Source organism: Electrophorus electricus, chromosome 9, assembly GCF_013358815.1.
Source record: "Electrophorus electricus isolate fEleEle1 chromosome 9, fEleEle1.pri, whole genome shotgun sequence".
NCBI lineage: Eukaryota > Metazoa > Chordata > Actinopteri > Gymnotiformes > Gymnotidae > Electrophorus > Electrophorus electricus.
The window spans coordinates 16,429,588-16,495,614 of NC_049543.1; the positions used below are offsets into that span (position 1 = coordinate 16,429,588).

At 41.3% G+C, this 66,027-nt stretch overlaps 3 protein-coding genes across 3 annotated transcripts; 1 reads left to right on the forward strand and 2 right to left on the reverse strand.

Annotated features, from left to right (window-relative positions):
• Nucleotides 1-3,700: 3,700 nt before the first annotated feature.
• march1 (membrane-associated ring finger (C3HC4) 1) lies at nt 3,701-22,630 on the forward strand. Its single transcript, XM_027024012.2, is given in 9 exon segments — nt 3,701-4,420; nt 10,087-10,397; nt 16,245-16,295; nt 17,002-17,023; nt 17,026-17,080; nt 18,518-18,698; nt 20,851-20,998; nt 21,579-21,651; nt 21,725-22,630. Coding segments are annotated over 8 exon segments (774 nt in total). The 5' UTR covers nt 3,701-4,420; nt 10,087-10,298; the 3' UTR covers nt 21,870-22,630.
• An 89-nt stretch (nt 22,631-22,719) lies between these two features.
• Nucleotides 22,720-26,423, reverse strand: tma16 (translation machinery associated 16 homolog). Its single transcript, XM_027024013.2, has 7 exons — nt 26,346-26,423; nt 26,154-26,263; nt 25,461-25,498; nt 24,738-24,822; nt 24,469-24,617; nt 24,069-24,111; nt 22,720-23,411 (listed from the first exon to the last, which is right to left on the reverse strand). Exons 1-7 carry the CDS (start codon nt 26,346-26,348, stop codon nt 23,216-23,218), a joined length of 624 nt encoding a protein of 207 aa, XP_026879814.2. The 5' UTR covers nt 26,349-26,423; the 3' UTR covers nt 22,720-23,215.
• Nucleotides 26,424-30,561: 4,138 nt separating this feature from the next.
• On the reverse strand, nt 30,562-59,087 carry si:dkey-253i9.4 (rap guanine nucleotide exchange factor 2). The gene is given in 34 exon segments (XM_027024015.2): nt 30,562-31,711; nt 31,807-32,351; nt 32,610-32,787; nt 33,137-33,286; nt 33,405-33,521; nt 33,694-33,911; nt 34,245-34,268; nt 34,619-34,742; nt 34,905-35,116; nt 35,416-35,799; nt 36,004-36,215; nt 36,218-36,246; nt 40,867-40,881; nt 41,150-41,194; nt 41,197-41,271; nt 41,274-41,308; nt 41,553-41,796; nt 41,949-42,057; nt 42,151-42,354; nt 42,456-42,563; nt 42,688-42,852; nt 42,987-43,139; nt 43,415-43,573; nt 43,947-44,083; nt 45,144-45,321; nt 45,879-46,001; nt 47,302-47,319; nt 47,676-47,843; nt 48,079-48,154; nt 48,255-48,338; nt 49,014-49,070; nt 49,188-49,258; nt 58,420-58,458; nt 58,461-59,087. Coding segments are annotated over 34 exon segments (4,512 nt in total). The 5' UTR covers nt 58,491-59,087; the 3' UTR covers nt 30,562-31,685.
• Nucleotides 59,088-66,027: the final 6,940 nt, after the last annotated feature.

Consider the following 66,027-nt stretch of genomic DNA (forward strand, 5'->3'; position numbering starts at 1 on the left):
TAAAAAACCTAGATTAATAGGAAGTTGGCGACTATAGTGCCCAGACTTACAGCAGAACATGGTAAGACAGCATCTGCGCTGCTCACAGCCAGAATCAGCTCCCAGAAGATCCCAGAGGTGGCCATACTTTGACCATATTTGTGTTCCCTTATGCCTTATTAAATTATGACTAAATTCACAGACTGTTGTACACATTTCTGTTTTTCCTTTGACTCCGATTTATTTTTAATTACTATGATAGTATATTTTTAGATATTGTTATTTAATACATTTATTTTGTCCTTTGATTGTTAAGCACTTTAAGTTGTACCTATGCATATGAAACATGCTATACAGCTGTACCCGGTTTTCCTTGCCTAATAATATAATTTTATAAACACTGTTTAACAATTATGTTACCTATCTAGACAAAAGAAGAACATGTTAATCATATAGTTAAGAATTGACAACATCAGATTAAGGTGTAATGACTCTATAACTCTATTGCATAATATTGTTCTTTAAACAAGCTAATCACATTTAGAATAATTCCATCATTAGTAGTTATAGAGAACCTTTCATTACAGACAGACACAATCACTCACACAAACCAATTTACACACAGCATACTCTCCATCAGAAACCACAGCCCCCTGTGGACATACATACAGACATCCACCTATATATACATACACACACACCAGTTACATTTATACAGGACAATTTATAGTATCTAATCAAACCAACCTCCATGTTTTTGGGACTGCAGGAAGAAACCCAGGCAGACACTGGGAGAACATGGAAACTCTACCCAGATAGGGACTCAAACACAAGAGCCTAGCACTGAGAGGCCACTGTGCTAATCACCAAGCCACAATTCTGTGTGACTTAGCAAGGCGTGTCACACAATGTAACTGCTGGAGCAAAAAGTATGAGAAAACATGAAAGCATGAGACTGGTGTAACGGAAGTGTGTCGGACACACATATTTAAATTTAATCGGTGAAACTGTGCAGTCATCTGCAGACTGTACTTTTTAACAAGTACTTTGACTTTGTACAAATGACTTCTGCCCATACATAAGTAAATGCTGACATAGCTGCAAATGTAAAATACGAGTTTTTGAGCTTTAAGTCCATTGGATATATAGAAATAGAGAGAGAGGTTATTTTTTGTTTTACCTTCAGATTTTAAAATGTTCAGACATCTTTGAGTATAATACGTATCTCTTAAGACTAAACAGTGTTCATCTTCTAAAAGCAGTCTATAAACCACATCAGCACAATACACTTAATGCTGCTCACAGTAAACCTCACACACCTTACAGACTGGCCCTTTATGCAAACACACATGCACACTTTATCAGTCCCTGCTGCATATTTGAGTGTGTAAAGTGCCATAAAGAGTGGATTCAGTCCCTGTCATACAGAAGCCTAAGCCTCTTTGATCCAGGTGAGCAATACTGATCCAAGACCAGGCTTAATCTGCAAAGTCCTGCCGTTCCACATTTCATCACATTGATGCCAGTGGAGCCTTTAGAAGTGGATTAGTCCATAAAGTGTGCTGAAGTGCCTCTCACCCCAAATCCCTGAATCTTACACTCACACTATAAGTGGCTCTTGACGATCTTCTCCTTCTTCTGGGAGAGAGTCGGCAAGAAAAATAGAGGGAGTGAGTAAGAGGGAGTAAGAGACAGAGGGCGAGAGAGAAAGAGAAAGAATGAGAAAGAGAGAGAGCATTATGCCACATTGCTGTATAACTAGCTGGATTTGTTTACATAGGTCCCAGGTGGGTCTAGTTTACAATACAAAGCCACTGGCAGTTTACCTTTATCTTATGCTACTTTTCCTCTTAGTATACTAAATTATGGTGTTTGTAGTATGTAGAAATTCCTGCCATTCCTCTTTCCACATCTAAATTTAATGAGGGATAAGTTATGGATTAGTTAAACGGGAAAAAGACTGACAACACTAATTCTTTTGAAATGTTAACATTAGCTCAAAATCTTATACAGCGATAGCACAGGAAATCCATTAGGGAGACTGTTGACACAACATGGTTTATAGAGACTAAATGTAGCTCTCAACTAACTGGTCACAAAGTCCATTAAAGCTTATAAGAAAGCTGTTCTCAGTTTAAATTGTCCCTGATTGAAAAAAAAGAAAAGAAAAAGGTTTATATTAGCTCCCTGTGCTAGCGCACCCACTGGGGATGGCTAATGGCCACCATATGAGATAAAATCTGATTGCACAATCAAGGTAAAGGGGAGAGGGGTGATATGAACGTGTTATTACCTGTGGTACGTATGCACCTCTCATGCATCATACCATGCAGGGTGAACAGGCTGAAGACTAGCAGAGAAAAAAGAATGATGTAGTACTCCAACTCAGTGAAGGGAGAGGCCATCTGCTGTGGTAAACCCGTAAACATGCATACACACACAGACACTGTTATTATTTATACCCTTATATATATATATATATATACACACACACACAATAGTATTTCTTCTTATATAACCATACTGTTATCAGACAAAGAACATGTATATCAGAGATTATAATGCAATATATGCAGTACTTGAAATCACTATAAAACTAATCCAAGTCTTATATTTGATGACTTATAGTCTTTTTTCTTACCATTTATTCTGCAAATAATAGTGCCATGTTACACTATGAAACAACAATGAAACAGCCACCAACTCCAGTCCTACCTGAAGCCCTCAGAGTGTGTCCTAGTTCCAAATCATCAGTACTAAAAACAACATTCACCACATCCGCACCATGAACAGGATGCACCATACTTACAAGTGGGGCCTGAGCAAATTCAGCAGGAGGTCGCGACACTTTTGGGTGTCTCTCATCCACAGAGTGCAGTGGTTGTGTGTGTGCTTGTTGGTGTCTGCATGCTGTAATGTAATATGATGAGGAGCTGCACAGTGTGGCTGGGTCATATTGCCACTGGTTGAGTTAGGCTAATGAACGCTATAGCTTAGATACCTGCACACGCATACATACATACATACATACACACACACACACACACACACACACACACACACACACACACACACACGACACACCGGTTTAACCGGACTGAATAATTATACAAACCCCAGGTTGACTGTGAGTGTGTGTTATTATCACAGTGTGGGTCCATATTCTGTGCTTGTGAGTATCCACAACAGTGTGTGTGTGTGTACCTGTATGTACGTCCTCTATCTCAGTTTGACATCTGTTGGCCTTGGTATCCCTCCTGTGCTCCTACAATGATTGACTGGATTAGGATAACATGCAATTCTGTGTCATTGTACGTCATAAATTTCAGCCCGTCCTTTAGTCAGTCAGTCATATATGTGACTCATTATTGACAATGTCAGCCAAACATACATTTTATTGACAATAAAGTTACTGTAAGGAGTCATCAGCAGGGAGGCATAGATGGAAATACTGACTGCATGTCATAAGTAAGGATTATTATAGGTGCACCTATATTACTCAGTAACCCAACAACTGGAAAATAGAACTAGAAGTAGAAACCAGATCACAGGAAAACAAACAAACAGGCAAGTCGACACATAGAAGACACATGGAAGACCACAGGGGACTCTGTGATTTCTTAGACATGCAGTGACGTAACAAACCAGACAGGTGTTGTTGGTCAGTAAGGGGGCGGGGCCAGGGCAGGATACTAGAACACGGGGAAGGAGCAGACGAACTGTAAAACGAAGTAAATCAGAAAACACTTGTTATAGCCGTATAGAAGCACGGGCGTGGCTTATGCTATGACATTTTGTCTGTATAGCATGAAAAAGACATGACGTTGGATTATAAAATAGGCCAGTACTTTTACCACTTGTTGTAAGTAGGTTAACCTGATCCTATTGTTGCTTTATTATGTCCTTCTTCAAGGTCTGAAAGCTAAAACTGGCTGTTCACGAATGGCTACTTGAAGGAATGACGGAGACCTTGCAGAATTTGCCAGCATGAAATGACAAATCCTAGAAGACTTTACTCAGCTGTGGGAAATAACGGTTTGCACGTTGACTGCGGCACTCATCACGTCCACAGACTGCATGCCTCGAAGATTGTTGCAGTTCCGAAAGGCACGGTTTTTGCCGCATGACATCACTGACTGAGCAGGGAGTTTGCGTTGCTGGAGGAGAAAAGACGAAAGCAGCAGCAGACAGCAAGGCGTGTTGTGCTCTTTGTAAGCTGATAGAGCCATCAGCGACGCGCGCTCGTGGTACATTTAAAAGTCCTCTTTGCAAGCTGGATTTTGAGGAAGAGTATAGCAGCCTATAAGTTATTAGATTTGCCCTCGCGTTTTCACATAGGAGTCTGAAACTGCCTTGTTGCTATGCAACATAACTGGAACTGTGCAAAACTCAGAAGACACGAACAAATGAATCAATGACAATATTAAGATCCTGTTGTCAGGTCAGTTCTGAAATCGCTATGTAGTTGATGCATTTGTGTTTGTACCCATCACTGTGACTGAGCCTTATTTGCTTTTGTTACACGTTTCATCACACATGCGCTAATTGGCAACCGCTGTTTATGCCTAGTTATCTAACCTACTCTAATGTAGCATGCATGTAACGCCAGTGACCGGTGAGGAGGCCGTAGGTGATTTGTGTAACTAGCAAAGTTTTACGTCAACTATCCCAGTATGGTTTGACAGTAGAATTGGGATACTTGGTGAATTGACTTTGCTTAGGGATAGGCATGACGTTAGCTAGCACATGCATACAGGCACAGATAGGAGTTGAATAGAGAGTTCATGGTCTGTTAGGTCGAGGCACAATCATTTAGCGAGTGTCGGTTCGCAGATTTGCAGACCACGTTGCAAATCTTTGCTAATAGTTGTTTTAAAATCATTACTAAATTCTTGTTTCTTTCTTTCCTTGCTCCTGTATAAACTAAGCTTGATGTTGATTTACAAAGTGGTTGTCTTGTACCTGAAGGCCTTCTTAAGTCAGGGAATGGTCAAGAACATTAGCTAAAGGAAGTTTACTGGGGCTTTCCCTTTAAGTCTTCGCATGCATAGTTCCATAAACCATACGCTAATCTCTGTTATTTGCCTCCTTCATGTAACTGTATTATAGCGCTCTCTCTCTCTCTCTCTCTCTCTCTCTCTCTCTCTCTCTCTCTCTCTCTCTCTCTCTCTCTCTCTAGGCAAGAAGTAAATTCTCCTCAAGGTGGCGATACTGGGGGGGGGGGGGATCAACTGGGATCCTACGGCACACTGGTATTTTGTATCAGTGGCAGTGTTTCCTTGTTTATTTTGTTTTTGAATAGCAGTTTTGATTTAGAAAGGGGTATCACAGATCTTGGCAGAATGTGCAAGGTGAGATAAATCAATCTAACCTACTTTATGCTGATTTTTGATTATGTAAATAGACATTGCTTTGCAAATTCCTAATTGTAACTAAAGCAGTTTGAGGTCATTTTAAGACATCTTTTGGCAAATTGGCATCTTCACAGATGGTTCTCATCTCTAACAACCCCTGCATTCACCACAGCAATAAGATAAGTACCCAGCACTCTAAGTAAAAGAGACCAAGTGGAATGTACATTTCGGAAGAGCAACAATTGTCTTTTTATTTATACAGAGGAACTCAGCCCAGTTTTAGTGGTCAGATTAATTCTGTTATTTACAAAGGAACCATGCTCTTTATAAGAAGCTGAACAAAAGTAGGCCTCTCTTCATTTCAAAGACATTCAATGTTATTTTTTAAACAGTTTGGATATAAAAAAACTTAACTTTTCCAGTGGCAAAAATCACTTTGCCATTTGGCTCATATGAATTAGTCAACATTAGACAACACCCTTACTGTGTAATCACTTCTTGTAAATTCTCGGTAAATACCACGCAACAGTGAAAAGGTCCACCATGAAACTTTTACCTAAAACAGGGAGTGCTCCCAGATCTATGAGGTTAATACTTTTAATACTACTATTTGGAATTTTGACTTTGTATTATTATTGTTATTAGTATACAGTAGTTAACATTAACAAACCGTGAATGTCTGCATGAATAAACTATAAGTAATGACAATAAGGTAATTGAAATAATTTAAAAAACCAATGAAACCACACGACTTTGCTTCTTATCACTAGATAACATTTTACAATTTAGTAACACTATATATATTTTTTTACTTCTTCTGTCACAGAACGCTCCCTTTCCACCGGTCATGTAGTATGGCCTGCCGCGTACAGTGGGAGTTCTGCCTTAACTGTGTATTTGTAAACATGCCTACGTTAAGCACACACCTGAATTGGTTTACTCTTGTCAGTGTGTGTGTTATTGTCAGTCATTGTTCACGTCCACCGTCTGAATGTCTGAGCTTGTGATCACCGCTTGTGTTAGATGTGAGTGCCAACGTCTTCAATGTTCGTCAATAAATGTCTGTTTCTGTCAAGCGATTCTGTATGTCCTGCTCCTTACACTGTGGCACTCAGGCCGTTACATCTTCACTATTTAGTGTTCACTTTAGCCAATTTGCTTTATGGTACATATGGTTGACTAATACTGAAGTTTATGTAATGTTAACTAATTCTGTTAGTTAACATGAGGTGTTGTCACTGCATCTTTAGCAATAAACAGAAACAGTACCCCAAAAGGATATGGGTATATTAAACTTTGAAACTGCTGGACTCAAATGTCACCTGAGTTTAACAAATCTAGATATAAAATATTATAAAGGTTATAAAATCTAGAAAGAGAGTTCTGACATACCTTACATCTTAGAAAAACTTTATTAGTAACCTTCATTAGAAACATCTTATAGGTGTGTGGATAGAGCCTTTGATCTTGTGCTGTGCACTTTGTGCTAGTGATCCTACAGTTTCTCACGTAAAGACAGCTGCTAGCTGAATATTTCTGACAAGATAGCAGACCACTCTCATCCCAGCCTTGCCAAAGCTGCATGTAAAACTGCTGTGCCCAATGAACACAGCATCCAAAACATCTGTCCTGCCACTACCATGCCAGTGTCGCAGCCATGTTGATAATAACTCCACCACCAAAATGACATCCTGCTAGCAGTGGGCCTTAAGAGAGAGTACTGACTAATAGTACATGACAAGAGATGGACTGCAACCTGTAAAAATAACCAAAACAATGCTCCTAACTTCAGGTGAACAATAGCTTGCTCAGCTACAAACATACCTCACAATGGTAAGCATGTTTCACCTGCCTTGCTGATTAACATGCCCTGTACATCACACCACACAGTGAAGTGATGAGTCACCATATTTGAAAAGGCCTGAAGAAATGCATATATCCTCACTCTCAATGACATTTTGACAAGATTGAAATGTGACCTCCTGAGAATTATTACATTGAAGCCCAAGGGACCAAAATCATATGTTCAATAACACTTCCAATCTAACAACTGGACAACCAGAAATCTGTTGAACCATCCTATTGTCACAAGAATCAGTATTAACAGTGTTAACTGTTTGGCAATGTGTCAAATCTAATCTGCCTTAATGATACTGAACTGAGATTCTGAGCCAAGTCATGTGATCATCCGATGAGAGCTGTGTGTTTACCTGTCAGGATGGCGGCTGTGCAGCGAGACTGATGCCTGGCACATGGAGCGGGTTCAGTCATGACTGGCCAGGGCAGGAAATGGGCTTGTTGGTTTTAATGTCTCTGCGCACAGCCTGAACAGCAGTGACAGCACCTATGTCAACACATAAAAGCTCACCCCCCCCCCCCCAAACATTTGTGCTGTTGTGACCCTGTTCCTCTTCCTCTTCCTCAGTTAATTTCTGGAAAAAGCTGGTAGACAAAGAAAACAGAGAGAAGCTGAACACTGCAACACTGATATTGTAATATCATCATCATTATTGACAAGGAAGCTCTGTTTATTCCACAGGAATATAATAATTCACAGCTTGTCTGGAGACAAGGCACACAGCTGAAGTCATGAATTAAGCTCTAAACAAAATAAAAACTAAACAGAACATGATTTCCTTTTAGTAAGAAAGTGGTCAAGATTTGTATGGCAGATATAGCATCTGAGATTAATGTACAGCTGGACTGTGCACCCGTTGTTCTCTATGGGTGCCTTGCAGTGAAAAAGTCTCTCATGGCTCTATATAAGAAACATAGCAGGAAAGAACCTTGATTTCCAGGCCACAGCATGGATGAATAGCACTGTGGCTGAAAAGAAATGCAGCTCTTCCACTTTAGCAAAGGGGAGTGGGTTTCAGACATAAACAGGTTATTGTCTTCAGGTAAATCTGATAACCACAGACCCCTGACATGGTGCCTGCAAGAGGGCCTGCATTCTTACTTTATGTCTGGTTCTTCCTTTGTGCCCCCAATAACTGCCTTTCTTCAGTTCCACAGAGGAGTTTGTATGGAATCACAGACACTATTGTTAGGCTTGGTATAAGTTAAGAGATCACCGCTAATTTTTTTGGAAAGTGACTACAAACCGGGCCATCACAGTGATGGGTGCTATGTCTTGGTCTGATGCAGCGGAGTGGACACTGGTGCAGGTCACCCCATAATGGAAATGTTTTGCTTTCCTCATGAAAGTGAAAGGGTGCATACTGTAAGGGTGTGGTGTCAAGAAGCTCTAACAAATATTTGTAAAAGATTTAATTGCAAGAATGACTTTCAGACTGAGTGGGTAAGACACACTTTTTAAGTAAGTGTCGTTGTTCTCCAGAGCAGCAGGCTCTGATCAGGACCTGTGTGTAGCAGGTGTCCCTATACTCTGTGCGTACTATCTTAATGAATAGTTTTGCAAACTATTTCTATCTGTATCTTTGAATAAGTGTGTCTGATAGTAGAATAAATGGCAATGTGCTTGATCAGGTAACCTGAGTAAAGAATAATGTGTAGGCACCAAATTGCATCATTGTCCTAATGTCTGGATTAAATTAATTAAATTAAAGGAGCAATAAGTCATTTTTCCAATGATTCTTCTTCATATTATGAAATAGCTTCTATACTGACACCTAGTGGCCTTTAGATTTTAGAGCTTTTTTACTAAATTTATTTTAAGCATGGCTGCCTCCATTCGGGGTAGCTGCTCAATGGAACATAAACTCATTCATATGTGAACAGCAAAGCAATTTGATTCTTGATCTTTGAACTTGACCTTTATTTTTCATCTTCATTCTTTGATTATTCATTCTTCATGTCAGCTGTGGTTTATAGAAAAAAAAAGTAAAAATAATAATCACTCACAATATTGTTTGCACTTTGTGGTGGTAAAATTACTTATTGCTCATTTAACATTTAATTATTCCTTGTAAAATTAGGTTTCATGTTACTTGTTGACAGTTTTACTTTGCTTAAGTGCATATGAAGTTGTAAAAAGATTCATGTTTACAATAATTTCCTTTATAAAGAATGCCAGCTGTTAAAAAGGCCTTGAAAAAAGGAATGCCTACAAATAGGAAGTTGACTTCAGGCAGTTCCTTTGCCTTGTAAACCTATAAACCATATAAACTTGAAAGGGTTCATTTTATCACTCAACCTACTTTTACAAACCTGGCTGCAGCTGAAGGGTAAGTGGGCCTGCGACATCTGTCTGTATCCCAGAAGTATTATTACTACAGCCGCCCTTCAGGAAACTGCTAATTATCACATTTCCTGAGAAAGCTGAGTGTGATGAAGCCACACATACCAAAGCTGAGTGTGACAGAGCACAGTGAAACACTTTCTCAGCACACTGTTCAGCGCACTATCAGTATCAGTTTCTTGATGTCAAAACAAAAATGGCGAATTAACTTGCTTTCATGTATTAGTGCTAGTTCAGAAGTGCAAAGTCATATATTTTGAAGCATCATATATTTTAGAAGTATCCGGCTCTGTGAGTGCATGGCCAGGTGTGGCCAGGTGTCCTTGAAACTGGCAGTAGGTGGAGCGTGGATCTCCTGCGGCTGCTAAGCTGATCACTAGCTTGCAGGATCCTATGGCGTCCCTGTAGAGGGAGGAGGAGATTTTGGGCTAAAATAACCCCTAAGTCATCCTCCAAGACATGTGTTCAGTGACTGGGCTGACAGTGGCTCAGGCTGCAATGATTATACTATTTCTCTTTCTCTCTCTCTCTCTCTCTCTCTCTCTCTCTCAGAGTTCCCAGGTGGAATGAGGGCAGCTGGCTTTCTCGTACTGGCCAACTTTCCAGATGTTTCCAAACTTTGAGGTTTGTGGCTGAAACCTCGACCAGACACCGTGTGGCGGAATAGATCCATGCATGTCCACTGAAGTGGCTTCCCCATACTGTTTTGGCAAGGACCATGGTGATGGTGTAAACTTCATGGTGTAAATCCGAGCAGTCTTAATATGCCCATGCAGCAGATTTCTGTGGTACCTGCCATGAAGGAGAACACAAGCAATGGCTGGGGTTCTAGCAGAACTAGAGATAAAAGTAAAGAGAATGAGGTGAGCACATATGCACATGCACGACCCAGTTCATCAGTGGTCTGACATACACATATAACATACCCCAAAGGGCTAATCGTCTAGAAATTGAAACTTGAGTGCCAAAAGGAATGCAAGGAACACATGCTACAGTCCACCTGGATATGTAAGCCTAGATCCACACGTTGAAATAAATGTGACTATATATGTCTTTCATCTTTCATCAGCCATGCCAGCAGAGTTCTTCTGAAGCTCTAGACAGGAGGCAAGGAAAAAGAAATTGCTTCTGAAAGTGTCCTAAAAATCATAATTTGAGAGTTTGTGAATATCTAGACTGACTAAGCGCTTACTAAACAGGAAATATCTTAAAACAGATTTTGAATATAAACTGCTTTACCTTCTTGAGCTTCAGAAGCTCCTTTCTCACACAGCAGTTGAAGGACCTTTGTCCAAAACACATGTATGTGTGTTTATACAAATGAGAACAAGCGTCAAGAGATTTGAGTCGAGGTAGACGCACAGTACTTCAGTATTATTCCTCCTACAAAGATCCAACAAAAGAGAGTAATTTGTGTGGGTGTGTGTTTTTGTTGGTGGGTGAATAATGCTGGTGGTAATAGAGTGTAATTTAAGAGTTGGTGTTGTGCAGTTAGTGTAAACATAGCATAATGAGCATTCATATGATACACAGCCACTGGTTTGTTAGCTTGTATCTTGTATTTTGCTTTAGTGTTTTCCCTTGATTGTAATTGCATAATACAGATAATACAAGATAAATACAAGGCAGGCATTGAGGATGAATCTTACTGGAATTATATGTCATGGCCTTATAATTACATATAATATTACCAGAAGTATATCATTGTTTATCTTACTGTAGATCTTACTGTTGATGAAAAGGAAGGTGTAAACAAAGCACTTAGAGCTTCAAAACATGCCTCAACAAGTATTTGAAGAAATTACATCTAAAAATGACATCTAATGACAATCTAGAATGTAAAAATCTAGAATGTAAGGAGTAGTGTGTAAGGATCTAGACTGAGATTGCTTACTTACTGACTAAGCGCTGGAAGTGATTCTTTTTTTTTTTAAACAAAAAAAGTCCCTACCCTAAGTGTTACAAGGGGACAGCTGTTACACTCATGGAAAGCAGGAGTTTAATAGTGTCCTGTGTATACATGTATGAAGGTTCTACCTTTAGGCTTGTAGTGGCAATATTTTGTTGGTTATTCTGCCAGTTCAAGTTTGTGCCATTCATATGTTGTGTGTCATTCAGTGCAACATTTTGTTTCTTTGTTTCACTTCTTATCACAATAAACGTAGCAGTCTCGTGTACTTGTGTTTTACCTACATTTGCGAGTCCTTTGTAGGATGATAGTATCTCAGAGGCAAACCAGAACTGTTCTGGATTACAAAGACATTATCTGAAAGAATTAAATATTTCATTTTAAAAGTTCTTTACTTTAGTCATTTCAGGATTTGATGTTTTGGGGAGCCAAGCCTAGCCAAACTTCCTGTTATCAAATGGACTCTTTTGCGGCCACACATGTTCACATCTTAGCTGTGGACGTTGTCACTAGCACGGTCACCTCTGTCTCCAGGTAGTTCCTCCATATTGATAAATAGAACAGAACCCTTATTCAGCTTAACCTGCCAAGGTCAAAATCTTATTAGTGTTCTGGAAAAACAAATAAGAGCAGATCATGTTTTTTTGTCTTACAGTCGTATCATTAAGGTCTGGATACTCAATCTGCAGGCAATGTGGAAATTTGGAGTGAATGCGCCTGTTTGGCTTCTCGAAATCTTCCTTTTTCATGGTCTCCATCTCTTTAATTATCCCTATGGCCACTTTCTTGGCTTAATGAAATCCATTTCCTTCTTCTTAGATTCAGTACTTGATTCATATCTAGTTTTCTCACAAGGCAGTTCAGTGTTGGGCAAATCACCTCTAAAGGAATCCTGGTTTTGGACTGGCCCATTTCATACCTCAAATCTAACTAGCAACATGAGAAATTGTTCACACAGATAAGTGAATCAGATGAAGCTTTAAACAGATACTGAAGACTTTATCTCTGTTGGGTCATAGAAGCTTAAAATTTGTTTTAAAAATTTGTTTTAAAAGTAAACATATGTCTTATAAGTGTGCACTAATGTTATATTGAAGCAAATGTTTTAGAAGAGATATTATTCAGAGCTCAGGGAAATCACCACAAACTCATTTATCTGGCTATATCCAGTGCTGTTTTTCTTCCATATTTCAGCCTTGTAAAATGTCCTTTCACAAGACTTTACTTATTTCAGTACTTGAAAGAACATGACATACTCAAACAGTTATTTCTGATGGGTAAAACAAGGTCTGCAAGGACATTTTACTTCTTATTTGTCTAGGCATTAAAGCCTTCAAACTTGATATAGAATTTCAGCTTTGAATTCATATGAATTGTGGCTTGTTTGGTCGATGTGCTAGTTAGTTTTGATGCATGAAATTTGTGTATATTGCAAAAATACAACCAGAGAGTGAAATAGTAAGCTATACATTTTAATTATTTTAAACAGATATACATATATATACATCATACAGATATACATCAGGTTATTTCCTGAAGAACTCTGATGGTATTGTCATGCATGTTAATGGTTCTTTGATTTATTTAATTTATTATACAATGTTAAGAGAATTTATTACTCACAAATCTTAATTTTTCGGGCATTTACACACATGTCCTAGCTATCAGGGATTAACACCAGATCATTTATGCTTAGCGATAACTGGTTCTGGGTTAAAGAACAAAAACCTCCATTAGGAACTGATTGAAAAATAATTACTGCATCACTGCTCAGTGGTGTTAAGATATCTATATGAGTTTCTATGAAAGCCTTTATATGAAAGTCTTAATATAAAGCTTTCATTCAATTTTCTATTGAGAGTGAAAGATAAATTGATTCAATGGTGTGAACAAAACCAATGATCTACTCAACCTCTGAGCTTAATCATTATTGAGCAAGAACTAAGCAAAGAAGCAGCTTCAGACTCTCACAGCTGCTCATTTTGGCACGTACACCATTGTGATCAGCTCTTCCATATCACAGCTCTCAAATCACATGCTGTTTACTTATAGCAAAACTGTGCTCCTGATATTAACTAATAGTCTCATTTGCATAGTCCCATAAATAAGCAAAAGCAATCAACACTCAGAAACCCACAACTCTGCTGGATTAAGAATAAGAGTGCACACAGTTTTTTAGGGGCAACAAAATGCATTTCTGGATCTCCATGTTGCTGTCTCTTATTACTTTTGCCTTTGATCCAGAGAGAGAGACTTACAGATATGTTGGGGATTCATAATTCACAGGAATATGTTGCAGGTGATTGTGGTTAACTTGTTGTAGGTGATTATGTTGTAGATGATTGTGGTTAATGATTTAGGTGTTTGAAACATCCATCAAAGATTTGCATTACTTGACATTTTTAGTTGACTGTGATCTGACAGTTCGGTTTTCATAGGCTTAGCGCAACACGAGGCATAATGCTAAACCATGGAGTAGGGGGTATCTGTGTTGATTTAATTTTGGGCGTCAAGTACACCTAAGGTCATTTTGGTGATGTACCATTCACCATTCATATTCACATTAAATGATGATTGCAGTCATAGTCAAACATCAACCTTTGCACTGATTTGATACCCACTCATGGATAACAAAATATTAAAAAATCTCCAAACCCAGTGAAGGCCTTCACAGTATAAAGGTGGGATACTCAATTTTGTTATGTTTTGTTCCATTCATGACCACATGAATGGAACAAAACATGGGGTGGTTTTGTTGTGGGTGGTCTTTAATGGAATGAGCTGAAGATTAAGAAAGCCTCCAGTTAAGAAAGCCTCATCTCTGCAGCAGACTGCAAGAAGTCAGGCCATGAAAAACCCAAGGACCCAAGGAACTTGTTGCACAGGTGGCATCCTATCACAATACCACGCTGGAATTCGCTGAGCTCCTGAGAGCGACACATTCTTTCAAAAGAATTCTTTCACAAATGTTTGTAGAAGCAGTCTGCATGCTTAAGTGCTTTATATATAACCTTGCACCTAAGCATGCAGACTGCTTCTACAGAGGTCACCAACTTTCTGCAGAGAAAATTGATACAGACCTCCAAACTTCATGTGGCTGTCAGATTACCTCAAGAACAGTTCGTAGCGAGCTTCATGGAATGGGTTTCCATGGCTGAGCAGCTGCATCCAAGCCTTACATCACCAAGCGCAATGCAACTAAGGGCTCGACCCCTTAGTTCCAGTGAAAGGAACCGCAAATGCTTCAGGATGCCAAGAGATTTTGGACAATTTCATGCTCCCAACTTTGTGGGAACAGTTTGGGGATGGCCCCTTCCTGTTCCAACATGAGTGCGCACCAGTGCACAAAGCAAATGTGGAAGAACTTGACTGGCCTGCACAGAGTCCTGACCTCAACCCGATATTGGAGTGGAGACTACGAGCCAGACCTTCTCATCCACCATCAGTGTCTGACCTCACAAATGCATTCCCATAAACAATACTCCTAAACCTTGTGGAAAGCCTTCCCAGAAGAGTTGAAACTGTTATAGGCTGAGCCAACATCGTATTAAACTCTTTGGATTAAGATTTGGATGTCACTCAAGTTCATATGCATGTGAAGGCAGACGAGTAAACATTTTTGGCAAAATAGTGTATATGTAATTCTTTTTTGCATTTTTGTACTGTGTATTTTATGTGATTGAGTTCCACACTCTGATTTCCAATGTGCATATTTCTATTACTTCAAATGGCAACAAATGAAAACTAAAGTATGCCATGAGGTCCGTGTGGACTTTGAGTCAAAACAGCTTCGTCCCAGGCGATCGCCAATGAAGGCACAATCTCGTGTTTCACATTCAAGTGAGGCATGAGTTAGGCTTTGTTTGTTATTTGGGCTGACCAAATAATTCACTTGAATACAAGAATGAATGTGAGCACTGTTTCTCTCTTTATATATAAAAGGAAGTGTTTCATGGGGATGCCTAAGGACTTGTTACAGCTGTATTCAATGTGCTGTATCTGTGTCACTCAGATGGAAACTGCTTAATAAAAATAAATGAAATGCAAGCTCTCTGCTAGCTTCTGTCTCTAGACATGTGCAAAGGCTGAAATACACACACACACACACACACACACACACACACACACACACACACACACACCACACACACACACACACACACACACACACACACACACACACACAAAAAAAAATGCACATATACAAAACACACAGAGGTGCCTTGTTGCATTGCTAACTTCAGTATTGCGATTGGTTGGTCTTAGAGATTCATGCACATTAAATGACAATTCATACATGTCTACTTAACCCACTAAAAAACAAACATACAGACCAATGGATCTTTATATTTGCAATTACTTTTAATCTAATGCTTTTAGCTTACCCTGATTAGAAGGTCTCATCTGTGAGGGATATCCACTCTGTGATTTCAGCCTTTAAAGCAATAACCGGATGCTGAATTACTCTGCCTGCATGTGTTTGTGTGTGTGTGTGTATGTGTGTGTGTATGGATCTGATTTGTCCAAATGGATCATATGTGTGTCTACTTCATAAGTAAAATGTGAGAAATTATATTACATGGGGACCTTTTTAAAAATAAAACAATAGGAAGGTTGGTAGGGTCTGAATGTTTAAATGTCATAAAACAAATATGTTGTGTGTGGGTGGCATGGGGGGCTATGTAAGATTGTTTCAGTAGTATACCAAGGTTTTTTTGTGTAACTGTTTATAGTGGGGGGGGGGGGGGGGGGGGGGGTTATGATGTTCAGGTGAAACATAATTAATCCCTTTATCTCTCAGATTGAGAAAGCACCTGGTCGATCAGGGAGTCGCTCAAGCAACATTTCAAAGGTAACACATACATACACATAGACAGGTGTGCACAAACACAGTGGTAGCTCATTTGTTAAGGTACATGACTAGTAGTCAGAAGGTTGCCAGTTCAAGCCCCACCACTGCCAAGTTGCCACTGTTGGGTGCCTGAGCAAGGCTCTTAACTCTCAGTTGTTCAAGTTGTGTTCAGTCAGAATTGTAAGGTGCTTTGGATAAAAGTGTCAGCTAAATGTCATAAAATTGTAAGATGAAGGTTAATTCAGTTTGATGAACTTAATTTTAGGTTGTTTCACCATTATTCGTGTTCTAGTTGGCTACTCCCCCACTATTGTTTTTTCAAATCAAACCAAAGTTTAACTGTGTAATGTCTAAGAAATCTATTGGCATTTTTAGTTCTGCAAAGGCAGACATACATGCAGAAACTGCCCTTGGGTGGATGGTTGATTTTAATTCCAACAATTTAGTCTCGCTGGTTTGTAATTGAAATTTGAATAAGCTTTGGCTAAGTTACCCAATGCATTAGCTGGTATTAGAGCATGTCATGTCATGTCCTTTAAGAGCATTCAGGAGTATAACCCCGTAATTCATAGTGGTGTTCTTAAACACCACTTAATAGTAAATACCAAGCTAATAGTAAATAGTATCTAAAGTATTCTAGTATATAAGGATTTAATCCATGTCTGTTAAGTTGCTAAATAACCTGGAAAATCTGTATTGTTTTCAGGCGAGTAGCTCCACCAAGGGCTCACACTAAATGATGCCTGTCGAACATCGGTCACTCTCTCTAATCAGGACATCTGCAGGTGGGTAGGGCTACAGCTGTTGCTCATGGTCATGAGAGGCAGCTCTCATATCAGTGTTTTCCTCATCTACACGAATCTGTGGAGTGAGCGTGAGAGAAATGTAGACGTCATATGCTCTTTGAAACTGGATTTCTGTACGTTGGAGAAAAACTGCTTCAGCAGCTAAGTCTTGGAGCAAAAACTATTTCTTTTCAAGTCAAAGATTTTACTCATTAGTTGTCTATGGACAACTTTTGTCTAATTTACCAGGTTTTCTGTGTGAATTTTTATTCAATGCAAAGGGTTTCTTAACAGTATGCCACATATTCACATTTCGCTGACACTCCATTTTTCTGTATCAGATGTCAGCGAATCCAATTTGTTGACAGTACAAAGTTATAGTAACAAACTACAGTGAAAAAATGTTCTACATCCTGCCTTCAGAACCACCTGCCTACTGATTATCTGAGCACACACTCATAGACTAAAACACTTCACTCAGAAACAATACAAATATAACAATCCAATAAAAAATACAAAGCAATTATCAGGCCATTTTCATTGCAGACCCCACACTTTTTATCACCCACTTCAACTTTTTATGTACTTGTTACATGCCATGATTTTCTGCCTTGCACATTCTCTTCACTGTCATTTCATGCTGTATTCTGTCTTCTTCATTGCCGATGTTGTGTATGTCTGTGCGTTTCCGTGTCCAGTCCTAGTGCTCTGGTAAAGTGTGGGAAGGATGGCTAAGATCAGACCACGCCCACCATGCCTGTATGAAATACCTCCAACCCTGCCCCGACAGTAAGAGACAGGTAAACGGCTTCATCGCCAGCCGCAAGACAATGGTGGGAGAGGTGGGGTAATTAGGTGCATCGCCAAGTGCACAGAGCAGTCAAATAGTCCATGCCCCCACACTCCTGTGCCCGCTGACTCATCATCCGAAGACGAGCAGAGGTGCGGCAGATGTGCTCCTGGAGTCGCAAGAAAGCCCACCAGAGACACATGCATGTGCAGGGCGGAGCCGAGGTCCTGCCCATCAACTTGGACAGGGGCCAGAAAGAAAAACAGCTCCTGCAGGGTACAGGGTCACCTTCAGGAGCCACGAGGTCTACCATAAAGAGGGAGGAGCAACACGACCAGTCACAGAAGAGGGAGTGGGTGTGGCAACAGGAGGAGCAGTGAGAAGGAGCAACTAATTACAAGGTCACATGAGGAGCAAGGGTTGGGAGGACCAAGATATGACTATCCTGACAGCTCAAAAGTAACAAGTATATACATTCAAAATGGCAGCATTCAGCAAGCATGCAGTGATGATGATCAGGAGGTGTGCAGGTGAGAGAGAGAACGCAAATGTTGGATGGCTGGATAGAGAGGCTGAAAAATAGGTAGGTAAGACCTTCGGATTGATGGTCTTTAAAAGAGTATATCCTGTTGTGTATGTTTGTGTAGGATCTGCCACAGCGAGGGCGATGAGGAGTGTGCTCTCATCACTCCGTGCAAGTGTACAGGGAGCCTGCGCTTCGTGCACCAGAGCTGCTTGAACCAGTGGATCAAGAGCTCAGACACACACTGCTGTGAGCTCTGCAAATATGAGTTCCTCATGGAGGCACACCTTAAACCCCTGCGCAGGGTATACACACACACACACACACACACACACATATACACACACACACACACACACGTGCATGCTCACGTACACACCCAGACATGCAAGTTCATCATGAAGACATACTGTATATGGCAAAACATATGTGGATACCTGTCCTAGTTATTGAGTTCAGGTGTTTCAGCCACACCCATAACTAACAGGTGTATAAAATCAAACAAACAGCTACCTAATCTCCATAGACAAATACTGTGAATAGAATGGGTCATACTTTAATAACTTTAGATGTGGCACTGTCATAGTAAAAGTTTGCCAGTGTGTCAAAAGTCAGTTGGTAAAACTTATACCCTGTTACATCTGCCCTGGCTGTTATTGTAAAACGAAGTCATGTAGGAGCCATAACAGTTTAGCAATGAAGCAGTAGATCACATACCAGCAGAGCAGGTGTGTATAAATTGCCTATTCTCAGCAACATCATTCAGTTACTTGCCTCTGGAAGCTTGATGAAAATGGGTTTCCATGGCTGAGCAGCTGCACACAAACCTAAGATCACTCTGTGCAATACCTATTGTCAGATGGAATAGCATAAATTATACTACCACTGGACTGTAGAGCAGTGGAAATGTGTTCTCTGGAAAAACGAATCATGCTTCACTAACTGCAAGTCCGATGGACAAATCTGGGTTAGGCACATGCCAGGAAAAGGTGCCAACAGCAAAGTTTGGTGGTCTTGTGCTGTTTTTTAACATAGATTTAGGGTAGATATTTTAGCGAATTATTTGGGGAGGACCCTCTCCTGTTCCAGTATGTGTCCCTATGCAGAAAGTGAGGTCCATAAAGATATGGTGGGCTGAGTTTGGTGTAGAGGAACCCCAGTGACCTGCACAGAGTGCTGACCTCAACCCCACTGAACACCTTTAACATGAACAGAAAAGCTTATTATGAGCCAGACCTTCTCATCCAACATCAGTGCCTGATCTCACAGATGCTCTTTTGACTGAATGGGCACATATTCCCCTAGACACATCTTGGGGAAAACCACAGAATATACCCATGAACAGTACCCCTGAATTCTTTCTCTCTCTCTGATAAGGGTGACATCTGTAACACACACACACACACAAATCTACCATATTAATATATTATGACATCACATGCTAAATCAGTGTGCAACATTATACACAATGTAAATTTCAAATTTCAGTTTCACTATTGAAACACCCCAGTCTGTTTGGTAAGCACATGATTTATAATGCAGACATTGTGATGTACATTACATTTAAGATCACAGATACACATGCACACAAAAAGGTATACAATTTTTTACTCACTTCAGTTGATTGCTGCGCTTTACTGCTTTTTACTGTGCAGTTTCCATGGTAACCCTCATTTTATTGTATATTTGTAATAAAAAGTTTGCGATCAATTTGAAATGAATTGGACATCTGCCTAAAGGGTTCCCAAAATGAGATGTCTTTATCTAAGTCTTACAAACGTGCATATATAATTTTATACTACTATCAGGTGGCAATGCCGTTTTGGTGGTAAGCTCAACCAGTGCTTTATGAAGAACATATAGGAGGTCAGGAGCAGTCTAGCTCCCACACCAATTACACATGCTTATAGTTCACGTTTGCTTTTGGTCTAGTTTGAATGACCTGCTTTGGATCATATCCCCAGATTTCAATGGGATTGAGGTAAAGATTTATAATCTGCCCTTCATATGTATGGCATTTCTCCTTTTTGAGATGCTCAGTTGGTGAAGTAGTCTTGCCTTTCTGATCAGTCATGTTTCATTACCCAGTCACTGAAGTTTAGATAATACATCTGACAGCATATATTCATATGCATATCAGCGTACATGGCAGAGAAGTATCCTCACACATCTCAACAAAACATGAAAACCTAAACATTTTTCAGATACATAAATACACCTTTTTACTGTTTTGAAATAATTTTCCATAACATGAAAACAGAAAGGAATACAGAGGGCTGATGTTGCCACCTTGTGGATATCAAGTGATATTATGAGGAGAAAACATTTTCAAATTGAGTTGGTTCATGACAGATTCGCTAGTTCGTTCATTTTGCTTTGACCATTTAACTATACTGAAGTCTACTGCTGCCTTTCCATCTCTCTCTAACCCTTTCCTCTGGATTCTCTGTCTTTCAGTGGGAGAAACTGCAGATGTCTTCTAGTGAGCGGAGAAAGATCTTCTGCTCAGTGACCTTTCACTTGGTGCCTGTGGCATGTGTCATTTGGTCCCTCTACATCCTCATTAACCGCACTGCAGAGGAGATTCGGCAAGGAAAGAACAATGGTAAATACATACACACACACACACATACCAACACCACACTATAGCCATGCTTTAACATGTACAAAATGTACTTTTGTATATATTTACATGCCCAGAAGATTGCGATGTCTTTTACAATTATATAATGCAGTAGTTTAACAATAGCTAGACACACTGATACAGTGCCACTCTATAATGCAACTGTTCATATGTAAATTCCACATTAGAACCATCCGTGAAGCTCTACTTATAACACATTATCCATTGTTATCTTCATATTTAAATATTAAATAAACTTCAGCTATGTAAAATGTTGAGTTCTAATGCTATAATGGAAAATGGAATTATGATGCTACCACCCCATGGCAGAGGCATGCTGTCATAGCTGTATACAATGTCATGCTACAATGCTTGGCAACAGGCACACTGCTAATGTGAAGTGTCATGTTATATTGACACTTCACATGGTGTGAAATGTCATACTGTAACATTGACAGCAATCAGTCTGTGTGGAATGTCATGCTGTAACACTATAAAATGCCCCTATTGCTCACCCATCCTTGCTATATGACATGCCCTTACTCGACTCTCCATGCTGTAGGGATTCTGGAGTGGCCATTCTGGACCAAGCTAACCGTGGTAGTCCTCAGCTTCGCCGGAGGCCTCATCTTCATGTACATCCAATGCAAAGTCTATCTGCAGCTGTGGAGGCGGCTCAAGGCATTCAACCGTGTTATCTTTGTGCAGAACTGCCCCGACAACGTCTGCCATGTGGGAGACACGGTCCTGCCAGCTCCAGGCGCATATGGCATACCAGAGCAGTCAGTCTTCCCTGCTCCCCAGACCCAAACAGGTGCTTCCTGCCCTGCCCCTCCAGGATGTGCGGAGATAGCACCTGTTTAACGGAGAACTGTGTGGAAACGATGGTGGGCTATTTTTGACACTCAGAACTGACGGGACTAAAATAAAGGCAGCTGCATCCCAGTTGTGGTTGTTCACTACTTAGTGTGCACTTTTTTTGTTAGGTGTACTGCCGCAGTGGTAGAACGGTAGTGTTTAACCTGGGGCAGAGTGCAAAAAAGGCACAGGGAATATGGAAAGCACTTATAAATTCCCCTATGCCTGTCATGAGAAGAGTTTGTAGGGGTGCAGTCCCCTGGTAGAACACTGCTGCTGCATAAAGGCATTCCAATGGCAATTCGGAATCAGAAAAGAAAGTATTTTTTAGCTCGGCCAACTTTCACACTTGTCCTGTGACAGCTCATAAAATAATAGGCACAATTGAAGACACGGCTCATGTCCCTTTACTAGCAGACTGTTAAATTCAAGTCTTAAAATGAGATAAAAATCTGCAAACAAATCTGCAAAAACCTTTAAAATATGTCTGCTTCAAAGAGTCTCCTGGTGAACTGGTTGTCTTAAGATGTCTAAAATCTTTGCTGTTTTTTTAATTGTTTTTACATGTTTCCAAAATTCTAGAAGTACTGAAAGACCATTAGTTTTATTCATGGCCTCTTACTCCAATTTCCATTTCAATTCCCAACCATGACCTCAATCTCCTTTATACACTATGACAGGATTTAGCAAAACGGACTCAACTATCATATATCCCTTTGGCTAGTGGCTGGGACAGTAGTTGTACCCCAGGAACATGTAGTAAGTACAAGCTTAACCACTGAAAAGTTGAGCAAATATTAAAACACTGCAGATCATTAAAAAGAAAAAAGCTCTGTGATGCTCTATATACATACATTTTAGAAATATTTAATTTTATGCTGCCCATAATAGATTTCGGTGACAATTTAATTATACAAAATGTAAATGATGTTGCTTAAGGATTCACAAAAGCATGTTTGTTTCTGTTCTTATGCAGGAAGCTACCCTGGTACATTTTCACAGAAATATAATCAGTCTCATTTCTTTCTCATTTTTTATTTTAATGTCTCTATACATTTTATTGGCACTGTGCGTGTTGGACAATCTTACGCATAATTTGTCTGCCTGGAGTGTTTTCAGCTCCTGTAACTAATCTTGATTTGTCAAAAATAACTTTGCCCATCAAAGTAAATGATGAGCTACTCATCCCTAGGTTTAATGGTGAAGTCCTGGAGGGATTCGTTGGCTGAGAGGAACGAAAACACTGTTACTGAAAAACCTCAAGGTCCATTAGCAACTCACTCTTTTCCACTTTATAGAGATAGTCATCCATACTGAACAAGATAGCTGCATGGCCTCACTTCACAATGTGATAGACTGGAGGTTGTCTTCCAGAAGTTCATCGGAGTCCAGAGATGTCTTATCTTCCTCACCACTCATATACTCCTCTTCCTCAGCGTGCAACTTTTGTGCTGCAGTACATTTGCTGTCTGACCTTTTTGCTGAAACCTTCCGCATCTTGATGTTGGGCAGTTTCTTCAGGTCGCCATTCCACTCCCTGTTAAACAACCAAACAAACACTTGGTTACATTTACAGGATGATTCTGGGATTCTGAAACTGGGACCAGTTTTCCACTGGTACAATGCACTGCAAATGCTTTTTGATATTTATTTCAATAAATGAGGCTGTAGTGAGTCAATTACAGAAATTTCTCAGTCTAGCAGGCTACACTGGAGCAATATAAGGCAGACATCAGGGCTGGCCAATCCTATACACAAAGGACTGGAGTTTGTGCAGGTTTTTAGGAGCAGATCCTGTTCCATTTGTGTAATCAGCTGGCTTTAGCCTTTACAGTTGGATCAGATGTTCCCAGCTTGAATGGAGTGAACACCTGCAGCCACACTGGCCCTTCACAAATAGGACTGATCACCTCTGGTGTAGACCTACATGCAAACAAAAGCCTAAAACCTTACGAATCAAACCAGTCTAATCAAAATTTAAGCAAAATCCCATCATGGACTGATTCATGTTCATGCCCAAGATATTTTTTTTAAAACTACTTTGTATAAAAGTTCATAAAGTTGTTTAAAGGACTTAATTCTCTCATCACATCTCATGCTAATTTGCTTTTTGATTCCCATTTCTTTATACACAAATCAAGATTCCTCAGGATTTCACATATACCTTTATGGGAAGGGTTGAGAGTATTCTCACCTGAATGTTTTTAGATGTTTCGAGTTCATTATATCTGGGATCTCTGTCAAAATAAAAGAAGTACAACCAAGCAGAAAGGTCATAATACACTACAAATTATGCCAAATTATTATACAACTGCTCTGTGTGTGTGTGTTTCACGCTTTTACTCCTAGCTCAACATGAAATTGGTGGCAATTGTTTTTGGACACTGCTGCATTTCTTTATTCAGATATCCATTTTAAACCAACCACAGTTTCTCTCATGGCCCATTACTAACCATGCAGGCTGCTAGCTATATAACACCCAAGTTATAGCTTGATCAGGGTCAACCCTCTTCGAAACCAGCTGACCAGTGGTTCCCTCCACACGTCAAATCTCTGATTAACCCAATGGGAAGGTATGGTGAATCACAACCTACCAAAGCCAGCGCCCTCGTACTGGGCCCTCTCTCTCTCGATCGTCTGCTTCACGGCGGCCTCCCTGGAGCCGTGGAGCCGCCCCTGCCGGCCTTTGATACTGTTCGCCAGCTCGATCTGCTCCAGCTCTCCATCAAAGCGGTGCAGATACCTGGGGAAGGCATCATCCGTTACAGTCACGAGTTCTCACCCTGCCTGGAGGGGCGACAATTGAGCAAATCAATTAAGCAATTGAACTTCCAGTGGCTAGTGCTGGTATCTGTATCCTTACCTCTCGATGATCTCACAAGCATCTTCCTTAGAATATTCTAGCTTGTCAGTGGCCAACTGATTTTGGAACCACAACAGCTTTTCCCCTGTGGAAATTAGAGGCAACTAATGAAGCTCACCCAACCAGGGGTGCCTGACTCCTGTCTAGGGGGTCTACTGCCCAGAAAAGAGTAGTTTCAACCCTGATCTAATAGACATGATCCAGTCAATCAAGGTCTGCAACAGCATCTACATGGGTGTGTTTGAAGTACATGTGCATTAGAAGTATAGTCTACAGGGTAGAAATGGAAAACCCTGCTCTACATAATACTGCACATACTCTATTCAGTGACTTAAAGACACATTTATTAGATAAATTTATTATATACAAATGCTGCTAGGTGGAGAGATAATTAGTGTAGAAATAAACAAATTTTTGTAGTTGGCCAATGTATAGATCCCACCAGTGCAATGTCATGCAGACTACATTATATAATCACCTACACAGCAACGCTTACAGAAACAGCAACATGGCGGTGGGGGCAAGGTCTATGGAATCAGGTTTACTACAATCTGTAGAACAAGTTACTGAAATATGTTGAGGCAGGATTTACTTCTTTCACATGACCTGCATACAGCCAGACTTAGAAATGATTAGCATTAACTTTACTGAATTCAGATGTCAATGTAACATGATGCCTCTGTTAATCAAAAGCAAATGAAGATGAAGAAGTATAAGACTTACTAATTATATTTAAACGCTGGGCTTTTTCACTTTTTAACCTGCAAAGAGAAAAAGAGAACTCAATTCAACAAACATTACCCAAATGTGTCTCACCGACTAGGTGATTTCTTACACCTAGTAATGAACCCATCTCTTCACCTGACCGGAAAGAGAAGCTAAACCGGACATGCCCAGAAGATCAATGCTCAGTTTTCACCAGAGGTGGAACTTTAATGTTCAGGGCTGACGCTGTATAACATATTTAAATATGTTATTACTAAAAGTAAAAAAAATAAGATCTCTTTCTAAATACCATGTGATACATGATGGTGCTTTGACGGAAGCCAGACTGGAAAAATATTCAAGATATTTTCTCTAGCCAGAAATTCAGGGGCGTATTTACGAACTTTTCGGATTTTAGCTACACTAGCTATGAAAGTTTCGATGTCGAGCTAGCTAGCAGATTAATGAAAGACAGTTGGCTGGTGTACGTGCAGGCAGAAGAAAGTAAAACGAAGGCTTCCCCCCTCCAATATGTAGCCACGTAATTAAGTTGTCTCAGACAAGTTACTATTTTGCAAAAACAGGCTGTATATTTTAGGCGAGCTAAGAAGATAACCTACAATGTTTTGATCAAACTCCCCACTAAAGGGCTTAGTGCTTTCTTAACAACTAGCCTACTGATAACAATCCACTAAAAAGTAGTGTACTTGCTTTTCTTTTCTTTCTTGTTTGATAGCTGCTCTGGCCAGGTACCCTGCTTTCCTGCTGTATGGATGCACCACCTTTTTCTCCACCGCTCCCTTCCCTTTTGCTGCTTTTGGCTAACAAGAAAAGAACACATGAGTTTACGAGACGCGCTAAAGTCCCGTTCACTGTTACATTTAATATATAAAAACAGCTTGCCATTTCTGCTGTTTGAAATCGGCTGAGCGCACGTGTCGCGTTTTTGGGGGACAGTCGTGGTGTTTACACACATCGGTTCTTCTGTGTTTGTGGTCCCCAGTTCATGCGCCCACACAAAGGTTCCGGATTTGTACGGCAACACTGGTTCATCCTATATGCTACTGTATGTAGAGGTCGTGTAGTACAAAGAAACTGATTTATTTAATTTATTGCTCTGTCAAAACAAATCTAAATATCCAGTTTTTAGATTGAAATTGCTGTCTGATCTCCTCATTCAGGCTCTTAGCCTCTTTCCTTCCAGTACTGGTTATACATGTGTAGTTGTCTTATATTGCTATGTTGTTCTGTTTTAATTGGAAGGTTTATCTTTTTTATACTTATTGTGTTTGTGCTGTGAATTGTAAATTGTAGATTGCTTTTTATATATTATGTAAAATAAGGTCTAGGCATATGATGAACTGGAATTGGTATCATCACAGATAACCATTGTATGTGTTCAAGACACCAGCAAACTTACAACCACATCTATGAAGTGCCTTACATTATCAAAACAGGTCATAGTGTAAGAGGGAAGTGATAGGGAAGCAGGAAGTGACTGCTCTCAAGACTGGACCGTAATGGTTTACTGTCTGAGTGATGTAGTGATGTATTTCTATTCCATGCCAGAGTGTTACCACCTCATGCCAACTCATCACTTATAATAGGCAGGGGCCAACAGCATATGGGCTGTACAGATCTTAGAGTGACCTCTCAAATCCAGGAAAGTTTGGAACTGGGGACAATGAAGAAGGCACATGCTAAGTACTATGAACTGTCAAATTTCTGTATTAATGATTTCTACATGCTGGACAGATTAAAGATGAGGAAGCAGATGGTGCCAGTAAAAAGAAAAATTAAAAATACAAGTTAACTAAGACCCCAAACCTTATAAAATCAAACCAAAGTAAAAACAAACAAACAAAAAAAACAAACAAACAAAAAAACAAAACCAACCAACATCTCCTAAACTAAATCACAAATACATTGGTGATGGGATTGTCTTCTGATCAAGTGCACATATATATGAGTTTTTCCTAAAATTCTATATGTTTAAGCAGACATCATATCATGCTTCCCATAAAATAAATATTAAATAAGTAAAAGGTAAAATGTATAAATGAGTATTTATTTGTGAGTGAGAAAGAGATCAAACTCTGATACAGTAGGCCAAAAAGGAAGAGAGATACAAGTCTGATAATACAGTTGTACCTCATTTGAACCATATTGGCAACGCCAAAGACTATAAATCTACAAGCTATAAACCATGACATAAAATACAAAGACAGAGAGAATAAAATAGAATCCCTACAAAATACCCAGTGTTGCAAAGACATATCCCATCAAGCTCTTGCAAGCTCTGATGCTCAATGTCCTACCTTATGGGCTAACCTTTAAGGTAGAGAAGAGACCAGCACCAAAATTCAAACTTTCAAATTTGTCCCTAGCCTGGAAATTCAGCCTGTAGAAGAGGACACTTGATAGGACAAAATTAGAGAAAGAGAAAAACATTGCAATAACAATAAATAAAAAACGTCTACATTCTGTCATGTGGCACAGGAACATATAATCCCTGACCTGAATTGGACTGCACCTTCATATGTTTTACCTGCTCTTATATACAGTTATGTGCAAAATAATAGCAGTGTGTTTAAAACAGCTGAGAAAATGCTCAATCCCCATAATAACATTTATTTTCATATACACAAAGGCACTGGGAGCACTGCACATTCACCTCCAAATGAAAATATGAACAAAATATCAATTTCTTAACTGAAAATGAAGGAAAAAGAATAATGGGCTGTTAAAAAAATAGCAGTGTCTTCATTTTCATTTACAACTCGAATATTTACAGTATAAACTGAAAGTTGTTTACAGATTTAGCTCTTCTGTTGATCACTGAACTAATATTTAGTTGTATAACCTTTATTTCTGATAACTGCTTTACATCTGTGTGGCATGGAGTCAACTAACATATGACACCTGTGAACAGATATTCCAGCCCAAGCTGACTGGACTACATTGCACAGTTCTTCTACATTCTCAGGTTTTGCATCAAAAACAACATTTTTGATGTCACTCCACAAATTCTCAATCAGATTGAGGTCTGGGGATTGGGCTGCCCACTTCATAACATCAATCTTGTTGGTCTGGAACCAGGATGTTGCTCGCTTGCTGGTGTGTTTGGCGTCGTTGTCCTGCTGAAACACCCATTTCAAGGGAATTTCTTCTTCAGCATAAGGCATATGACCTTTTCCAGTATTTTGATATATTCAAACTGGTCCATGAGGTCTGGTATGCGATAAACGGGTCCGACTCCAAAGTATGAGAACATCTCCAAACCATTGTTTGTACCTCCATGTTTTAGTCTTCACAGTGTACTGTGGCTTGAATTGAGTGTTTATGGGTCGTCTCACAAACTGTCCGTTCTTATTGGGTCTACAATAAGGCCACAATTTTGCTCTCATCTGTCTATACAATGTTGCGCCACTTCTCTTTGGGCCAGTGTGTTCTTTGACAAACTATAACCTATTCAACACGTCTTTTTTTTTTAGCAATGGTACTTTACGAGGGTTAATAGTTTGGCTTCACGTAGGCATCTTCTGATTGTTGCAGTACTCACAGGTAACTGAAGATCATCTTTGATTTCCCTGGAGCTGATCATTGGATGCTTCTTGGCCATTATTGTTATTCTATGATCTACGTAGATGGCAGTATTTCTTTTCCTACCATGTGTTTTGGGTTTTGTTTGCCATTTTAAAGCATTTTGTGATGGCTGGGGCAGGGGTACTTATTCAGCTAGAGGGTGGAATTGTAAACTAGTAATATTGGGACAAAACTGGGGTAAAAATAAAGTTAAATGGTGTGTAAGAAAGTGTAAAAAAAAAAAAGCATTGCTATTGTGATTCATGACTTGAATAGAGGTGCAAGCAATCTGTGACTTCCTTATTTGACATCACCTCAGTGATTAGACCACATAAAGAAAGAGTTCACCTGTACAGTGGTTTGCAGATGGATACATAATTCCATGTTTCGAGGAGTCTCTACATATAAGACGTGTCTTGGAATTCACAGCAGAAAAAGGAGAGTGGAGATATTTCTGAGAATGCAGATGCTATTAAAGTCAACAACCCCCAAAAAACAGAGAGAGGGAAGAAGCCAAAATAAAGAGGAACTCAGCTTCAACATACAGGCGCCATTATACATTTACCCATGTTGGAAATAGTAGTTTTTGGCTGAGATAATAAATGGAGTAGGATTTTTGTCTTGGTTCATAATCAGATGTAATCAGCAATATCTAATTATTACTATGTATTTCTTAAATATTAGCCAAGTTTACAAGACTTGTAATCTATACTTATAGATTATAACCAGAATATAATTGTTAACAGCAAAACAATCCAAGATGACAGTTTATCAGTGCAATTATTGTGCAATACTTTAGTTATTTATTTACCTGTAGTTTAACTTATTTAATTGGAGCTTGCACTTTATTTTTTTTCCCACTTTTCTTCACTTACAAAGAACAATTTTACAGCGTACCAATACAACTACCCCTATCCAGTTTATCTAGGTCTAGGTCCATAATGACCAAGTCAAAGTAACAGTGGCAAGGAAAAACTCTAAAAGCAAGAGAAAGAAACCTTCAGGTTAAACAAGATTCAGAAAGGGAAACCATCCTCCTCTGGTTGTCACAAGATGACAGCCCAGCACAGAATGAACAAAGATGCTTATATCAAGGTTCTTCATACCTGCACTTTCTGTATTGAGTGATTAAAAATACACAACAGGAAATAATGAATTTGTATTATTGCTTTTTGGCATTAGTGTTACTATTGTGTATTATTAGTCTATTATTATATAGTGTTTTGCCTGTAAATAAACTTTTGCTCCCCATATGAATATCTTATAATTTACAGGGGCAGGATCAAAGACAAGGAGAAAATGTCCCCTCCTCTACTATTGAAAAATAATCTGATGTTGCAGCATTCTTTTGTAATTTTTTAAGAACTTAAAAAGATGAACTTAATATCAAGCTGCAACTTGAGACCCATAGTGTGGCAGTTCAGTTACTTATGAGGTCTTTTAAGAGATCAAACTTTATTCGCAGATTTTATGCCAATTTGTCTTGTGGTTTATGCCACTTCTACTGTAGTAGAGACAAAACTAGGAGGCAATCCATTGCTACAGTATTTTATTCTCAGTCTTTGAAACTCATGGCAGCTGAATGTTACCTGAAACATATATATATATCTCTCAACTCTTAAAATATAACCAATATTTACAATTATTGTATTAAAAATACAAAATGAGATCAAGACTATTGCCAGTTGTCTTTTTAAAAGACATACAAATACATGCAGCATGAAAATACGACTTGGTAACGAAATGGAGACAGAGGAGGCTTTTCATATCTCTATTATGTCATTATAATCTAGCTAAAAATAGCTATGCAATAACTATGACAAATAGCAACTATGCAAACATTCTATTTTTACAAGTTTATCCCCATTTGTGCAACAGTTTACAATGTATGCTTTATATTACATGATCGGCAAAGAGGGGAATCAAACTGATTCAACATTAAAATAAAATAAACAATTCTAAAAATGAATAATTAAAAGAAAAATGTGCTGGTAAACACATCTGAAGAATTAGGTGGGAATATAAACAGATAAGACAGGATTAAAAGCACAATAACTGATCAACTGAACACTTGTAACACTGAACTAAAGATGCCTCTGAGGTCGATTACTGGCAGTTTTATTTTGCTCTATGTGCCTGAACAGGGCTAATATTGCCTGCAAATACATGCAGCCTTTGATTCAAGTATCCTTTGCATGCAGCTCCAAACCCCCCCATTCTCCTCAATACACATATACACAACAGACTGCGTAGACATCAGACATGTAAAATAACACTGTTTCCATGGTAAAAAAAAAAAAAAAAAAAAATATCCATGATTTTTTTTTTTGTTTAAGCTGGCAATTCTCCATCATTCATTTGTCTTTCCTTCAAAGTGCCAAAATATCTTGCTCTTATTTCTCACAGTGATTCTCAAGAAAGGAGATCTAAATGCCTCCCAATTGTATTTTGTGATGTTAAGCCCCTCTGACCTCACTCATGGACTCAACAGACAGCAACCACAGGCACCAGTCGACTGACAGCAGAAGTAAGGAGTCTGAACAGGGCTTGCTTGGGTTCACCTGCATATGAGTAGCTTCTAATAGCACTGCAAAACTTATGGTGTGCTGGGCGAATGTCAGCTTGGCTGCTGTTTGCTGAGGGGCATGGAGTTGTTTTTCATACTGCTGACACCTGTTCATTTTCTGAGATGAGAGAAAGAGAGGAAATGTTAAATTATTTTGACTTGATTTGCACGTTCTAAACTGACCATTAAACTAAACAAACTAAAGATCCTCACCGTCGCGCGGTGGTCGCCGTGGTGATGGACAGTGGGTATATCCGTGCATGCGACTGGATGGGCGTGGCTGTGGAGGAGGTTCTAAGTCACACGACCTTTTAAGAAGGCGGGACCTCTGCAGGGCTGCATTGTAGTCTGGTGGACGTCGGCCATGGCCATGGCTAACCTCCTCTGCCTCGGCCACAGACAGAGCCGTGTAGCCAGGCGGTGTGGGTGGCGGCTCTCGGAAACGCCCTTCGCGTCGAGTCGCCGCACTCTTCTGCACACTCGGCACCTCATCCTTTCCACCCCTTCGCTTGATCGTTCCTGTGTCACCTTCCGATTCATCACCCCAGTAGCCTATGGGCGTGGCTGACTGGCTCCGCCCAATCCCCTGCCCCTCTGACAGAGTCTCCCAGCTCCGGCTGTCATAGTAACCTATGCGCTGTGGAAGGCTTTGGATGTTGTCGTGGGAGCCACTAGAGCAGGAGGTCCAGCTGCCCCGGCCGCTGTCAGCTGCATCCAGTGATGTGCGATCACACTGATCCTGGGTCAATGAGTAAGAGCTGAGAGGAACAAAGAGTGAACCAATGAACGAATCAAGGAATAACTCAACTGATTCATCAATGAACAATTAAAATCTGGGCTACTTCCCAAACCATATTAATGATGTTCAATCAGAATATCTTGGAAACCAATTCTTCTTTGGGCATTTGAAGATGCTGTAGCTTAGCTGCTTTGGCCTGTTTTTGACCACTCCTTGCCTGCTTTTCAGTGCAGATTCAGAAACAGTCATATCCACTTGTGCATGGGTGTGTTCCTACCCAAGGCTGATTTGGTCGAGCTCAGTCCGATGTGTGCTGAGTGTGTGTGCCAGGGCATGTGGATGAGAGAGGGTCCGCATGTGGGTGGGTGTGTGGTCTTCACTTGCAGCGAGCTCAGAGGAGGAGGAACTCAGGACACTCAGCTGATCAGGTGCTTCGTTCCCAGACAGGTATGGCCCTAGTGAACACACACAATGCTATGCTCACATGCTTCATACAGACACACATCTTAGTGTCTGCTGTTTAAGAAATGCAAACAGTGATATTATTCAACTCATCGATGGTGTCTTTTCTATCTGTGCACTCGAGCTCAAAGGTTTCCGATTTTATCCGCTAATGGGCTGGTGCTTGCTGCAGGTGTTCAGCTGAATCAAGCAGAGGCAACCACCTGATCCGCCGTTTGAAGACTGAGACCAGCTGATCACACAGTTTCAGGCATGCTCCTGCGCGGCTGGGATACAACCCTGCAGGTAAAACTGGACACCCCTCCACTTTTAATGAACCACGTCAGGTTATGCTGTTCACACCTTTTCGCAGCATGCCATTAGGAGAAGTGGGTGGGGTGGAGAGGATAGGGCCAATGTTTGATTGGCAGACTTCTGGTTGCCTTCTTTGTCTATCATGCCCTTCTTCTGACAGAGAAAGAATCTTCTGCCGGGAGCCAGGGGAAGGGACGCCTGTAAACACGCGCGCGCACACACACGCGCACACACACACACACAAAACAAAAACAATCAGATTTTAAATTTGGATTAACTTCTGTGAGTGTGTGTGTGTGTGTGTGTGTGTTCTCACCGAATGGTGGCAATTCTTTGCCAGGTGGCTTCTTGCGAGTGGGGTGCTTTGGGGTGGGGCTTCTCTGACTGACTGGAGATGCATCAGCTCGTTTTTTCTCTGTAGTGGTCTTGCTCACTAAGGCAAACACCCACCAGCAGATAAGCAAACAAACAAACAAAAACAGATGAACCAGCACAGTGTGTTTCTACAACACATCAAATATTAACATGTCATATAACAGGCAGAGCAGAAGGAGTCTAAGTGAGAACTTGCATGTGTGTGTGTGTGCGCGCGCGCGTGTGCTGACCCATGTTGGTGGCGGGCTCCCACTGCAGTGAGTGTGTGTGTAAGGCATCCTCATTGCTGTCGTATTCCAGTGTATCGAGGTACTGCCGCACACGTCTGCTCATCAGCTCTGACTCGTAGAGCTTCTTGGCACTGAGGAAAGAGCTGCGTCGGCCCCTCCTCCGCCCGGCCGCCGTGCCCACATCCGCCAGAGACGAGCCACTCACCTGGCTCAAAGACCTGCACGCAAACACGCATTCAGAGGTTATTTGCAATCTGGAAATGGAAGGAGGGAAAAAAGAATGTAGCAGAAAGAAAGAAAAAGAAAGAAGTGATCAGCTGGCTAAGGCCCATGCCTTTTCAAAAGAGGAGAGAAGAATAGAGGAGAGGTGAGGAGCACTGCTAACGTGGTTTACCCAAAACTGGTTAAATGAATAAATCAGAGTTAGGTTAATAGCACATCACACAGCAAAGTTATCATGAAGAAGAGACAAAGCACGAGAGACACAGAAGAGGGGGGCGAAGGGGAAGAGATGGAGTAAAAGAGTGAGCATGAGCTAGAGTCCCACTTACCCAAGACTCCTCCACTTTTTCTTCCTAAAGCACCGAGCCGTGAGGACACCAGAGAGAGAGGAAGACATTCACGGAGCAGAGAGAGAGACAGAGAGACAGACAGGCGCTTAGACAGTGGAGCCCACAGAACACAGGCCACAGACCAGAGGGAGAGCCCTGTCAGACATCCCAGCAGCACAACACACAGCTGGCAGCGACCTGGCCCCAACACTCAGACAACACTCAGCTGTGGGCGCAAGTGTGAGCTGTGTAAGAAGGTTCAGCACAGAGCTGATCACTGTGTAGAAGTTCCATTTGCGGTAACTCTTCTCAAGGGAGTGCACTGAGTGAGAGGGTGTGTATGCACGCGCGCACGCACGCGTATGCTTGTGTACCTGGTCCTAAAGAGCACCGCTGGATCTGTGCTGACACATGCCATTCGGACCACGTGTCTGATCTCACGTGCAATCATCCGCAACTTCTCAAAATTTACTAGACCATCCACCTTAGAGTCATTACCTATAATACATGTACGAGACCCACACAGAGACACACATACATACATACATACATACACACACACATACATACACAAAATTACAGAGACACAGACTCATTTACTCAACCCTAAAAGAGCGGTGGTGATGCACGGGCCATGAGCAGGGCATTGGGGGCCCTTACCCTCATGGAGGAAGGTGAGGTCTTTCTTAATGACGGGGTAAAGGGGGATGACCGGTGGCTGGAGGTTGTGCTTGTTCAACAGATTGCGGTATTTGGCCATGTTGCGTGATGGGTCGAACACCTCCTGCAGCTCGGATAGCAGCTTCTCATACTTGCCAGGCAAGCGCTCCCATGTAGCCCGCAAACGGGACACAGGTGCCAGATTGAGGCCACTGCAGTGGTGGTGGTGGGGGTTGATAGAGAGAGAGAGAGAGAGATCCCTTGATTAATCTGAAAAGAGCTTTTAACAGTAGTAGATGGTAGTAAATGACTGCCAGTATCATAACTTTTCATAGTATTCATAGTATTTACATAGTATGTGTAAATACTATGAAAAATCCTTAGTTTGTATCCACTGCCTGACCCACAGAATGCAAAATTTAGCATTAAACATCTAATGCTAATGGAATTTCATCATTCTTTTAATCCACTAATGTACCAGAGTCCTGACTTATAAATACTACGGACTAACCTGATAATGGCAAACATGGAGTTGAAGTTTCGGCATTCCTTGCAGTGTAGGGCGACTTTTATGAAGTGTTTGATGATCTTCATCCTTTTGGACTGGTTGGGCTCCCGTACAATCTCCGTAGCGACCCAGAAGGTCTCTTGATTTACGAGGTCCTCGAAGCTACGGAGGCTGGTGGGGAGGTCGTGTGGGCAGAGTTTGAAGAGGTCTAAGATGTAATCAGTGGGCTCGATGCTGGCGAAGAGCAGGTAGTTGCGTGCCGATAGCTGATTTGCTATTTCGGCGGAGCTCAGAGACAACAGGCACACCTGGGACTCCCGCTGCATTTCCTGAGCCTCCATGTCCGAACACAGTGTCTCTGTCTCCATGTTATTCTTAAGGTAGTACCTGAGAGACAGAGGTGCATTTACACACACAAAGGAAGGCACATATGCATACACAGAGATGCACGCATGCACACACACGAAAGCAAAAGTTAATGGCCAAGGCTAAAAGCAACACTGACTATCTGACTACTGTTCAATAGTCATGCTTAAATCTGGAATAAAAACAGGAGTCCCAAGTGTGGCGAGTTTGTGTGAGAAAGCCCACCTGGCACAGAGCTGGATCCTGTCTGCCAGTTTTGAGAGTTGGTCTGGAAGTCTCCTCTGTTTGATGACACCCTCTGGCGTGACGGGACACTTCACATAGCGAGTAAGCTTCTGGGCAGCTGTCAGACCATACTCTCGGATCGCCAGGTTGGCCGCCTCTCTGGCCGTGGTGTCTCTGTTGATTAGCAGGTAACGACTTTGGCTGGTCAGCTTTGAAGACAGCGCAGCACCTGATCCTGTAATTCTGCAGAGCAACAAACAAGGAAAAACAAACCAAAACGATGCTTGTACAGGTCCTCTAAAAACCCGCCCTGCAATTTGGAAAGCTTTCACTCCATTCCAAGTCAGCAGTTTCAGTCTGATATTGTCTGCAAATCACATTAATGTCTGTATGAAGATGAACTGCAATAAGGGGTCCCATCCAAGAGGAAGAAAATTGACCTTGAAAGAACATGTAAACGATATTCAAGGCCAACCAATCTCTGGTCTGCTTTTTCTGATGGTGATTCCCAAAATGTGCCCATATTTGGGGTGCCAGACTGAAAGGTGGTGGCGGAGTTGAATGAAAGCCTACAAGTTCAAGGGTCATCATGCCAGGTCTTGGAGCCTGCACCAGGGACCCCAAGTCATTACACCGATCACATGCATGTGGGCCAGGGGTGGCCAAAGTAGCTATGAAATCAACCTATGGGCAAGTCACAATCTGAAACCCATATCACTGGAAATGAGAGAAACGGTATTAAACGGCGGTATCTAGGGGCCTGGAGCAAGAAACAAGACTACTAGGACTACAACAGACAAGCAGAAGATCATTCTTGGCACCACAGAATTAAACACAACTAGAGGGGGAAAAAAGAAGGTGATCGCTACCTAACAAGAAAGGTAGATTATGAAGAGAAGTCAGAACAGTGCAAGTAGTACAGGTATACAGCCAAAAGATCCAGACACTGCCAAATCTCTGCTCATAGAGATAAGTGACAGCACATAATAGTTAAATCTAGAACAGGCAGCAACTAGGAGGAAGAGACAGTCATCTAGAAAGTAAGACGACTTTCTAAAGCAGCTCAAGAAGACCTAGACCTAGAACCACAAGACAGGTACCTGGAGCCAGGATGTGCTGAGCAGAACTGGAAAAAGAAAAAAGCCCAAGACAGGCTTTCACAGAGAGGGAGGGAGGGGGAGAGAGCAAGAGAGCGCAAGCGGGCACAAGACACGTATCCAGACCTGCTAACCTTAATTGAAAAATAAAGAGGGGAGCGAGATCTATTTTAGTGATGTCATAGATTAATAATTCACTTTCAACCTGTTAAGAGTCAGACATGATCAGCAATGCTGTTCTCTCTCTGATGATGTAACCCATAGGTCAATATACTGCTTTAATATTCTAGAATAGAGGGTTTATATTAAAAGCCTGTCACTTTAAGAGAACTCAGTTTTGGTGTATTTTGTTAAGACACATGTCGCCAGTTATTACCATCCATTTTACAATGGCATGGGCACATTATTATTTACTAGAATGAGAGTGCATGATGGTTAGAATATCAGCGCGGTATAAGCTGGTCGTTAAGTTCAGCTAACTGCTTATCTGTATCCACTGTCAGGCATCACTGTTCAAGGTAATAAGGAATCCCCCATTTTACCTCATAACATGACAAATTTTTCTCATTGTGACAGGTGCTGAGCCGGACCGAGAAATGTTGAGCTGAGCGTACAGAGTAGTGCCTAATGCATTGGGTGTTTTTTTTGTGCAAAAAATCACTTATACACAAACAGATCACATACACATACAGATGCACACACTAAATGCACACTTTTCCCTTTGTGAATTATTATTGAAATCATACACATGATTCATTCTCTTTAAATTGGAAGAGAAGAGCATTTAATTTTATTGTGAACAAATTCTATTTAAAGTGAGCATAGTCATAATTGAGGTAAATAAGCACACTACAGTTCCAGAAAATATTATTTTGAGCTTAATATAGTAGAAAGCTACCTGAATCCACTCAGATTTTGTTTTTTTTTTTCCTGGATTACATAGGGGAGAAGGAAAATGGCACCCAATGTGGAACCTGAGTGAATTTTATAACTGCTATAGGTATAGAGTATAAATTTTAAGCATTTACCTGATAAATAACTTAATTTGTAAAGAAGTACTCAAAGGAAACTGTCGATAACATTATAAACAGCAAAGTGTGTATGCAAAATTTTGGCTCTGACCCTGTGTTCACAGTAATACTGCAGCTGAGGTACAGAAAGTTTTTACTCCCCCGGAGAGTGTAGTAAAAATGTAGGTATATTCAGATTTAAAAGTGGTTTTTGCTAGTTTGAGGAGAACCTTTCTCCCATGTTTTTGGATAAAGAGCAATGTAATTCTGGAGATGGCCCCCCTTGACAGGTAATTCAGATAGATGAACAGAGTCTATAGTTCAGGAACAAATCACCAGAAATAAACAGCATGAGGTTGCTAGTGTGAGTAATAGATGATAGAACTATTTACTTCAGAGAACAGACACTAAACATCATGTCAGTCCAGTAGATTTGAAACTGCGTGCCATCAGATAGTTTAGAGGGGATAAGCAAATAAGCCCAATAGTCTCAATAAGTACTACCCAAGAACGGAAAATTCCGTTATGAAATTCTGTATTCCCACTTCTATCCGAGGTACATCGTGTGTTAGTGGTGCACAATGGCAAGCATGGTTCAGAAGTGCAAACTCCAAGCTCCAATGCCTCAGAAACTAAGAGTATTCTGCCAAACCTTCTACTGAGGTGGATTTCAGCATATTCCATTCCATGCTAGACAAGTCTTCAGTGATGTCAGTCTTTCTGAATGTCACCAGTATCAAATAATACTGCATCATTTGTGTCCCCTTCCCTGAACATCACTGTGTATAACTGAGCCTCCTAAAATGTGTCTACAAAAGCCTAGCTTTGAGAGCTGGACAATGTCAGTGCTTATGTAACTGGGGCGAAAAGGTGCACATTCAGGTCTTGGAGACCCACGAGAACAATGGTGAGAGTGTTTCTGATTATCTCTGCCAGCTCCACTCTACTTTACAAAATGTCGTGGAATGTAGCAGCCTTACAGAGCGAAATGCTGATGCTCAGTTATTGAAGTAATTCACCAGGGTTGCTGGGAAATTTTGGTTGTCATCTTGCATTTCAAAGAGGCACTGGCTGATTCAGCAAAAGAAATGCATTCCATTTTATGAACTTCTGCTACACACCAGATCCCATGAACATAAAAGCCTGCTAAGAGGTCTAGGACACAGTGCCCCATGAATTCCAGTACAGCCAAGGTTTGTGCCAAGACTCACATGACTATAGAGGGGATTACTGCTGTATAAACATGCACAGAGCAGCTAGAGGAAAATACAACAGTTAGAGGTTGAAGCTGCTACGAAAGCTGACACTCAAGAAGAAGGAAAATGACAGTAGTTTTCCAAAATACACGGTGTCAATGACTGTGGATAAACATCACAGAGTGATTAAATTCTGCTATAAATGTTCTAGAACTTATGATAATCACCAACAGTTGGCTGACTCCCAAACAGCTCTCCTCACACACACTCCGCCTCCCTGCAAAAACCTACAAATAACTTCCCTCTACTAATAATAAACTAGAGCTTCTCTGACTACCATTGACTCTGGTCTCTTGATTTTGGGCTGCTCGCCAAGCATGTAGAGAAGGGACTGGACAGAGAGGGTAGTTGCATTGGGGCTCAGTAAGAGGATAAATAACCTTACAGCCATAACCTGGTGAAAGCCAGTTTGGCTCACAATTAAAAGTTTCACAAATCCTTCAGAAAACAAAGTTCTGAAAACAGAGAAGTGCCTAGTGGTCTAATTGGAGTGTCATGTGAGGGCACAGCCTGGCTGGATTGGTCACCCAGAAAGCATTGGATCAAAGTTTAAAGCTCTGGTTGAAGAGCCACTAATGTGCCCCATACCTGGAGGGCTGCTGGTCCAAAATCAGATTGTGGATATAAACCCAGAATCCTACAGCAAAATCCAAACTGCAGGGAAAAACATCTCTTGGCGTGGCATCATGCTCCCTTCAGAATGTGTCACCTCAGAGTGTAAACTGACTGACTGAGATATGCATTTAACACCTGAAAACTATGATGGTTCTTAGAGTCCTCCTAAGCAAATAGCCCATTCTTTGCTGGAGTCTTCTAATAAGCTGTCTGGTCATACATGTATTATTGATCTGCATCTTAACTTTTGAATAAGCCTTATTCCTCCAGAGTTTAATGAGTTTTGTAAAGAGTTTGCTATTTTGAAAAGTATCCAAAAAGAAGTTCCTCATGCTTTCACCCAACATGATCTTGATGTTGGAACTGTCTAGTGTCACACACCATACTGAGCTTGAAACCCATATTTCATTTTAGCATGAAAGAGATGTGTTTCTCCGGCAGATTTTGAGGACTTGAGGCATCATCTGAAGGAACTACCAGATTGTGGAATCATAGAGGAATACAATACTTTTTGTTCTTGTCCACAAAAGAAATCACGATCTGAGAATGGTTGCTGACCAAGACTTCCAGTGCGAAGGGGGCCAATCATTCAGTGCTAGATCACACCAGACTTCAAAACTACTAAGATATTTTCAGTCATTTCAGATTAAAGTCTAGTTTGGCTCATCTGTTTTATTAGAGAAAAAACAAGCCTAGTCTTTTGTACTGCACATGCGGACTGGAGTAACAAATTGTATAAGAGTACCTTGATGTCAAAAAGCGCATTTGCTACGCAAAACACGTACAAGTTGGCAGGTCTGGGTGTCTGGGAGAGAGAGCGAGAGAGAGAGACACAGGGCGAGACAGGGGCAGCGGTGAAAAGCCCAGCAGTGTGCGAGTACTCACGAGTGAATCCAGGTGCTGTGAGCGAGAAGAAGGTTCCGGAAAAAGTTAGAATATCACAAGTATTACAGACTTGTTTAGCAGGGCACTCATACCTTCACACAGACACAAACACAAAAACACACACATGCGCGCACGCACGCACAATGTAGTTAGCACTGCAACAGACAGTAAGGCAAGAAGGGAATTGAGAACAGAAAAGCTGTGCTCTGGGTAAATGGTTTTGTTCTAGATGTTTCTCTACATGTGCTGTTAACAGCTTGGTGTGTTGGAGGATGATGGTTACCAGGTGGCTGTGTGCTGTAGTCAATGATGCGCTGTTGGCCTTGGCCAAATCAGGGTTGCTGGACGACAAGTTGCTGCTGACAGGCATGGTGGGAGGACCCTGCTTGGTCTGCCTCAGGCCACGATGCTGTCATCTTGCGTCTGCCCCAAGCCGAGGTCACTGTCATCAAGAAGAAACATCAATTTCCATGCAATTCAATGAACATGCAGCGCTGAGAAAACAATTCAGTGTCAAACAAGGCTAGCAAGTGAATCTTTGTACATGTGGCCTATAAGTGTGACTGTGTGCGCATGTGCATATGCAGATGTATGTGTGTTGGTCTGTGCACACATGTAGGTAGGTGTGTGTGTGTGTGTGTGTGTGTGTGTGTGTGTGTCAGTGAATGCATGCATGTGTGAGGTACCTGTATGGTTTCTGAGGTAGGATGGTGATGCGCGTTTTGTCTAGAATCTTCATCAGTTTGTTGCGGCCGCCCACTGTGTGTGCTTTGACTTTCTTGCTGACCTTCTCTTGACTTATGACCCCAGGAGTGACCCCAAGCTCAGGAACAGAGTAGCGGGAGCTTTTCTTCCCATCACCAATTTTAGGAAGGTGAGGAACCCCGTTCTTCCTTTCCTCCGCTATCCGGGTCACCAGTTCCTTAAAGACTGAGAGAGAAAGAGAGAGGGGTGTTTTTAGAAGATCTGTATATAAATACTGCCAAAAGGGACAAAAACATGCAAATAGAGCTACTAATATATTTGATGAATGGGTGTCAATATAAACTTGGGGATGCATGAGGGGTAGTAAACAGACTCACCTAAAAGGTTGGTTTTGACATTCATGGAAAGATGCAAGTTGTTCTTGAGAATGTCAATGGCTTTGGCCAAATGCACATTCTCAAATGTCTGTCCATTAACCTCCAATATCTAGAGTGAAACAGGGAGAGAGAAAAATTTGGATGAAAATCATCAGTGAGTTAAAGAAACATTTAAGAATTTTCCAAAGTGAAGTATTTTAACCTGATCTCCACGCTTAAGCCCCGCCTCCTCTGCCTTACTGCCCACTTCTACACTGTTAATGAAAAGGCGTGTCCCCCGCTCTGCACCACCAATCAGAGTGAAGGGAAGGGCCATTTCCCGAGAGGCCCTTGTGATGGAGACCAAACGTGGTTTGGCCTTAGCAGCACATGCGATGTTCAGGAGACGCAGCTGGCCAGTCATCTTCTGTAAAACCGGCAATGAAAGGCAGAGAGGCAGGGGGATTGAGCAGGGAGGAGCTTACAATGGGTTCTGGCTTGTTTGTTTAGGGTCGAGTCTTTTCATACTTCTCTTTCCAAACAGTTCTGAAACTCCTCCAGGAAGGTGGTCATGCCAGGGTCTCCCTCAAAGTCACTGAAGTGGTTATTGACCCACAGCAATATGACTCTTGTCACCTAAGGGCGGGGGTGTTATCAGAGAGTGTTAGAGAGGACAAGGCAGAGAATAAAACATGGGCTTTACCTGTGTGTGTGTGTACGCATGTGTGTACACATGACATACAGACAACTGCAAGCATACCTTATCACGTAAACTAGGGTCATTGAACCAGTCCAGCATTCTTTGGCCCAGAATGAGAGGACTAGACAGGAAGGTGCGGTAGGTAAGCAGGAAGTCCTCGATGTACGTGGGGTCCACCACGGTGTGGTCCTCCACTAAATGCTGGATGAGCCGCTCTGATGTGCCCTGTGAGACATGTTACCTTTGGCTTAAGTGTTTGCCAACACAATCTTGTGCAAATCTCCTTTGCCACAACAGCGATCCATTTGGAAAATAATGCAACTTAACCAAAACAAAATCACTCCTCCCCAAGTTGTCACCTTGACAACGATGTGACCCTTGCGGGTCCCTGTGCGGTCGAGTTCCCGATGCTCCTTCACCATGACAATCTCGCCCTCCTCCTCCAGCCTCTGAGTGTTCTGCTCCACCTGGTTCAGAATGCAGCAGTAGTCCTGCTGGGCTATACACACAAACTACACAAACCCATAAAAAATGTGTTAAGTCAGCCAAAGGATAATTAAGTGTGCTTGAAACACTGTTAAAATTATAGTGTAACAAACAAAAAAAAAAAACCCCAAACAAAACCCCCCCTCAAACTTGTGCACAAACACACTCGAATGCCCTCACACAAAACAAAATATAATCTAAACAGATTATAGAAATATTACATACATACATACACACACACACACACATACATGGAGCTACACGCACACGCACACGCACACACACACACACTCCTTCTCACCTGGCAGTCGTCCACTTTAGTCCTCATGATGCCGACCATCAGCTCTTTGTCCATGGAGGGGGAGACCCCGAAACTGCCTCCCATGCCAACTGTCTCACACTGTCCATCTGGATACATCACCTCCACAGCTCCATTCAGGATAACTGACCATGAGTCCAGCTTTAGTGAACACACACACACACACACACACACACACACACACACACGTTTGGGGTTCACTCTACCAAAACACAGTAACCCTGCTGCACATCAACTGTGGTCTCCCTTACGCCTCTGTTCTCAAAATGTTCGCCAGCCAACTGCAGCTTTATATTTCCTGATATTACACCCTCCACTCACAAACAGTGCTACGAAAGTGAAGCTCTGCCTTCCCATAAAGGCTTCTTCATGACATGATGATCACCACAAAGTCTGGCACTTAAAAAAAAAAAAAAAAAACCCAAACAAAAAACAACAACAAAAAAACCCCAAAACAAAACAAACAAACAAAAAAACCTACAGTACTGCAAAGCTGGTATGTTTCCCGCCTCACCTCCTCGCCGTGGTTTAGCACGATGGTTCCAGCACGCTCCACAACGGCAAACACCATGACAGTACACAGCTCCCTCCTTACAGACACGCTCAGACTGGCAAAAGCCGGCAGCTGCTGAACAAACTCCAGCAACTGCTCTGAAGGAGGAGCGAGAGATATGGGATGAGGAGGGAGGCAAGGAGGGAGAGAGAGAAAGATATTCCTTTTGTGACTTTCTTTGACAATCTTTGACTAAGCATCATCTCAGTTGAAAAAAATCAATAGGCTAAACACACACAAAAATCCAGAAAGTAACTGCAGTGTACTGTAGTTAAAGATGCAGAGGTAGTCAAAATTGCAGTGTAGTACCCAAGGTTTCCAGAGAGGTTTCAGAGGTGCATCATCAACTTTACAAGTGCTACTGAAGTTTTTTTTGTGTGTGAATATTTCAAGTACTCATACAACATTTCAAGGTCTACTAAAAAAGTGCCTGTTTTGCTGTTACATTTATGGCATATTTTGAAACAGTTCCAGTTATAGCAAAAATAATATTTAAGCATGAAATAAAATCACAAGCAGTCTCTGGTCGATGGATTTGTTGAGATTTTTTTTAAAACGGCCCTTTAAGTGGCCGAGATTCATACCCCTGTTCTAGGAGGAGAAACCAATTTATTTTATACATTAATTCCACTGGACTCATCAAGAAAGTTTCTTGTTGCCATAGCAACAACTAGCACTGTAAACAGATACACCATTAATGCAATTCCCATTCAAATGTCTAGTGAAACATCCTTAATTCTGATGGTCAGAAGGTATTCAACAAAACGATCAGGTTTTTCCAAAGTAAAACTTCTAACATATCTTGCAAGAGACAGACATCCAGTAAAGCATGAGGAGGAATATGGGTGAGAGTTAATACATTTACATGTAGCACATGCAGAGCAGTTGCAGGCTATAGTACCACAGTTATTATCCAAATGGTCAATTATTTCACTTTTGAGCATGACCTTGTTGTTTCTGTCTTGTCTATAGATTACTGGAGGTTCTCTGTCTCTGCATCATCCTGAAGGATGCTGGTGTTGAAGTATATTATTAACCAGTGTTTATTTGTAGGATAAAGTAGGACACCCACAACCCAATTTTGAAAGCTTTTGACCCAAGTGCTAGACAGGCTGAGAAAGGCTGTATGTAGTGGGAGGTGGTGTGCGCGCGTTCTACCGATGTCGTCGTCTGTGCGGTCCATGGGGTCCTTTTCCAGGCAGTCCCTCACTATATCTCGACTCATGAGGGGGTCCCCGGACCTCCCCACATCTTCATCGTCATCATCATCGTCCGAGTCCACTGCTGTTTCAGGCAACCCGCTGAGATCCACATCACCGCACTCACTCTCAGTAGCCTGAAAGTTACAGAGGGATTGGGGGGTGGGCGGAGAGGGAGAGGGCGGGAGGAAGAGAAAGAGAGGGAGATAGGGAGGGAGAAAGCACACACACTAAATAAGATTTTCTAGTTTATGGAATGTGAAGGTAATGGGTAGAGTAATGCAGAGATTTGTAGTCTATTCTATTGTATACTAAGATACTTCTCTACACCTGTATGCAGTTTGAGATATTAATATACTCCTTGTCCACTGCTTGGTGTGGATTATGTATTACATTACATTCGGGCTTCTTGCATGTGTCCAGATTGATGGAAGGTCGAATAGAACTTGTATTTGATTCTGAGACTACGAGTGCTCTGCATGTCCCATTCGTGTTTGTGTGTGTTTTACTCTTAAGAGTTGTGCAAAAAGTGGGGCAGGTAGAAGTAATCCAGAGGCTATGAGCTGATAGGACAGATGAATTCTGATGCAGGAGGGTTTAACTCTGCCTGCGTGTTCTCCAGATGTTCATGGGCTATGCCTGCAATGTGTGCTGGCCTCATTGCAGAGCAAGGAGCCGGACAAAACATGCGTGCCTGGTAAATATCTGACAGGCTACTGCTTCCCGAATCACTGGTGATGCTGGAACGCGACTGGCTGGAGGACACGTGCAAGTGGAGATTGTCCGAGAGGTGGATCTTAGAAAAATCTGCAGGAAGCTGAAAGAGTAGGACAATTTGTTACACACACACACACACACACACACACACACACACACACACACACACACACACACACACACACACACACACACACACACACACACACACACACACACACACACACACACACACACACACACACATATATATATACATTCTGGTGTGCATTTGACAACAAAAATACTGCATGTATGTGATGCCTTTTGGCATCTAGTTTTATGATAAACCAAAGGATTAAGATGCTAAATCCTCCTCTGCTTGGTCTACTTTCCATGCTTTCAGTGAGTGCCAATTGCCACCCCCACCCCCACCCCCCCATTTTAATTAAATTCAGAGCAGATTAAGGGACTAGTTGCCATTTGCCATGTAAAATGATGTGCTACGACTTCTGGGGTCAGATTGAAATAAATCGAAACAGAACAGAAAACTGAAATAATTTTCTTCTAAATGTTCTCAAAGAGGCTGGACCAGGTTGAACATGTAATGCAAGCAAGCAAGCAAACACAAACTCTAACCCCGATGACATCTTTCAGGGGAGGAAAAAAAAAAAGCTAACATACACAAAATATTTTACTAAAACCATAAAAAAAATATTCAAAAGGACATTTCTATTGCTGTGAAGACACTAATATTCAACATCTGTAACAGACAATAACATCTGTAACTCAGAACCAAAAAGTTTAAATGGATTTCACTTTGTTTATTCCACCTTCATGTCAGTCTAATCCTCTGGAATGCTCTGCTGATCTCCACCCAGCGCCTCCCTCTCTGCCTTTGCTTCGCTCCTCAGTTTTCCTCCTCCTTTTTTTTTGCCTTGTTCTGTCTTTCTTGCAGGCAGCACACGCTGCTCACTTGAGGCTGGCTGTATTGTTATCCAGCAAACTCCCGTGGCAACACACCTAACAGAGGTAAGGTGAGTAACACCCCACCTCCCCTGCTCATTCACCATCTCCGATGGACACACAGATTACCAAGTGTTGGCTGGATACTGTTTTGAAGGATGGGGGTGGGATTTGAGGCCAGGTGCCCCCCACTACCCTATTAAACCAGTCACTAGAGCTGATCCTGCAATAACAGACAGTTCACTGAACAATGGTTTTGTTTTAACCAGAAAGAGAAAGGCAAGGCGTATGAGCTCAAGAGCGGAAGAGAGAAGTCTCATGCTTGTGTGCATTTAGCTTGTTAGTATGTGCTTAAAGGCAGGAGAAACTAGCAGAAAGGTACACAAGCGGTAACATTGCTGTTAGGAAATACAGGGAGTATTATGGGATGGCTGAAGGCACGGTGGGAAGGTTACCTGGGATTTTGAGCATTCCTGTAGCCGGGGCGGGGCGGGGGGTGGGGGGTGGGTTAAAAAAACAAACAAACAAAAAAACCCCAAAAGTTACAGATTGTACACTTCGAATTTAAAGAGAACTCACGATCTCATTAAGATTAACTCATCAAGATGACACCGATTGTAAGGAATTAGTATACCAAACTCAGTTATACTAAATTAGTCCGCTGCTTAGAAAAGATAGAGGGAGGAGTGGGGGTGAGTGGAGGTGACGGAAGGGTAGCCACTGTAACATGTACCCTAAACCACATGGAAGTGGTTCTTCCACTAGAAAGTAAACTACTTTACCCTTTTAAAATATGTTAAATATTTTTTGTGTGTTTTTCTGTACTTACCGTGTGGTAGCCTGGTGGCAGGGGAGGCTTGCTGGCGGGATAATGCTCAACCGTGTCGATGATGGTCTGTCTCTCTCCGCGCTGGTTTATTTTCCGGAACCTTCTCCTGGACTGCCGCTGCGATGCCTGTCTGTGAAAGTACTCGTCACTGTCCTCCATGTAGTCCACCTGAGAAAACACAGGGAAGAGGGAGACTGTGTGAAACAGCTTGAAAAAGAGAGAGAGAGAGAAACACCGGAGATACAATTCTAAAGCTTATTTCTTTATCTGTTAAACAGAACACTTGTTTTTGCCCAACAGGCCTGCTTGGCCCTAGATCAACTCTTTCATTGAGAGCACGGCTATTTTACTGCCACACAATTCCGGCTGCACCTTTTCACTTGCCTGTGCGTGCACAACTTACCACTATCATTTCTGAAGCCTCAAGGACTATACACTCGCACCCTCGACGCAGGCCACCTGCAGAGCGCTTCCCAAAGCTGAGAGACAGTGAGACAGAAAACAAGAGAGAGAAAGAGCAAGAGAGATTTAGAAGTGCAGAAAGCAACAGCAAGCACCTACGCAGGAACGCGCTCCCACCTGCTGCGCGGCAGAAACATGGACTCCTTTATAAAGACGGAGCCGGACAACAGGATGTACCAGCACGTGCCGAGGTCATCCGGGCTGCAACACAGAGACAAATGTGACCGTTAGACTGCACAGGCGTGTAGCTGCAACAATAAACCCCACATTTTATGATGCCAAAGGCAAATTTTCTACTTGGACTTTTGGTCTGACAGGGGATAATCTCAGTCTGCTAGGTCAAACCCGTTCCTGCACTACAGCAAATGTATGAGCAACAGAATGGCCCAGAGAAGCTTGACAAGCGCATAAGCAGAGCAGAACCCTGAACCCCACCCCCCCCCCCCCCCCCCCAAAATATGATCACCATCTCCTGTGGTTCACCCCCTGCCGCCAGACCGCCAGACCTTTCCCAGGTCGACAACCCGGGTGGTCCTCCTGCTTGCTCTCTCTTGGATGAAACAGCTGCTGAGAGTTCGAGATCAGGGGTTTCAGGATGATTGCATGCCGCAGCGCTTTTGGGGAAACTGGACTTGCAGGAACAGCTCGAATACTGTCACTTCTGCTTTAATGTCCTGACTCAGCGTGACAAGACCAGAGTGGGGTTGGTTTTACTAAAGCACAGCAAGTTGTATGTGTGTGCATGTGAGTGAGAGAGACAGATTAACAGAAAAGGCATGTACAAATGCACAAAGACATGTCCAAATCATTTGACACCTATCTCTAGTTGTCTGACTTAGATTAGAGCTCAAGTGCACGAGTGTGTTTTATACTCACTAGTACAAAACCTCATTGGCATCGTGCTGTTCATACCGAACTGATTCACACATCAACCTGGAAGAAAGAAAAAACAGTCAGCACAGATGCTCATGCACCAAAGTGCAAGGTGTTTACTCAGTGATCACATGTGGACAGTGATCACTCATGTGACCTGGACGTGAGGTAAAATACCTGAGCTGGTGCTCTCTCAGATTTGACAGTGCTTCCATGCCATGCAGATAGGAGTATACTATTTGTAGGTCCTGCACAACACAGACACATTACATTACAACACACAAACAAATGCTTTTTGTACAGCCCACAAACTCCTTCAGTGAGTTCCCACAGTCATAAACTGAATGAATAAATGAATGAAGCACCTGTGTGCACTTAAACAATGATGTAATCATAGTAATGACAAGGCCTGTAATGATCCCGACAAATATGTTCACTGAAACACTTCTGCAGTTGCAGCCATCTACCAGCAAGGGGTGCCACTCCCATTTCTGTATACATTTCAGCTCTGCTGAGAACCCTCTTCTCTCCTGTTTCCAAACTACATCCAAACACAGGCAGCCCGGTCTGCGTGACGCAGTGCACTCTGCATCAATGGTTAATGAGAAAGGCATGTTTGCAAATGCCAGACCGCGCCTCCGTCCCCCACCCCACTCCACCCCTTCCCTCCGCCTCTCCGCTCTGTTTCCTGATCTCGATTTGCTGGGCTGCTCTGTCTCAAGTCTTTGCGGCTTCTCTGCTTACAGTGAAACGGGAGCGGCTGGCTGTGCCTGGGCTAGCACTGCTAAGCAGAACTTGGCCTTTCCCTTCTTTCTTTCTTTTTTAGAAAGTGAAGTGAAATAGCAATGGGGCCTTGTATGAATCAGAAACCAAGCGCTGAAAATGGAACCTCTCGCCACCATGGAGAGGCCGCAGGTTTTTCTTCGTTTTCTTATAATGGGGAAGCTGGGTGGCAGAGAGAGACCATGGCCCAAAATAAAGCTCCATATTCATGCACGTGTGGCCAGTGCAAACACGCTCAGACACTCACTCTCTCACACACACACACTCTTCCGCTCCCTCCTCTCTCCTTCACACACACACACACACACACTCCAACAATAACACACACATCTCTTTCTGCGTCTCCCTCTCCTTCTCTACACACACAAACACACTCTCTGCATCTCTCCCTCACACACACGTCACAAAGTTCTGTAATTTGCAATTTTCCAGTGTTGAGTCAGCACTGTGTAAGTGCAGTCTACCATCTATGTTACAAGATTTCTGAGCTACTTTAACTGTTGAGCTCAATTACAGCATACTCAACTCTTCCAGACATTCCTATTCCACCACAGTAGGCTCCTCTTCTGTTTTAGCTCAAGTAGTCAGCTGCTGAAGTACACCAACATGTTTACATCATTCTGTCCACCACTGTGCATGTACCTTAACAATGCAAACAGTCATAGTGTACATCAACTAATACGAATCATCCAATTGTAATAAGTCAGAGGCAGCGTGAGACAGGATGCGATATGTGGATATGAGCGAGGTGGGCGTTTATTTCTGCTCCAGGGACTTGCACTCGGCCACGCCTGCCTGGCCTGCCTACAGCTGCTGGACCACCGTCCACCCATCCACCCACTCTAACAGTAAGCATCAGTGATGGACAAGGACCTTCAGGGCCGGAACTCATAACATTGCAGAAGAGGAAGATAGGACCACTGCAATGCTGAAACTTTACTGCTGGACACAGTAATATGGCATCTTAAAGAAACACTCCAGTGATATTTCAACCTAATCTCATCCACTACATCCGTAGCACAGTCCATGGCATTCTGGTGCATTTCTGTAGACTTCCTCTCTGTGAGAGAAGTCTACAGGTAGTTCAAAGAAAAGATCAATGTATGAGCTCTCAATTAAAAAGTGCATGAATTATAACCCTTCCACCCCCTGAGACTGGTGCAATTCACTCATCAAACGAATGCGATGTCGCGTGTCATATGTGCCCCTAAGGTTGACTTCCACTTGGAGAACCTGGCAGTGGATCCCGCAGATGGTCTAAACCATGCCTCCCATCCAGCAGCCATTTCATGGTATGTGCAAAGCCCCCATTAATTAAAAGCCGCTCCAGCTATAGACAAAAAAGGCTTCTGTTGGAAATGCGCCGTGTAGCAGAACACAAGAAAGTGCTCCCCCCATGGTGGGAGTCCAGGCACATCCGCATGTACTGGTTATTTATGTATTTGTTTATTTATTGGGCATATGCTTCTAGTCTTGTGCGCATGCATGCAAGTGAGCGACACGATTACATTCAACATTCCAGTCCAATGACAAGGCTAGTCTGATGGGTTTTATCAAAGTCAATCAGTGACTTAGTCAAGGACCCCTTGAACGCTGGCGTGCACATCAGATCCTGCACCCAGTTTCTGTTTCTCAGGATCTCCTTCTTAATGAGTCACGAACTAAAGGGTTCTGCAGTATTTACCTTTCGCACCAAGATAAAAATAATGTCTTTAAGAGCACCGCCCTATAGACTAAGGGATCCACTGGTCTTTTTATGAGATAAAAATTAGTATGAGGATGCTTGTCTGAAACTAAGCATTTATCCTAAAATCGATGAAACAGCATGCAATGGTTAATGTCCAGAATGTAACCAATAAAAAGCACGTGCAACTTGAACCAACCAGGACCAAGAGATATACAAACTGAAACAAACTGTGTTCTTTGTTAGAACATAATATTTGCACAGATTTGTCTAGACTTCTGATGGCGTGACTGTGAAAAACACACTCAAATCAAATATATTTTTTTTTAAATAGGAAAGATTAAAGGACTTAAGTGATATTTTGAACTGACACTCAAATGGTCATTAAAAAAGTCCAGTGTACAGAGAGAATCAAGAAAAAAGGGATCTTGCCTACTTTTGACATCCTGTTTTTCAGTCTCTCTCTCCACATTGGTTTGGAAACACCATCCATACTTACTGGTAGCAAAACCAACCACACATACACCTGTACACAGTTTCCCACTTTGTAAAGAATTTGAATTGTGTGTGCTGTGTCCTTGCGTGCATTAAAGTTGAGTCACTTGTAATTAAACTACACCTTAGTCAACACATGCTGTGTGTGACTGTTCGTGTGTACTTTCCGTTCCCCATGGGTAACCACGTGAGTAGTATAGGAACACAGATCTTAAAACCGAGATGAGCTAATGAATGAGCAAATGTTATGCACCACTATGTAAACCAATGGATGGTAATGGTTGTCAAATCATGCCAGTATTTTAATTTAAGAAGTAACATGTCATGCCAGTAGCCTGCAACAGACTATTTTTAACAGCTAGAAATATGGGCTGATGTCCATAAATGCATCCAAATACTGTGTCACTTCACCTGGATCTACTTTGAAGCCAACTATGCCTAATATTTGCTTAATGTTTATTCAATTAACCAAATATCACTCTGTGTCTGATTTCCAGTACTATGTAACTGCCAAAATTGTGTCTGATTTTAGCATTGCACAATATATGAACTGTTATTCATCATCACAACCGTGGCCACTGCAGTAATGATGTCAAAGGAGGCTCCAATATGAAAATGAATCAATCATTTTCTTTTACTGTGTACTGTGAGTATATTGACTAAACCCATGATATTCCTGAAGGGGTTTAGATGGCTGCTGGTGATAGTCCAAAGTATCACCATTTGAGTTTTGAAGTTTCTTCCCCCCTCCCAACCTGGCACAACATAGTGTGTTGTCTGGCTAGTTGGTTTACACAAATGTACATAAACTGCTTTCATTTTAATACATGCATACGATCATTTAATAATAACTAATATTATTATAATTATTATTAATAATAGTAGTAGTAGTAGTAGTAGTTGCAGCAGTAATGCACATCTCTCAAACTCTTTCAAACCAAGCAAAATCAAACAATGCAGTGCACCCCAGTGAGGCCTTCTATACACAGTGATTTAGCTATGGGAGCAGGAAATTACAATGATTCAACCAAAATAAATCCATGCTCTTGCCTCATATTCTAAAACTTAGTGCAACAAGCTTCCCCACTCAAAAGGCATAGTTTTTAGGGTCTTTAATAAAAAAGGGACAAATGGATTGCCCATGTTTGCGTTTTATCAGTAGATTACGTGTTTTCACAAACAGTATTTACAACACATTTACATCCGCCTTCTGAAAGGCTGCCCTTTGCTGTTTGTTCAGGAGCAAATCCAAGTGAAGCTGGCCAGTGATGGTTGTCGTGGTGCAGTGGCAGCTAGCAAAGCATCTGCTGAGAGGTTGTCCAGTATTTTCACTAAGGGTCCATGCTCAGCCAAGCCTACAGTGTTTTTCTTTTTTGGCTCAGTTGTGATGTCTGGTGAGGTGGGGGGGGGAGAGAGGACGACGACAAAGTGACTAGAAATAACTTGACCTACAGTGACCAAAAACAGCAGACAGCAAAAACGTACAGGCATCAGGCCAGAAGGCTTGCTGTCGCTAAACATTTAATGGGTTGCACACGTGGGACATGTGTGGCGTGAAATTTTGGCACCTCGGCAGTCAAGGGTAGAGGTCGTGGGTGGGTGGGGATCGTCAGAGTACTGGCTGGATAAGTGAGGGATGGGGACACTATAAGTAATCCCAACCATGGGGAGGTCAAAGGTCAGGATGCCAGAGCGGCGCTCATGCGCTGCCCTAAACGCGGTTTTGACGGCGACTGATGGCAGCAGCTGCCCACCAGAAGAGTGGATAAATTCAGAACAGGACCTTTAACCCCCTGAATCACCCACATTCCAGTAGGCCGCACCAAAAAGGGTAGTCCTGTGCGGGTGGTGTCATTGCCTGGTTGCTGTGGGGAAAGCAGAAATGGCTACTTCTGTCTTTCGACAGAACATTTCAGTGGCAAACACCTTGACTTCCTCACAGACGACTAGTTAGCACAAAATTGGATTTTTGATTTCAACATGCTTTTTGGCTGATGCAGGTTTATAACGATTGTCTGACAACAGAAAGCTTATCCTTCAAATAAGCCCCGGTAATGGGCGGTGTTAGTTCACTTACCATGTGTTTAGACATTCATAACAAATCCAACTCCCCTATTCCGACGGATTTCCTAATGGCATACGTATAAGGATGTGCCTGAGTGCAAAAAAATCAAAAAGTTTCAGTGCCTTTGTTAATAGATTAGGCTTTACAAATGAGACTAAATATGTTTAACAAGGGGCTATTCTGAAACATGATGCATCAGACAACTTATCCAGCAGTTGTGTTACAACTGAGATGTGTAATTGTGTAGTTGTTTTACAACAGAGGTGTGCAGTTGTTTACCCAATGCATGTGAACCCTTGGTTGAGCCCTAACCTAAGGTTTGATCTTGTATGGCTACAATTTGCTTGAACATGAACAAACAATTTCTATCGTAAAACAAACATTTTGCACCACAGCAGAACAGATTTTTGCTTACAAACTACTGACGTGAGAAAACTAATTCCAAGACACAGCCTTTGGGCTTCAGTTGTATTGTGTTATTGGAACACATGTTCCCAATGTTAAAATAGCCCATGTCGTTTATGTTCAGAATGCCCAAGTCTTGGGGCATTGGGGTTTCCAGCCCCTTCCCCTGTGTTTTTCCAATAAGACGCAGAACAGCAGCATAATTTCTATACCACAGTGTGGGGTACAGCCACAATGCTGCCCCAAGCTAGTGGACAACAAAGCAGAGTCTGTCAGCTATAATTCGTACAGGAAAACAAGAAAGCAAAAGCGAAGTTGATGTGACTGCATGATGAACGGCAATGGAAGGTTTTGCATTTGCCTCTATGTGCAGATCAGCACTGACACAGCACTGACGCATCATTACCCAAAGTGGGAGAGAGGAACAGAGACACGAATGTCAGAATAAGAGAAAGTGTTCAGTTCTGGGAAAAGAAGTGCAACCACAGCTGGGTCAGCAGGTGGGGAACCGGTTAAAAGGAATCTTATTCCATCCCTCTCATTTGCCCAAAACACAGGCCTACACACATACATCAGGTGAAAGGGAAGGTAGACCCATTTTCCTTACATTGACAAAAACACAACAACTACAAATAGGCAAGTGTAAACTCACTCCCGATGATTTGGTCACACTGTACTCACGGCAGGTTTAGTGATAACTATTCTCTATAGCATAAACAAAGAACAAAATTCTGCCTGATATTTCAATAGAAGCAACGAGTGCCTTTAATGAGACTGTCAACTCATTTGCAATCTATTAAAACTAATCTGTGAACTATTAAATGCAATTAGAAATTAAATATTACAAGCCGATAATCTATTACTAATGTGTTTTAGATAAATGAACGACCTGGACTTCATCACTGTGAAGGAGCAGGGTTTTTTTTTTTTGTTTGTTTGTTTGTTTGTGTGTGTGTCCCAACCCAGTGGACCAGAAGACAACCAGGACATGCTTTCAAGCCATTTGAGTTTTGAAGGACACATCTCTTCGCTGGAGTCTCACAAACAGAAGCACTGCTCATCAACAGGCCAGGCACCACAATAAAAGGGCTTAGCAATGGACACCACCATTAAAACCTCTTCTACCACAACAAATAAGCCTCAAAATGACCTACATGCAAGTAAGTATATTCGAAAGAAAAGTGGTCTGGGTCACTTTCTGCTACTGCTGAGAGGAGCTTGAGTGTCTTTGAATGCTGAACCTTGCTGTTTTAATGCGGAAGTTCTGCTGGCCCTCAACTTTATCTATTCATCTCTCAACATGTTCTTGAAGACCCAAGACTTTTAAGACATGTAAGCGCCATTATTAATATTATTACTAACCTATCAGTTTTTTTTTAAACTTCTGAGATATGAACTTTGACATCTGATTTGTTTTTTCCTTCTAAAAGGTGACTATGTAGACAGAGGAGACATGACCTCTCCCCCCCGATCGACAATCTTAATCACAGCTGTAGGAGGGAGGAAAAGAAAGGCCCCAGAGTTTAAAGCTTCAAGCCATTGTTCTTCAGTGCTTTCTTTCCTTCGTTTGTTTCTTTCCCTGGAGTCTTCAGCACAGCCTGGAGCTCTCTCTCCCCCCATACACACAGAGCCTGGAGCCACCCTCCCCTTCAAACCCACACAGAGCCAACAGCTCTCTCCCCACACACACAGCCCAGAGCACTCCCTCCACACACACACAGCCTGGAGCACTCTCTCCCCATAGACAACTCTCCTCATGCACACACATGCTGCCTGGCATAAACATGCAATGTTTATCCTTGAACAAAGACATACAAGGACACACACACACGCTCATTCTGGCACAAACCTACTCTCACGCTCATACTCACAAACACATGCACATACAGTGCATACATGTGTAAAGAGTGCATGCTTCCTGCAGCTACAAGAGAACATGTTGGATCAGACCCAGAAATTGCACCTGAGCATCATGATGGAAGGAAGAGTACACCCCCCACCCAAAAAAAAATACCCACATGCCTCACTCATTTCTCAGAGTGTGAGAAAGGGCCTCGGTGTTGCTTTCCCCCCCCACACTGTGTGCTGTCACTGGCAGGCGGGTGCCTCTTCAGATGCCTGACCACAGGCCCCCGCGTTCCAGGAGAGAAATGGGTAAGCGAAACCAAAGAACTCAGAATGTAGCCTACAGCGAGACGCTGCAGCTCGGCTCCGTCTTCCTTTGGGCAGGCTATGATACGCAGGTGTAAAAAGCGTGACTCGTGTGGCAAGTTCAAACTCAGAGCATGTTCCATTCAACAGGGGGTGGATCTTCATAGACTAGGCTCTGCTCTGACTAGATATTCTAGCACACATTTTATGTTTGTAGCACAATCTGTCTGCAACAATCTGTCCAACAGTCCATTATCTTGAATCTAGCCTTAATCTAGTCAATCTGGGCCATATTTCCCCAAAGCATTGTATGGTTAAGATGATCATAAATGAGGGAGAGAGAGTTTAGAGTGATAGTCGCTTGACCATCTATCAATGCGCTTTGTGCTACAGTTGCAGGAAACCAGGTCCTGGTTAGTTTCTTGCATGTTTAGAGCTTGTCGCCTTTACTAACAGTCAGTTAATATTTGTGTTTGTGTATTCATATTTGAAAATGCTTGGTAAAAAAATCTGGCATTAAATGAGATCTGGCTGTTTGCACCATAAGGCAGATGTGATTAGGTTCTGATCATTTAACTAAACATGACAGGTCTTAATTTTCTAAGCAGTATCAATTGAAAAAAAAAAATTAAAAATCTTGTTAAATCAACTTTCATACGTGGTCTTAGATCAGATATGCATCTGTTCTGTGATTAGGCAATGCCAGTGAGTAGCCTACGAGTACATCGGAACTCACAGGGCCCATTTCAAATCATGCTTCATGTTTGATGGACAATTTTAACAGTGATCGGATAGTCCATCATCTTGAAACTAAATTCATGTAGGCTTCATTGTACAGGTCACCTATAAATATCCACCATTCCAGTTGCGCTTCATAGAACCCTTAGAATTACCAGCAAGTGTACTGCATTAAACAAAGGCAGTACACAGAACATTCAGGACTGCTCTGACAACCCATTAATAAACTACAGAATTTATTCATATATATGCATGTTGCGTCATCAATTAAAAATCTTTGCAAATACATAACTGTGATATTTAAGACTTATATTTTAGCAGATGCACATAGAGCTTGTTTTCCCATTGCAGTCCACCAAAAGTTAGTACTGCCTGGTTTTTCCACACATTTCAGACATACATACTGTACTCTACATGACTTCGAGACTTCCATAACAGTTTTTCCCCCCCTAAAGGTCCCAGGCCCAATCCAATTTGCAACTCAGATGGAGTTTAAGTGTTGCTTCTGACGAAGCGTGGGAAGTAAAGGATAGAGAAAAAAATGTTCTCATTACTTTACGGTGCAATTTGTATAAATGTCAGACCTCCGTCCTTAAGTGCCTCCGTCTTAATTATGTTAAGATAAACTATCTTAGCTACAGTAGTGGGGAGTACTGAGTCAGCGATGGGAAACTGACTAACCTAAAAGAGATCCCACTCCAGTCCCTGGAAAAAATTCCATTAGCTAGCCAACACTGATATTCTGTTAAAAGCAATTAACATCGCTGACTAAATTTGAAAAACAAAACAAAACGAGAAACGTCTTTTTGACGAACGGTTTGTCGTTTTAACATTAGCCACACTTTTGCTGAAGATTTAATGTTACCAGTATTAACGACTAAGTGGACAGTCCGAGTAACGGTAAGATTGTTTAAATTAGCTTGCTAGGGTTAGCTAGCTGAACGCACGAATGAAAAAAATGAACATGGTAAAACAAGCTATGTTACAGGAGCTGTAAGATTCTTTTCTCAGTAACTGAAATTAACCATCGCAAGCTGATGAACAGGAAAGAATAACCAAACCAAGAATAAATTACATTTTCGTCTTACCTGTTGCGTCCTGTCGGTCGGGTTCTTCATAATCGCGTTTGTCGAAAACTACTGTCCACGTAAGACGCCATTCTGGATTTTTAAAATTGCTAAACCAGTTGTAGCGAAGAAATTATTCCCTTTACACTTTGAACATTTCTCCAGCTGCACTCGCTACATTAAGCTGAATCGTCATACCAACAACTATACAAGTTTCTCACACGAGGAAAGACTTGCTGTTCAGGCCGGTTTCGGAGCCACGGATTTGAGTTCCTCCCTGGGGCTGGGGGCGATGTCCTGCGGTCAAGCAGTAGCGACTGAACTGTCTTTAACCCAGTTGCATATATTTTGACTGGCCTATTCCAAGCACTGACGCTACAGCTTACAGTCGGAAAACATAACAGTACAACTGCCCTTTCTGACTCGGGGTAACTAGCGGATAGTAGCTCAGCTACCGCGTAGCGAACGAGTCCCGTTTCCCCGCATTGTGCGGTCCGATACGTCTTTCCCAGATAACAAATTCGGCTGCTATTGTAACTAGCTACTTGTTCCGGGAAAGTTAATCTGTTCAGATAGCCTTCTGATGAAAAATAAAAGCCTTCCGTTTATACCAAGATAGCGCACTGATGTAACCAGGCGACGAGCGTACAGGACGAGTGGCGTGAAATCCACTGTATATCGAGTCTGGACTGGTGTCAACGTCGTGATTCATGAGAAGTGCGCTCCCTTCTGGACAGTAATCGAAATTACAGAAACTGGTTAACATTTCATTACTTTTGTTACACGCGCACTCGCTAATAATATAGTGCATTATACGTAGCCTTTAAAAACAATTACACACAAATCTGATATTACAAATCTGATAATACATATGTGACAGGCCCTATAATCAAAATAATCACACAAAATCATAAAATCATGATGAAATGTGTGTAGTTCGCTGCAATTTTGATCACCTCTTACAACATAACCCCAGATAATGAAATATTGTAAAATTGCTGTAAAACTACAAATATTAGGATCAGGCCTATTAGGGTTTGGTAAATAATTTAGGAGTAGAGCTACTTATTAGTCAAAGGTGACTGAATCAGTTCATTGTGGGAGGTGTGGAAAAATCTCCTTATCCCACGTAATGTGTGAACTCTCTCTCTCTCTCTCTCTCTCTCTCTCTCTCTCTCTTTCTGTGTGTGTGTGTGGTTTACAGCAATTGGTTCAAAACAATTGGTGTAGTGCTTTAAATGACCAGAAGGTGGGGCGCAAGAACAGTCATTTAAATGCATGTGCGTGTGTGCTTATTTGTGAATTTGAATTTTTAATTTATTGAAAAGATAGATCATCGAGATGCAACATCTCATTTTCAAGGAGGTCCAATAAAACAAAGAGAAGAATGTGGACACATATATGACACAAAAACCCTCACATCACGATACACTATAAATACACAATAGAGATATCTTATTCATCTTCTGCCACACAAACCCCCAACTCACAGCTGTTATGAAAATTCTAGGGACAAACAAAAAAGGATATGCCATATGTCTTAAGGAGTATGGAGATCTACACTGATTTAAAAAAACAGTTTCAAATAGCAGGCACAATTAAAATAAACACATTTGAAAATAAACTGAATGCAATTAAATTGCCCTTGGGATTTGGGCTGCAACGATTAAATGAATTGTACAAGAAACAATGGTGCATTATATATGTACACCTCAAGACAAATATGCATAATTATATAAACGTTAAAAGGACTAAAATAAGTGTCATAGGTATTTTGAGAGATAATGTCAGCATAATCAATAATAGGTAATATCAGCTGGGAAATTGTTGTTTTTCTGTCTTGAAATGGGAAACAATTAACTGAGTGGTACAATGAGCCAACCATCCAACTATATGTTTACTGGATGATAAAATCAATATGGGATTTACAGGAAAGCATTTGCATTGCTGTACGCGTTTTGTGTGTGTGTGTGTGTGTGTGTGTGTGTATATAAATAAATATCAAATATATGTAATTATTTGTGTCCATGCTGCCATAGACTTTGGCTAAACAATTCCCATTTGTTGTTGTCTGGTTGTCAGCAATGTTAAAGTAATGTGATTTTTTCAGGATGTGTTTCTATTTTTATATTGAGTGGGCCTACTCAGTATATACAGACTCACACATGGTCACACACTTTTGTGCCACTGTTAATAGGAAGGGATGTGATGTGAAAAAGTAGGTTGTGGGAGTTCAGAGTAAGAGAGTCAATCTTCTGGGAACCAGACATCCTCATGAGTATTGTAATGTAAGAAATGTAACTTTTGAGATCCTTTTTGAATTCGTTCGTATATCTACCTGCAGTTTTTAATAAGAAAAAAAAAAATCAAATCCTTTTCCTCCTACGGCTATGGTAAGGGGATAGTATTACAGTGTCACTGGAAGGAAATCATTTTAGAACTCATAGGTAACTGTGTTTTTTTCCTCCATTCCATATGACTGAAACATTTTAAAGGTACTTTCCAGTAATAATATCTATGGTCACGGATGCATAAAAGTGTGTGTGTGTGTGTGTGTGTGTGTGTGTGTGTATGTGTTTGGGAATACATTACATATGAACTGTATGCAACCAGTAACTAGCATCCATTATAACTCTCAACAGAAAACATTTCCATGTATCTAAGTACACATATACACACATACTTTATTACTAACAGAGTCTATTGCACACCCATATGTTCTCATTCTTCTTTTCTCTTTGCTCCTGTAGTCCCTGAAGGAATTGCATGCGACTGTTATGGCTGGTTGGTATATCGGCTTTCATGAATGCCATATTTAATTACAGCAATGATCAAAGGCTTTTCATTTAACTAAATGAAAGATTTGCCGTACAGGCCAGTTTTGGAGACACAGGCTTGAGTTCCTCTAGTTCATTGGGGCTACGGGTAATATCCCAATGTCAAGTAAACTTTTTTTTTTTTGTTTCCTTATACAAGAGCAGCTGAACTCTTTTTATCAGTCATATGTATGCTGACTGGCCTGTCACATAACTGATATTACAACTTACAGTGGGAAACATTACAACTGCCCCTTCTTACTTGATTAACTAGTGGACACTATCTGGACTTCAGCTTAACAAATGAGTCCTGTTTACCTGCATTGTTTGCTGTATGAAACATAATTCTCAGGAATCCAGTAGTAAATTTAGATCTGATATATAGCCACTTGGTCCTAAAATCTGTTTAGCTGTCCTTCTACTTGAGAACACAAACTTGCCAGAAGAATGGGTTGATACACTCTAGCCTGGCCTGGAAATCTGTTTAGATTAAGCTAAAAAGAGTTTTCTGTTGCCCCTTCTGGAAAGCCTCTTGAATGTACCCAATGGAACTGTAGTTAGTATTTAGTTGTCTTGGCTACTTCCTTATACTGTGCAGCATTTTAAGCAGCCTTTTCTGAAACATCTACTGTTATCTATAAATCTTACTTAATATTGCAGCTGTGACAGGCCATCAATCAAGCAAATCCCCAGCTGGACAGCCCCGTTATATATTTCTGAAGACTCCTGCTTATCCCACAATCTCGTTTCCTTTGATCACTCCAGGATCACAGATCACACCAAATGAGTGAAACCTAGGTGTGGTATTGCAAGCCACAAAACACCTCTGCTCATGCTGCAGATGTGAGGTTTCCAACATCAGGAGGCTTTGTGCATGTCTTTCAAAGGAGGCCAGATGGGTGTTTGTTCAGCCCCTTGTCATCCCAAGACTGGATTCCTACAATTCACTTCGGACTGGTCTTCCTGTACATGCCACTAGTTCTAGATGTTCCAATTCATCCAGCCATGTTTTTATATACCTCACTTTGTGAACAGAGCACAATCATGCTGGAACAGGAAAGGGTTGATATGAATTACTGCCACAATGTTGGCATATAACTATCTACAATGTGTTTTTATGCTGTAGCATTAACATTACCCTTGACTAGAACTAACAGGTTTAGCCCAAACTCTGAAAATCAGTCCCAGACCATTATCCCTCCTCCAACAAACTTTATTGTCGTGACTGTGCATTCCAAAGCATGTTGTTCTCTAGGCATCTGCCAAACCCAGATTCGTATCAGACTGCCAGATAGTGAAGTGTGATTCCTCACCCCAGAGAACAAACTTTCCACTACTCTAGAGTGTAGTGACATTGTGCGTTACCCCACTCCAGCTATAAGTAAACATAATGTTTAGATATTGCATTTTGTTCAAGGATTTTAGTGCAATTAATTAAATGGCCACTAGGTGGTGGTCAAATACAGCACATTAATCTGAGTGTGTTTTTAAAAAAAGTTTTTTTTGTGTGTGTGGGTGTGTGTGTGTGTGATATAATCACAATGTAAGTATAGTAATATAAACAAAGGTTTTTTTTTTGTTGCTCCTCACCAAAACATTTCTATTTTCCTAGGTGATTTGTGTTAGGTAGGGTTAGAACTAGGATTATTTTGGTAGTGTATCATTTAACTAAATATAAGACCTTATAGTTACAATAATATGTACTGGGCTCAATGTGTGTACATGCATGCATTTGACTTAATCTTTCATTTCATAATACTTAGCTAAACAATTTATCATTTGTGTTTTATCAATGTTATGGAAATATTTATCATGCTACATATACTTAATACATCTGCATAAACATCATTTTAGAAACATGGGATATAGCCTTGATAAACTGAATCAGGGAAATACGCACTTGTGCATATGTGTGTGTGTGTGTGTGTGTGTGTGTGTGTGTGTGTGTGTGTCTGTGTGTGAAGTGAAACTGCACCCAGGTGGCAGCTCTTATGTTCCTCTGACAAATGTATTCAGAACAAAGTTACTTTTAGATTCCTACTCTACAGAGTGTGTTACAACTTACGGATGTGTGTGTGTGTGTATGTGTGTCTGCATGCATGTGTGACAATATACCTTACTTGTGAGGACCAAATAATGAGGACTGTGAAAGAGAAAAAAAATCTGATTACTCTTGTCATTTCCAAATGCATATATGCATTTATTTGTTCCAAAACACTTAAAAAGAAAAATGATGTTTTTTTTTTTTTTCTGCTGGTTAAGGTTAGCTTAGGTTACATGATCAGATTTAGAGTTAGGTTTGTTTTGTTTTTTTGTACTTTACAGTATTAAGTTTTTCTTTAATCTTGTGAGTGCAAATTCATGCATGTGTGCATTCATGCATTTGTGTGTGCATGCATGCGTGTGTGTTGTGTGGCGGTTAGGTGTTGCTAGAGATAGGTAGGGGGTGGATTTCTGGCTGTGTTTGCATGGAAATACATTATGCATGAACTGCATTCAATCAGCAATTAACATTCACTATCTCAACTCTCAAAGGAAAACATTTCCATCTCCCTAAACACACACAAACACCCTCTATTAGTAACAGAGCCCTACACGCACTCATAAGCTCTCAGAATCTTTCCAGTTCTCTCTTTCATTGTGTCCCTCTGTAAGAACAAGCTGCCCCTTAAGGAAATGCATGTGACTGTTATGGTTGGTTGCTAAAAAGCTTTCTGAATATGTGCCTGATTTAAGTAAATCAATAATCTAAGACTGAACTCCACTACAGTTCTCAGTCTCACCTGCTGTTTCTTGTAAAACACACACACACACATGCACACACATGCGGGAGACCACTTTTACTCACATCGGTACCATATGTCAAGCTGGAATCATTCTTGTAATTGTATTTATCTCCAGTGATCAGCATACACCTGTTCACATACACACACACACACACAAAACACACACACACACACACACACACACACACACATACACACACACACACACAATTGGCTCAGAGAGGAATATAGAAGCAGAGACATCACTCTGCTAAACAGGCTGATTACATCTTTCTATCCTGATGATAAAACACTTCATTATGAGGAAATAATTGCCTGTCATTGTTTAACAAGTACTCACAGCTCTGCTTTGAACAGAGACATGAGCATCTCGCTTGAACCCTTTGAAGGATTTTGTTATTACCTTCAGCCGCTCTCAAAAGGAACTGAAGCGGCAGTTTATGGAACGAACAACATGGCCTTGCAATTTGGGAAGCACTTCAAAGGGCTTTTTAAAGAACGCTCCGCTCGTCTGCATCTTCTGTAGAAGGCCTCATCAAACATGCAGCAGGCTTGCACTCTATCCCCATCATGAGGAATGTGTTGCTGTGTCTTACAGGATCCCCTTGGTGTCCTCGCAAAACACCATCCATCTACCCATAAAGGTGTGTTTCCCTTACTGAGTCTCAAACTGGGGTTGTTAATAGAAGTTATTGTGCATAGCATTTATCCTTAAGCCTCAGTGGCATTATATAGGTTTTGCTTTTTCAAACCTTAATGCTGTTGTAACCCATCCACAATGTGGCTTTATTTGTTTTGTTCATCAGGAGAGGAGAAAGGTCTGGTAGCTACTCATACGATTTTACATCCAGTGTGGGTATTAATTGTTTTAATTAATATACACCTACATATTGCTCCTGGACATGCTATTTTTTGTATTTGTCTGATCTGGACGTAATTGGAGAGAGCGAGACAGAGACAGAGAGAGAGTCTGTGGATGAAACTGTCACTGGCCAGAGCATCACTGAATGCACCATTAGTACAGTATGGTTCACTGTCTGCATAGTGGCTTCCAACGTGGTGCAGCTAAGGAGTACCTGGGCACACACACTGAATATATTACATACAGCCATTTCATAATTCCTAGTACAATTTTAACCCTGAACGTTGAGAACTTCTGAAAAATGTACAGCCTACTGTGATTCTTAGTGACTTGCATAAAGCATTCAGCTTGATTGATAAGATCATGAAAACTGAATGGATAAAAGGGAGCACTCCTGTGGGTTTGCTTTGTGAGTTCTAGGAGCCTACTATTCCATAGCCGCTGGAGGAAGAACACTTAAATGCAGATGTCTTTGGGAGGTGATTTGAGTCCCCGAGCAGGCAATGCAGAACTGCTGATTAAGCCTTTAGAAAACTCAAAGCATCTAGACAGTGTTTTAGAGGACATGGCTGATGAGTTACATAATGTGGATTCAAGTAACCTTAGGAATGAAAAGCATAGATGACAACATGCAAAACCCAGTGAGTCCTATACCAGTTTCCAGAGTACGTGCTGTTTTGCATGCCAAGAGCCCAGCCAGTTTGCTCAGACTCTCCTTCAACTACTACTTCAAAAGTATAATTTGCCCTTAGTGTTGAATCTGATTCTAGAAGAAAGATTGAGGTAGAGGCACAGGAGATATTTCTGCTTCAGTACAGCAGCGTGCTGACACAAACTTTGTTTGTTTCTGTGAGTCAGAACCTCAGATACATCCTGATTAACAGGTTGTGGTCTTAGATCCTGTGGATAAATGAGTGCATTTCACTATTGGTTTCACTATGTCAAGGAAAACTGTATTTTGTTGACATGAAACTTAACCCTAAAAGGTGGTTTCTAGTAAACCAAACTATATAGCCAAAGTTTATTGTTAAAATGACCTTCTTGCCTTGAAAAATAGCCTTTCAAATCATTATCCAAAATTACATTTATTGGCTTAAAAATATTAGGATTTATGCTATGGTATGAAATATTTTTCAGAACAAAATACAGTGACGGCCTCCATTTA

Excerpts from the sequence above, each read along its gene's own strand:
- tma16 (XM_027024013.2), bottom strand. Across the intron at positions 24,823-25,460 it reads CCAGCGTTTAAATATAATTA|GGGAAAAGCTGTTGTGGTTC; the intron begins GTAAGTCTTATA and ends TAATTTCCACAG. Across the intron at positions 23,412-24,068 it reads AAACATCTAAAAACATTCAG|GGAGTGGAATGGCGACCTGA; the intron begins GTGAGAATACTC and ends GTTGTTTAACAG.